Raw genomic sequence first — 72,089 nt, 5'->3', positions numbered from 1 at the left:
GGCCCCCAAGGTGGGGCGGAAGGCTTCGCCTCCCTCTCGCGCCGGGGAGCGCTCAGGAGCTCTCTACTCCTCCGCAGACCAGGTTGAGCAGAGCGCAATTCGCGGGGCAACGCTGGAAAAGAACCCTGCGACTCCTTATTGAGCGACTTAGGCTCCTGACAGCTGGTCTCTTTGGCCTCCTTGCCATTCAACTTTCCCTCGTCCTCGGAGTCAGACGACTCCGAGGCTAGAGCCCCGTCCTCCTCCTTAGCATCCTTGTTCCCCTTGACAGACACCTCTCGGGAGCTCCCTGACTGGGCCTGCTCAGATACCCTGCGTACTTTTGTAAGCTCTTGAGAGCTTTCTCCACAACCACCCTCGCTCTTAGTGTTGCTACCTAACATGTTTCCCATCTTTTAATATGTTACTCACCGCGTGAGGCCCAAGGAATCCGCCACTTACGCGTGAGCCTGAGGGGAGTCTAAAAGCCCTGTAGGTGCGCGCCACCCAGAGCCCAGGCTTATCCCCAACTCACCTGTCTCGCAGCTCTGTACTGGAGCGTTGTCCACTTCCACGTCGCGGGGGTGATCAGTCCCCGGGCGGGCCTCCAAATGTCGATGTCCGCTCCCGGCCGGCAGGAAGGACACACGACAAAGTCTGGTAGTGGACAACCTTTTCTTTTTATTTTCCTTCTCCGTACAGCCTGCCCTGGGTTCTCCCAGCTGAAGCCTCCTCTGGTCCGCTCCCCGCGGCTCCTTTTGTGCTTCAGTCTGCCCCAAAGCCTCTACCGGTCCGCTCTCCGCGGCTCCTTTTGGGCTTTTACTTCTGGGCTTCTACCTGGCTTCTTCTTCCGCCCAGGGGTGGCACCGGTATATATACGGGTACAGTGTCCAATCATGTTAAAGTAAGCAAGGCAAGCTGATTGGCTAACATCATCAGTTGCCAGGCAGACTATATTGTTGAGCGGGTTGCTTACGCGGTAAGCAGGAAACTAACGTGCTCGATGGGAGGGGCAATCTACCTCAGGCTTCACTCTTTACTACAGGCCGCACGTCCGCCGCGCAAGGCGAGCTATCACAGACGCGGCTCCCAACAAAGATCCATTTGATTATCCTGATTCACTACTTGTGAGATGTCAGGAATTTAGCAATTCTGTACATGGAATATTTTAAATACCTTTGGCAGAGTAGGAAATATAATGATGTTGGAGAAAACGAGCTCAAAACTTCTGCAGGAAGTTTAAAGTCTTCTGGCTATTCAATCGGCAGAACTATATAAATTTAACACTCAAGCTTTGGAGGGTATTTGAAGTAAAGCTGAGGGCACTGATTGGAAAATAATGGGATCCCATAAATTAGAATGCAGACTGTGGGAGGACCCTGAGCAGGCTGAGGATGTTGAGTTTCTAGATGCTAATGAGATTTTGCCACAGGAAGAAACTTTCCCACCGGTGGTGGTGGAGGCATAGCAGCCTCCACGCACTGTGGTATTGGTCTCTCCTAATATGCCTGGGTAAACTAACCCTCTGTTGACCAGGCAGACTAATGCTGACACTCCTCAGGACCCACCTTCACCATCCATTTTTGCCTCCAGGCCCATAACCAGGCTCCAATCACAGAAGGCTCCTAAGGATGTGGTACATAGTGTGACCCTTGAGATGGTCCCTTATTCTCCCAAAGAACTTCTTGAGTTTTCTAACTCTTCTAAGCAGAGGCCTAATGAGAAAGCATGGGAATGGATTTTATGAGTGTGAGGTAATTGTGGCAAACACGTATATCTGGATCAGGTTGAGTTTGTTGACCTGGACCCATTAAGTAGGGATTCTGAATTTAATAGTGCAGCTCGTGGAGTAAAGAAAGGTGTTAACAGTTTATTTGGCTGATTGGCAAAAATGTGGATCAAAAGATGGTCTGCTGTGAGTGAATGGGACGTGCCTGGCATTTCATAGTTTACTACTGATGAGGGGATTCAGAGGCTTAGGGAAATGGGGATGCTGTAGTGAATCTGTCATGTTAAACCTAGTCTTCCCCTTTTGCTCTTGTTGCTTTGCTGTTTTCCACCACCACAAACTGTTGTTCCTCTGCCATGTCTCCCTGCCTTGGAGCCAGCTGATTATCAACTGAAACCTCCACAAACTGTGAGCTTAATGAACCTTTTCTTCCTTAATTTTGGGCATCAGGTATTCCATCTCAGCAGTGAGAGAAAAGCAACATAGGCTGGTTAAGAGTTTCTTGAGGTAGTGAGATTAAAGAAAATTATTAAGCATAATAGAACATGTGTGACAGAGTGTACAGACTGATATATTTGAACATAACATAAAATGGCCAACATTGTCTCTTTTGTCTACACAATCAACATCTAGATTGCTTGATCTCATTGTCGGAGCTTTGTGCTTAACCAATAACATGCTCGCTCTTCTATAAATACTAGCAAGTCTTCACCCCACCCTTAACCTAATCATGTCCCTTTATAGACTCTCATACCCTTAGTAAATGGAAAATACCTATGTCATAACTTTCATTTGATGAGCTGGGTTCAGCTGTCAGTTGCTATGTTTTTCTGTCAGTTTACTGTCAAACATGTCTTTACAGGAAAAAAGTGATTCATACCAAACTTTTTTTCCCAGAACTTTTTAAAGTCAGATGGTTAATTCACTATGTGTATTTTCAGGTAATTCTTTCCAACTATTTATGATTTTATTAATTCTAACAACATAATCCTATTATCCTAGTGGGCATTCTTTCACAGGTTGCCTTTTACCCTTTTATCTTAGGTGGCTGTTAAGACTTCTGCTATGTCTTAGAATTCTGCTGCTAATTATCACAAGTCTAGGTGTGAATTTAATTTCTTTAAGTTAGAATTTATTTTACTTTCTGAATCCAGTACGCAAATTTTTCTATAATTTGAGTAAACATTTCAGCCACTACATTTCCAGCAAAGATTGCCTATCAATCTTCTATTCCTTTTGTTCTTTTAGTCTAACACTCTTATTTGACTTTGTATAATGTCTCTTAACATATTTTGCATAATCTTTCCTCTTTCTCATCTCCCTCTTTTCCCCACTTTCTCTTTTTTGTTCCTCTTGTATTCTAGGTAATTTCTTCAAGCATATATCCAGCCAACCGTTCCACTTTTCAGTTGTGTTCATTAACATTTCCAGTCATTTTTGCTTTTTTTTTTTGTCTTTTTCCTTTTTATCGGTACCAGGCATCGAACTAATGACTGCCTGCTTGTAAGGCAGGTGCTTATGCTGCTGAGCTAAATCCCCAGCCCCAGTCATTTTTGCTTTAATGAACATATTTTTATTTTTATAATTTTTATATAAAGCTTTGTTTGTTAAGATACATTTTAAAGTTTTTGTATTTTTCCATTATGTTTTGATTACTTTCTTTAACATCTCATCCTTACTTGACAATTTGAGGTGATAGGTCTTTTGATAACTATTCTTAAAACTTCTGCACTTTCAGTTTCATGTTTTGAAAGGTAATTTCATCATAAACTGGCATTTATCCATAGAAATTTGGAGTAGCCTGAGTTTTAGGTGAAACTTTCCAGAGCAATTAATTTCTGTTTATTTCTGTCAGGCCTTACAAGATTTATTATCAGTTTGTAACCCATTATTAAGTTAATTCTTGGCTTGGAGACAGGTACTCACATGATGTAACTAAGGTAAGTACCAAACTCACTTGAAGGCAGACTTTTTCATAAAGTATTTCTCCCCACTCAAATCCACTTCTGGCAATGTATGTGTTGTCATCTCCATTTGCAATACTTTCTAGGTCTTCCTGGTCATCAGTTTATAACTACTTGAATTCTGATTTTTTTCTTTCTTGGCCTGTAGGTTCTGTCCTCATTATTGAGAAGCCAAAATACCCTAAATTTTATTTATGGTAATCAGGAACTTCCCTTTTCACTTCCTACTTTGCTTTCCAGTTCTATTTTGTTTTGGAGCTCTTAGAAACGTTCCACTTTATTGAAATCCCACCTACACTCTTAACACACTGCTGTATTTTGTCCAATATATGAAAGATATTCATAATTTGTAGTGTTCCATATTCCTGAAAAGGCAGAGATTTTGTGAGTTTAGGTTTTTAAATTGGAAAAGGAACATTATCAACATCAACTTTATTTTCAAGGAATGTTGGCTTTAATTTATTGCCTTATATTTAAAATGCAGTCTATTCGTTAAGGAATAATGATTAAATAAAAATCTCATGATACTATCTTCAAGCAATTTTACATTTTCCACCATAGAATGAGGAAGTGTGAACATATAATATCAAATTTAATAATTTTTCTTTGAGGACTGAAACAATTATATGGTGAAAATCTGGTGTTTAAAATAGTCCTTACTAACAGTAATAAAATCGATACCACATCTCATGAATCATCTCTCTCTGCCTTATGTACTTTTTTATTAGCTTCATTCTGGCTGATACATTTTTCTTCTCAGTGTGTCAGGTAGTTTGCTTATATTGATCAGTATCTACCGAGGATTATCTGCACTGTTGGTGGAAGAAACTGACGACAGTGCCTGGGCTCTTGAACCCAGAGCAGCAGAGGGGATTGTGATGGAGGTGTGGAGAGAAGCAGCAGGAACATGAGCCTCTGGAGAGGACTTTTGTCTCCCAGTAATCCCGCGCAGTGTTTTCTATCCTTTCTCTAGCCAAGAGCATTTCCTCCTAATTCCACATTTTATGATACCATGAAGGATAGTTTAAATACTGATTCCAGGGTAGGACCACATGGTCAGGCTAATTTGTCTGTAAAAGCCAAGGATCATCATTCAGCAGCAAGTCTAAGCATGCCTTGCCTGTTCCCACTTACTGCTGCATTCTAAATATACTGTCTGTGTACCACCTCCTGAAATGCCCTGTAGCTGACATCATTTACCAAAACACGCTCCATTCAATACTACAGGAAGAATCAGGCAATCCTCAGATCCTCCTTCCTCACTTGAAATTACTGTACTCAAGGATAAACAACAGAACATCATTTTGAGATAGTTGTCGATATAGTCCAATTTATCTCCACACACCTTTTTCATAATGTGTACTATGTACCTTTTCAGTCCTTTTCCATATGTACTCCTCTCACTTTTGAAGTGGAATTTTCAGTTCTGTTTATATAGTGGCTAATTCATTGTCATGTAAACAAGTATAATGTACTGATGCTTTTGTTCTTAACCTTCATCATTCACTGTTTTAGCAGATGAATTTGGTTTTGTTATGAGCCCTTAAAAGAAATAAAAAAAGATTTTAAAATTTTGTCCACTCTTCTGGATATTCTGGATTCTATTCTTGGATCAAGTTAGATTGATACAGAAAATCTATATGCACAGTTAGAAACCCTACTGAAAATAACATGTGAATGCAGGATTATAAATACAGTATTAAACTGAGATTAGTTAGGTCAGAAAGTCAGGATAGGTACAAGTAAAAATTTGTAACCTTAGTTTAAACCCCTCCCAGGATTCACTTTTTTAATTATATAGCAAACTTGAAAGTGGATGGTGTGCATTTATTGTGAGGACATCTGTCATTTTTTTTTTTTTTTTGGTCACTTGGTCATATTACTGCTTTTTATATATTGAAAATTCCTAATTTTGTAAAAATCTGATTGGTATGGTAGGAGTGGATGATCAGCTGTAGCAGCTAAAAATGCCAGATCCCTGCCACTTCCGCTTTTGTTGATAGGGCAGGATCATGTAATTTAGGCAGTGTCCAATCAGAGGCCACCAGGAAGAATTTGACTCTCTAACTATAGGGAAAAAAGGTTTCAGAGAACTTTAGCCTTGCAGGTAGGAACTGCAGTATCTCTGGTTCTGGCATGAGCAGTTTGTATCTCCACACCAATTCTAAAACATGTTTTTGTGCATCTTTCCTATTAATTTAACCTTTTTCATTCTTCCTAGTGAGTTCTGTGAACCTCCAACAGATAAGAAACATTTACAATTTTTAAATTGTACTTAATTTTATTTTTAATTTTTAAAATTATTGTTATTTAGGGTAGGTACCAGGAATTGAACTCAGGACTTATGCTTGCCAGGCAGGTGCTGCACCACTAAGCTAAATCCCTGGCCCTAATTTTTTATTTTTAAACTTTACTTTTTAAATTAGAGAGTAAAGCCTCAGATATAGTTATTTTAAAATTAGTTGAGATGTCTATCCTAAAACAGGATCAGTTCTTGTAAATCCACCATGTGTTTTTGAAACTTCTACTGTGACACATTGAAGATATTTAATCAATTTTGGTAATTATATTGCACATATTTAAATCTAAACTTGGCATAATTACCAGTAAGAGGAAAATGAAAATCTCACTCTGGTTGTCACTGTACTGGTTAATTTGTTAGTTTCACTATCTTTTGTTCATCATTGAACTCACTGAGTTGCTTTGCTTCCTCTTTGCTAATTTCTTGTGGTTGTTTGAGTGTCCATACAACTCCCTTTCTGCTGCTCCCTTAGTCTGTATGCAGGTAGCCACGTCAGTTTCTCCTAACTGCAGCTGCTTAACTGCCTGCCTGCGAGTGGTAAGAATCATCAGTCTGAGTTGGCCAGACTCCTACAAGTCATGCTTTTTTGGACATGGTAGTGGCAGACTTTTTCTTTGTCCCAAAATTCAACTCTCTCAATTGGTTTGGGAAGAGAAGGATGCCCAACACCTGACTCTCCATCAACTCCCCACAATGACCCAGGACTCCGGCACTCTTTATTGCCAGGCAAATCTTGCACTTTGTGTCCCCCACCCCCCAAATCTTTCCTACAACATCTGACATTCTGTGACCCAGCTGATGCCCTCTGTTCCTGTGCTGTCAGATCTTCAGCCATCCCTGATTTAAGAGCTTCACTTTCCATTCCACGGAACTTGGTACTGTCCTCAGACCCTGGTCTTGTTCCCAGTTGAGACCACAGACGGTGGGTAGGATTTGCTTCTGTCTCAGGTCTTTCTGGTGTCTGGGAAAACAATGGCAAAGAACCCACTCCTGCCTAAACCTGCTCCCTCCTGCCCTGTGTCTCCAGGGATGTGATCCCTGGGATATAGTAGGCAGGCTCTGTAGCCCTCCCTGCTCTCAGTCTCCAGCCTCTTTATTCCTAGGATGGGGAAGTCCTTGGCCAACTAGGGCACCCAGCAATGGCAAGATCGCTTAGGGCCACTGTGCTTTCTGGTGCATGGGAGACGATGACAGGGATGGTCTACCCATTAGAGATTGCTCTCTTTCCTTTCACCTGCTGCATTTCCTAGCTTCCTTGGAGCCACAAGAGAAGTTTACTCCCCCACTGGGTTTCCTCTATCATGAGGGAGAGAGAATAGTATGTAGGATCTTAACCCAGGAGCCTGGCCTCTGCAGTGCTGGCTCCTTGCCTCAGTATTAGACTGCTCCCAAGATGATATGCACCCCAAATGAAGTGGGGATAGGCATGGACCAGCAGGTGAGCTGCTTCCAGTTTTCAACAATTGGTTTGAGCCAGATAATTCCTCTTTCAGATTAATTTTCTATTTCTGGGTGTGATCACTTCCTGTTTCAGTAACTCTTCTCGAAGTATCTTTATCGCATCTCCTCTAATTGGCCATGTTGGATTTTTATGACATAATTGGATCTTGATTCAAATATATATGAGACATTCAAAGTTTTGAATATTAACTGAAATATCTTCTGAGATTGATGAACTTGTATTCATTGTTTGTATGCTAGTGGTATTGTGATTATCTTAAAATATCTTGGAGAAGCATTGAATTATTCTTGTATGAAATCATGTGTGAAAAAATACTCAAAATAACATGGGTGGAGTATAATAGGAGGGAGATTATCTATAAAATCAAATTTTTGATGCTGGATAATGAATAGGGCTTCATTAGATTATTCATTTTATTTTTGTGTATATTTGAAGTTGACATTCCTATTACTGCTTCAGCTTTGCAATCTTGATTCTTACAGGGAGGTTACAACAAGAGCAGCTAATGAATACATCATCACATTCCAATGTGTAGACTTTTTCAGACTGAATTATTTATAAAATTGACAGCAGTTTGAAAACACTGACAGTTTCCTGTTTCCTAAGTGAAATTAAATATTTTTTTAGTTCTAAAAAAGTGCTCTGCCACAAAACACATAGGAAATCAGGCACATTTTTCCCTTTTTTGTTATATGTTGACTTCTTAAACGTGGGTTTTGATCTCTGTACTTTTTCAAAAACAATTTCCTCAAAATCCTGGTAGTAAGACTGGTGTTCCATTTTCATGATTTTTCAGTTTAAATGGCTGATCACAGTAACACTTTTTATATGCTGCTCTATTCGCCCATTTGGCTTGCTGTAATGAAATATTAGGTGGGATAACTTATAAACAATAGAACTCCCTGGAGCTTGGAATGACCAATATCAAAGCAATAGCCAATTCAGTGTCCAGTGACAGGCCACTTTATTTTACAGTTGGAGACTTCTGCTGTGTCCTCAGATGGTAGAAGAGAGTAAAAACAAACTCCTTTGGGCTTCTTTTTTAAAGCCACTAATCGTTCATGACCCAAGCACCCATTTCTTGATACTACTGAACTGTGAATTTGGTTTTGTAACAGTTAACTGGACTGTAAACTTGATTAGCTTGAGTCACTAAGGGATTAGTAAATCACTTCTTGGTGTGTTTGAGTGGGTCCATGAAGATGTAAGTTTAGGAGTTTTATCTGGTCCCTAGCCCCTTTCTGGCAATGTCCCCTTGGTCTGTTTCTCACCACTGTGAAGTGAGCAGCATTTCTCTACAGCTCTTCTGCCCTGCCGTTCCTGCTAGATGGATCCTTTGAAATCATGAGCCAAATGAGCTTCTTTAAATTATGGATGCCCAGTATTTTTCCCAGCAATGGAAAAGCTAATATAGAAAACTGGCACTGGAGAGGTGACTATATGTTCAGAAGTGTTTAGAACTGGGTTTGCAGGAAGGGTTTGGAAAAGCATGGAGAGGTGGGCTAGAGAAGGCCTACAATGCTGGGGGAAGAGCCTGTTGGGTGACTGTTTCTAGCTCATTGCAGAATGCTGATAGGAAAGGCTGGGCTCATGAGGTTTCAGATAGAAACAAGGATCCTTTTGGTAATGGGATTAACCTGCCATGCATGTTACAAATATCTTGTCTGTCTTTCTCCATACCCTAAAACTGTGTGAGGCCAAGTTTAAGAGAAATGGACTAACTGATTTGGTGATAGAAATTTCAAGGCAGCCAAATGTTTACTGTGGCATGGGTACTGCTGACCAGTTATATTTACAGTGAGAATCAAGAGCAAAAAGCATATCAGAAAGACTTGAAAATTTTAAGTTATGATCATAAAGGAAGGACTGATAAAGGTGAGGCTAAGAAGAATGTGTTTGCTAAAAAGATTTGTGCCATTAAAAAGTCACGATATTTTGCACCTGGATAATAGAAAAGATGGCTATGAAAGTCTCAGGAATTTGTCAATGTCAGGTAAAATCTTTTTAGCAACAGGAAAGCTAATACAAATTTCTACATGTGAGTTTTCAGAGGACCAAAGCAGCTGCTTTTTAAGTGTAAAGCATGTTAGATGCTTAGGACTGGTATCTAACTCTGTCTGCAATTTATAGGAGTCTACAGTTTTCTTGAGAAGACAAATTACATGAGATAAACAACAGACAAATGCAAATAACTGTTGAGACAATTGATACATTTTATATTAACTTTTTTGTCAATTCAAAATTTCAAATTCAGAATTCCCAGTTCTCTCAATCCTAGGTATTTTTCCCAACCATTTACATTTTCATTACTCTTCAGCTCTACTGGAGTAGCAAGAAAGCTTGAAGAGTGCTTTTCTTCTTCTGTTTCCATTGGTTCTATCATGTTGTGTCTTATTGGATTTTAATGTGTGATAGTATATACAAATTTTTTAAGGAAAATGAGATATTAAAGTAGCCATTGTTCATTATTGGTTACTTAGTTTTGAATGTCCTGTAGTACTTTAATCCTCTTGAATGTTTTTATACTATCTTATTATGTTTGATATAATTGTGTGTGAAGGTATGCTCAACTACTTCAAAGAAAAGAGACATTACGGTAGCTACTGTTGATATCCGGTTGTCTTGTTGTGAAGTGCTGTGTTGCTTGCATTATTTTGGTCTGATTTGCTTTGTTCTGTTCTCTTTTGTTTTAGTCTCTTTAAAATAAAAAAAGGGAAAGCATGAAGTGGGAAAGTGGAAGACAGCTCTAGTAACACTAATTTTGGCACAATGTATTTACGGGGTGAATTCAGCATGTTCATTTCCTCCTTGGACGTACAGACCTTTTGTTTATGCCATGCCAGGACAACATGATCTTTGTTATGAATTATAGTGTCACCCAGAGGCAGACAGCAAGCGAACTCCCCGAGTTATGTACAATATTCCTCTGGGGCCTTTATCATTCGGACTATGGTTGTAAACCACGACTCTCTAAAGCTGTGATCTATGTGCAACGATTATTACCAGTCATTTCTCTTCTCTCTTCAAATCTTTCAGAGTAAGGGAAGAAAAGTTAATGCTTGCTCTACACTATGTAAGACAGATCTCTATAGCAGTTTTATAATTCAATTTGATGGGCTGGGGATTTAGCTCAGAGGTTCAAATGCTTGCCTGGTGAGCACAAGGTCCTGAGTTTAATCTCAGGTACCATAAAACAAAACAAAACAAAAAGCAGTAATTCAATTTGATTTCTTTCTCCTTAGCTTGACTATTGAAGGACATTGTAGTCCCAAAGTGAAAAATAAGCTTTGTTCTTAGATAATAAAGTTCTAGCTCATTAGTAATAAATGAAACAGGAAGGATTGTTTTGACTGTATTGCATTGTACTTTGATAACTATATTTGCTTACAGCTTGTTTTCTGTACCAATGGAATAGACAATAAATGAGATGAAACTTGAGATACAAATAACAGCTTGATAGCTGAAGAGTTACATAGACATGCTGGCAAGTACAGCCATTCAGCAGGTAGTTTTCATTTTAAAGATTGGTTTTAAAATCCAATCAAAATATTGAAAGCACATAGTTTTTAGTATCATAGTGAAAAAGGGAAAGAACTTTCACTCATTTATCCCAGAGATCACCAGACAGAAAAAGACTCAAATCAAGCAATATGTTAAATAAAATAATCTGTAAGATTTTTATTGCACACCTAATGTGCTAAGTCATTTTTGTTTCCAGAATTTTTGCTCTTCCAGCTTTCATTATCTGGCTGGGGACTCATAATCTGTACATAGTAAAATCATGTGTGACAAATGGTCCTTTTTTCATGGTACTGAAGATTGAACTGAGGGCATACTGAACCACATCCACAACCTATGTATTTATACCAAGCTAATCTATGTATATTACTTTATGTATTTATAAAATGCTTTTAGATATGGTCTTTCTAAATTGGCCAGGCTAGGTTTGGACTTGCGATTAGATTACAGGCCTGTGCCAGCATGCCTGGCTGACAACTGATCCTTGAGTAAGATGGACTCTGGCTGATTTGGGGATGTAAAGGAGAAAATGTTTACTGCAAGGTGGTCTGAAAAGTTTCATAGAAACGAGTGATTTCAGGAGGAAATGGAAGGCTAAAACTTCAATAGGCTGATAGTTCACAGATTCACATATTAGCCATTACAGTACCTTTTTATGGGTTACCTACTATGCCCAGGCTGGGATACAAAACATAACAATATATATTAAGTATGTATATTCCCTGCACCAGTAATGAATCAGGAAAGTTATAATACAGTGCAACAGATAATGTAATGAACTGGGTGTTTGGCAAGTGCAGAGGAAGAGCTAAATCACAGTGACTGAGTCAGATAAAAGGAGGTGATGATGGGCTGGGGAGGTAGTTCAGTGATAGAGTGCTTCAGTGCTTGCCTAGCATGCACAAGGCCCTGAGTTCAATCTTCAGTACCACACACACACACACACACGCACACACACACAAAAGGCTATGGTGGTGCAAAAGGCAGTCTTCTGGGTAAAAGAGACAATGCTTACAAAGGCTTTGGGCCAGCGTCTGAGTTGTGTTGTTCAACAAACTAGCCTCTAGCCATATATAACTGCTGAATACTTACAATATAGCTGGTGCAACTGTAGAAGATAGATTTATCATTTTATTTAGTTTTAAATAATTAAAATTTAATTGGCACTTAGTAGGGTTCAAATCAAAGTCAGGGATGCACTGCCACTTAGCTCCTGCCCCGTTCCTCTATTGATACCTATTTTGTATTAGACCCTTGCCTGTTGCTGGAACAAAATACCCAACATCTGCAACATCTGCAACTGAAAGGGTGATTTTTGGCTTACCATCTCAGAGGTTCAGTCCATAGTTGTCTGGCTGCAAGGCAGACATGGGAAGGGGCTATGGAAGGAAGGCTGCTCACTTTACAGCAGCGAGGAAGCACAGTGAAGGGGATCAGGAAGGGAGATTCCCTGCAAAGGCGTGGTCCCCAGTGCCTCTTCTAACCAGTCCCCACGAGCTTTACAGCACACTTAGCTATGCATGTATCAATGGGTCGGTCCACCAAGGAGTATAAGTATAGTGCCCTGATGGTCTAATCACTTCCCAAAAGCCCCACCACCAAACAAGAGACTTGGGGAACGTTTTTTATCTAAGCCATAATATACTTCACCATAGTTAAAGTAGCTTAGGTATGTAAATCTACCTTTGCAAAGTAATTTTTTTTTTTTGAGACAGGATCTCACTATGTAGTCCAGAATGGCCTTGAACTCATGGTGATCCTCCTGCCTCAGCCTCTCAGTGCTAGGACTATAGCTTGCGCCATTACACCTGGCATTTGCAAAGTAAATTCTTAATAAAATTTAAGTACAGAAAAACTTCTCAAGAAAATTTAGCAGTTGAATCCAGATGTGTCATCGCTGTTAAACTTGATCCCAAAGATTTAGTATTCAAAAAATAAAAATCTGGGCTGGGGAATTAGCTCAGTGGCATAAGCACCTGTCTTACAAGCGTGCAGTTGTGAGTTCGATCCCTGGCACTGATAAAAAATTTAATAAATAAATAAATAAACATAAAAAATGTTTTTTACTTTGAGTGCATGTTCTGTAGTAATTTGGTTGTATTACATTAAGTATATTATTAATGCTTGTTTCACCTGTTTCTTTTTACATTTTAAATATGGCCCCTAAAAAGTTAAATATTACATGCTAATTAATATTCTACTTCAGACAGCCCTGAATTATACAACAAGGTGTGGTAGGTCTGAAGAGGCTGGAAATAAGTCAGATTATTCCAGGACATTTTGGACTTTACAAGCAATGTGTATTGGAAAACTACATTCAAAGACAGTATTGGCTGGCCAGGCCAAGTGGCGTGCAACTAATTTCAGCTACTTGAAAGACCAAGGCAGTAGGGTCACAAGTTCAATTTAGTGGCAATCTATGTTAAAATAACAATTAGGTGGGCTGCGGTTGTAGTTCAGTGTGAGTGACCCTGGGTTTAATTACCAGTACTACCAACCAACCAACCATGTCTGGCACTAATCTGAACATTTGGGATATCAATAAATGATTGTCACTCTCACAGTTTACATTTAGTGGGAGTGTGTGCTTGGGGTGTAAACTGAGGGACATTCTCCTCTTAAAATGGATGGTTGAGGTTGACCTCAATTTTGAGCAAAGATTTAAAGGAGGTGATGTAGTAGTGAGTCTCATGGTTATCTCGTGGAACAACTTTCTGGGTAGCAGAAACACAAACAAAATACTCTGGTATTCAAAGGCGAGAGCTTGGCGTATTCTTGTAATGGCAAGGCCAGTGGGGCTGGAGCAGAAGAGACAAATGGGACCAAGAGTGGCAATCAGAGGTAAGGGGGGAAATTCAGATCACAGGGAGAACCATGAGCTAGTGTGAGGATTTGGGCTTTGAGTAAAAGTCTGAACAGAGGAATAACATGTCTTAAAATGATCATTCTGGTTTCTGCATTGTTATAAGGTGCAAGAGTAGAATCAGAAGACCCATTGTTAGGTAGCTGCAGTGTGCTCAGGTGACAGTGGAACATTCAGTTTCCTGATAATGAAGATTATAGAAAGAGGGCAAAGAAGATGAAGGTTTTGGTTCGAGGAACCCAAAAGATGGAAACTGCCAATACCTGAGATGGGAAAACAGATACAGGGAAAAGGGGACTGAATCTTAGTATGGGCAACCTTACGATCAGGGAGAAGAACCAGCATGGAAGACTAAGAAGCAACAGCAGCTAGAGTAGAAAAAGCAAGATGTAATACCCTCAGAGGCTTCCTTGAGAAGATTCTCAAAGGAGAATAGGATTCAGGATATCAAATACTGCAGAGGAAAAGAATTACGTTGAGAGCCATTTTGCTGGTGTTGGAGGCAAAGCAGTGGCAAAATCTGATTTGGAGGTAGTGAGAACAGATTAACTCTTCAAAAGGCTTTATCCAATGAAAGGCAAAAAAATTAGATAAACAGCACACAGAACTGGGTCAAGAATTTTAATGGAGGGGGGGTTGGAATGTAGCTCAGTGGAGAATATTGGATTAATGTTTGAAGCCTATAATGGTCAAATGGCAACACCCAGCTGAACTGAATCAGCGTGATTCGGGATGGAAGTTGTTGCCAGTAACATAAAAGGGAAACTGGAGATGTTAGTGCTTCTCCTGGAGCAGCTGGTCACACTGGCTTTCCTGATAAGAACTCAGCACTCTCATCCTCAGAGGAGCTTGGGAGCACACTGTCACTGAGGATGGCTGTTCTTTAGGGAAACTCGGAGCCTTACCTTGAGCATTGCTTCCTAGCTCTAGGGTACATCCTTCATCCCACTGGTGCACTTTTTAGCTTCCACCACTGACCTTTGGGCCATCTCAGTACAGGTCCTTGATATAGGCTTGCATGAGACAATGTTGTGAGCTCTAGGCCTCCAGCTAGACTCCTGCAGGACACTGTCATGGCCTCTGGGTCTTCAGCTGGACTGCTGCAGGACACTGCCCTGGGACCCAGGCCCTCTGCTAGATTCTTTGAGTCTCTAGTATATGGACAAACCTCCTGCATTCTTTTACATTTGACTTTTTGAGTGAATATTATAAAATAATTCTATAAATTATGTGTCCTATACTCAACCTTTTCCTTTATAAATCCTGACTACAAGGCTCCATCACCACACATGCTGACCTTAAAGAGCATATTTGTGTGCTGTAATCAAAAGCAAGATTGTAAAATGTACCATTGTCAGAGTGATATCCTTGACTAGGTCAGAAGTTTGGAATGGTGATGGTCAGGCAGAAATAGCTATGACAGCAGTTCTCAAAGTTGGGTTCTTGGATCAACTATATCATCTAAAATTTGTTAGAAATGCAAATTATCAGGTTATACCTGAGAACTCTTGAATCAGAAACTCTTGGAGACCATTTAATCTAATAGGCTTTTCAGGTGATGCTGATACACTCTCAAGCTTAAGAAGCACTGTCATAGATAGTGACAGGAAGGGAAACTGAATTTGGGGAGTGTGATATTAATTGATTTCATCTACTTAAGTAAGAAATGTCCAACTAGATTATCTTAGTATAGTTCTGGGTGCTGATACTCCACCCTATGGAGGACTGTCATCAGAATTGTATAAAAAGGAAACAAAGGATTCCTTCAGTGTCTTTGACTATCTTGGACACCGTCTCCTGCCTTCCAGAGCACTCTTCAGGTATCTGGCATAGACTCTTCAGCCTCCTGATATGGACTTGCATGGGACACTACAGTGAGCTCCAGGTCTTTGAATGAATCCTTCAGATCCCTCGTGCAGAAAGACCTTTTGCAGACTTTGACACCTGATTCATGGGCAGCCACTGTAAGCTGATCCTGTCAAGTCTCATATATTTGCTTATGTTGTATTAAATCTGTTTCTCCAGTAAGCACTGACTGATACAGGGTGGTAGTCCTTGGACACTGTCTCCTGTTTTATCAGTGAAAGAGGCTGCTGAATGTCAAGATTGGGGAGGAAGGTGGGAAAGCTGATAAAGGGTTTTAAGAGGTATCATTAGATTTTCATTTATACAAAGGATTCTATATTGCTAAAAAAATTTAGAAAGACAGTCCCTGCCCTTATGGAAACTTACAAAATGGCAAGAGAGATGTTTATAAGTGAACAGCAGCTATTTACATACATGAGATTCCACATTTTCTCTTGTATGGTTAGATACACTCATTTCCTTTTGACCATTACTTACAATGCATGGTGTTAGGGTTTGTATTTAGATGTCTCCCAAAGCCTCATGCAGTTATAGGTGGGAGCTTTTTCACAAGAGGCTGGATCTAGAGTGTGTAATGCTGGGATTAAATGTGATTACCTAAACCAGTCCACAGATTGGTTGGGCACCCACCCTAAACCTGGTAAGTCTAGATCAAAAATAAAAGGGGCAGAAAGAAGCTGCTAAGGTTGCTTGGACTTGCTGCTTGTTGCTTTCGACTGCCTGTGACCCAAGGATTCTTCTGAGATGCCCCTCTGCCATGCCACCCTGCCTTGGAGCCTGCCAACTATGGACTGAAACCTCTACAAACTATAAGCCAAAATAAACCTTTCCTCCTTTAGCTTCAGGTGTCAGGTATCACATCTCAGCAACAAGAAAAGTAACTAAGGCACATATTTTCCCAGTCCTCTTATTCTTCTATGGGTGCTTATTAAATGGACAATACTCCCCTGAAATTGCTATGGGCAAACCAAATATAACCTAACACTTAGATTGATTTGCAAAATATTTTCAGGTATTAAATGTAACCCTTCTGGGGCTGGAGATTTCGCTCAGTGGCATAAGCGCCTGCCTAGCAAGTGCAAGGTCATGAGTTTAATCCCCAGCATGAAAAATAAAATAAAATAAATGTAACCCTTCAGATCCAAACTCTTTCATTCTTCTTGGTTGATATATTGAGATTATAATGCCAGTGAAGATTTCTTTCTCAGTAGATGCAAATCTATTGATTGAAAGTGGGCTACGTCAGTGACCTAGAGCTTTTATTCTAGCCATTATTTTCTTCATCCATGGAGGAAACCTAAAAATGCTCTAAAGTGACTATCGTATTTGCTTAGTTTTTTTTTTTTTTTTTTTTTTTTTTTTTTTTTTAGGTAGTGTAGTATTGAGTGAAGAATGTTCTGGAAAGCATTGAGAATTGTCCTAAAACACAAGGTAGGACAATTATACTGATTTTATACACACAGTGAATGATTAATAAACAAGCCAGGAGCCTACTACTCCATTAATTTGGGAAGTCTGCAAATGAGGTTGCTAGAAAAGGCTACTAGATCCAGAAAATAGCTCTCCACGTTGGAGACAACATTATATTCTAAAGGCAGCAAGACAAACGTCCACATGTCTCTGCCCTAGCATTCTCAGAAACTACTAAGAATGAAAGAAAGTAAGGCATCATCTATTACAGACCAGTGAAAATAATGAAAGTTCACAGCTGGAGAACCCTGGTTCAGATTCTCAGGCTCTTCTTGGATCTGTAATAATCAGCCACCTGCATTTGGGCAGAGTCACATGTAACCCCGATAACTCAGCTTATCCTGAAATCAATCTCAAAGACACAAACAGATTTACTTTTAAGACTCTTTAAACAAAAGACTCTGTATCCCAATACCAAAGTATCCTGCAACACATCACAGTGAAAAGATAAGTAAAAGTTCTCAGGGCAAAAAAAATCTACCCTAAGACAGTGAACAAGAAAAGATTCCTATAAGCATTAACAATAAAAAAATTTAGAGTAAAAACAAGCTTTTCCTTTCTTTTTCATTACAAACAAAATTCACCAACTCATGTAAAATAACTTGTTAATGCAATAAAAAAAGGAGTTGAAACAAATGCTAGAAAAAAATACACTGTACAATGTATATATTTAGTTTCCTACGTTAACTTGTTAGGCCACCTTAGTCTAAGACACCTGGCTTTTCCTCAGGAAGCTGTTACAAACCTCACTACTGTTCTGACTGTGTAGCTCCTGATCAGCCTCCTTTTAACAGAATACAGATGTAACTTCCTTAAAATATGTCTTTCTGTAACACCATCCGAAGTTCGCTTTCTTAACAGGAAGTGTTTTAAAAAACTTTTACCTAAGTCAGTTTTTCTTTTTACAACTTTATTGTTTGATTACATTTATTGTAGAAAAACATAGATGCAGAAATATGCAAGGCAAATAAAAAGTTATTCAATATTCCTTCTTCAAATACAATAACAAAAGATTTTGTGTATTTCCTTCTAGTTTTTTTTTATACATTTACATGGCATTTTAAAACAAACTAGTAATGTAAAATGCTTACTTAAAAAAATTTTTTTATTATACAGCAGCTACTTCTTTAGGGCACTGAATTTGTGAAAACGTAGTTAACTCACAATCTAACCCTAAATAAAACAATTTTTATCTCCAATTGTTGGATATTACAGTTATTCTGAATACTTGCTACTATAATTAACCCCATTGAACTCCTGTCTTTATACATAGTTCGCTGTATGTATTCTGGCACATATTTAAAGAGAAACTCCTATGAGTGATCAACAAAGTGCATACATATTTTTAAGCGTTCTGAGGCATTTTACCAAACTTCCCTTGAGAAAGACTGTACAAATTTATAGTCACACAAATAAACTGAGTCCCATTTCTTCCTCACATTCCCTGACAACAAAGGAAATCCTCAGCCTTTATTGTAAAGTTAATAGGAGGAAAAGAGAATGTTATCTGCTTACATTTTCCCCTAAAATATAAGATTCCACTCATATTTGTGGCCCATTTCTTTCCTTCTGTGTTTTCAAATAGTCCAAGTCCTTTAGGGAAAGCCTCTAATGTGCACTGTCTGTCTTGTCCTTCTTACTACAGGTTCTTCTTTTGCAGGGCATGAAAGCTGCGTGTCTTTCCTTTTTTCTCTTCTATATTAAGTAAAATTCTCAAAATGATTCAATTAGAAAGTCTTCTTTTCTTCTAGCCAGCCAGCTGTTTTAGTGTCTTGGTAATAAAACTGAAAACTGAGCCATATTCTGAAAGGAAGAAAATAAACAGATGCTGAGTTCTGTAAGCAGGGGAATATGCCCGTTAAAAACCAGATTTAAGGGGCTGGGGATTTAGTTCAGTGGCATAAGCACCTGCCTTGCAAGCAGGCGGTCGTGAGTTCGATCCCCGGTACCGATAAAAATGAAAAAGACAAAAAAAAAAAAAAAAAAAAAAACCATTTAAAACATGATAGAATACCCCATACTTTGATTGAAATCTGTATATCTTTCCAAACTAGAGGCTGACATGCTGAGTAAATGAATGGCACATAATTCAGTGATTAGAAGGCTCCAAAATAAGCAGCAATTAGGACAGCTTTCCTAATGTTCCAGAACAGAGGCTATAACGCTGCTTAGTCTACAACAGGAATTCATTCTCTCTCTTAAAGTCTCTGACAATTTGATGAAAGATACCAGCCTCCATCAAAAGTGCATATATATAAAAAAACAAAAACAAAAACAAAAACATTGTGACACACAGCTGAGAAGCTTCAGAAAAGAAACATTTCTACTGTCTAAATGCCTTTGTGTAAGAAATTACCTTTAACTCTTGAGACTATGGTGAAACTCTGGAAACTTAAAAAAATAAAAAACCCTTCTCCATGATACCTGGCAAAAATAAGTCACATTTCCAAAAAAATCAAATATGATTGCTATACAAGCTACAGACATGCTGCTGTCCTACCACATTATATTCAGTATACACTCAGTTGAACGGAACAGTTTATAAAAAAAGAACCTAAAAAAAGTCATCTGTTTGCAGTTTAAACCAACATCTGCTAATCTGTATAATTTATTTTTGTTTCCTTTTTTCTTCCTAATCAGAATAATAAGGGCTTCCAGTATCTCCAAAACATGGGAGAATGGGGCTAACACTTACTCACTAAGTATCATTTGCATTAAATAACATTTATCTCCTAGGTGCACAGGGCTGAAACCAACAAATGCGTTTCCCAGTAGGGAAGTAGGTTATGAATTTTAACATTTCTGATTTTGTAAGTCCCAAAGGGTGAGACAACTTAGTTACTTGCAACAGCATGCCAGAGCTACTTCCCAACTCCCAAGTGTCTCCAAGTTGGTAGCTTCACATTGGCTATGCTGGAACATTTATACTATGTAACCAGCAAACCCTGTAAGTCAAATGTGCACAGTGTTTGTACCACACTAAAAGCTGAGTTCTTAGGTGGTAACTCAGGCAAGGAGGGTTTCTGTTAACTTTTCATACTCTCACAAAACCCCAAAGTGTAGGTGTGTTCTGCAGGGGTCTTCAAGATATACCTCTTTTTGGGTATTAGGATAAATGTAACCATTGAACAATTTGAGGCAACATTGTATCAATGCAGAGAAGAGTCACAAAATGCACAGATAACAGTCATGCACTTCTAAGCTTAACAGTCAGTTTAAATTATGTTCTGGAAAAAAAAATAACGTTTTGAGAATTAAGAACAAAGTCGGAAAGCTACCAATATGCAACTTGTCTCATTATCATTAATTATTGTAGTCTGATGCAACACTGACCTTAAGCAGACATTCCTCTGTTCCATTTTGGTATTGTTCTACAAGAGTTTTGGCCTTTAATGGTTTGCCAACACTTTACATGGATCTAACCAAGAGAAAATAGCTTTGATGGTATAAGTCTAATGAAGAGGAAGAAATATTACTCTTCAGAGTTAAGACATTGGGATTGCCTCTGGGACAATGTGAAGACTCTGGGGTACTACATAATAAAATTTTGCTCCCCATGACTTTCAATGGTCTTGCATTACCAGCCAGAAAATTTTACAAACACTTGGTATGGCAGTAAATGGCATGAAAACTAGCCGAAAAAATCCAGGCTTGTCTAAAAATCTATGAGGAGCTGGACCAAGGGTGAATGTAAGTCACAGAAAAAGGTAGCAGAGGTCTATAGAGTATCTACTTATACACTTACCTTCAGGTTATGGAGGGTTTCCGACCATTCCATAGACCCGATCTGAGGTATGGTGGTGAGGAGTAAGCTTTTGGCTTTATTGGCATTTTCCTTCAGGGTCTTTAAAACCCGATCAACTGAAACCTAAAGCAGTAAGAGCATGGAATATTATTAGAATTTAAAAGTCTACTGCTGTTTACAGAACATTTTCCTGAGTTACGAACTTGTGTGGCGTGAATGTGTGTGTTCCTCTCCAATTCGATAGTTGAAGCCTTAATTTTCAGTGTGAGGATATTCAGAGGGTGGCCATCTAGGAAGGGTTTAGATCATAAAGGCTCAGAGTCCTCATGAACAAGAGTAGAAGTCAAGGAGAGCGTTCACACCTTTTGTCTCTGTGAGAAGACGACTATGAGGAAATGGGCCACCTCAGACACTGACTTACATTTGGCATTTCCCAGCCTCTAGAACTGTGAAAAACTTTTGGTGAGAAGCTGCCCAGTGTATAAGATATTTTATTGCAGCAGTCTGAACAGACTAAGATAAACTCAACCTAGAAAATCTCTTTACTCCAAATTTAATTCCAGGAGCCCAAACATGGCATTTATCAGGATGGTTTTAGTCTTTGGGAAGAATTTTTGGAGAAACCCAGTGATATCTCTAAGAAACACGGATGATTTTAGGATTTTGTCTGAGACAATACCTCAGATCTATTAATGGGTTAGTAAGGTCTAGAAATGAAGGTCTTCTCTCCAGGTACACAGTCCAATAAATTAATCTTAAAATTGTTGCTATATTAGATAACAAAATAATTAAGTATTTTCTCTTTAGAAAAGTATCCTACCTAATAAAAAAATTATGGAATCAAAGTATTCCCATTTTTTGGCCTCACAATGAATTAATGGATTAGCTGCTCACAAAATAATTAACCAATCTTCCCCAAAACAAAAGGCCACTAATTATACTATGTGCTCACAGGTAGAAAAACAAAAGTACTTATGGAAACTGAATTTATTCAGATCTGTAGATCCAGCTACTAATTCATAGACCACACAAAGGGCAGAGAAACCTGTTAAAATTACTCTAAAAAGAAGCTTTTAGCAATTCAGACTGTAGTACAAAAGTGTTGGTTTCCTTCTACAAAGCCTGCAAGAAATGCACATTAATTTATGGCATTTAATTAGCAACTTGAATTCTGCCCAGGTATAGTGAAGAACTTTTGTTAAAATATGGTCGTAATAGTGTCATTATGTTAGATACTTCCTGAATGTTTCTGGATTGAAATTATGGATAATATAGATTAAATGTGATTGGCTGTAAACTGATATTATAATGGCTTAGGTTGGATGATAGGACTCATGGGTGACTGAAACTGCTTCACAAGGAAAATCTGAAATAAGTTGTGAATATAAAACTGACCAGAAACAGAATACTCATGCTTTTCTATGCGAAGTAGAAATCTAAGATGCATAGGCACAATCATCATACCTTTCTATCTCAAGCACAAGTCCAAATTGTTCCCAAAAAATTGAGAAGAGTTTAGGAAAACAATGCGAGCATCACAGCAGATAGAGGAGAGTTCTCATGTCTGTGGAACACAAAGCAAGGGGCCAGCTGGGTGTTTGGCAAGAACACGTCAGGGCACGGTCAATGCTGAGTCACTATGTGTAGGGAAATGAAGCATCCAAGAGATTTACTTTATTTTTACGCATTTTTAATCACTTCCAGTGAAAAAGACAGACTCTTTTCTTTGTTCTCACTTTGGGCTCCACCCCAAATTTCCTTCCTACTGACCCCATGACTCAGTAAAATCTCACCCTCTGATCAAAGCTCAGCTTACACCTCAAGTTAATATTTTTTGTAAGCTTTTCCCCAATATGACACCTCTCCTCAACTTGATCATGGCTCTCCTAACAGCTGCCTTCCTGCAAGCTAGCACTGCAACTGTTGTTATTTAGTTTAATTCTCTCAGCAACAATGCAAGGCCACTCACTCCCAACCCTGCCTTCACTTCAGAGGAGTGAACTCTGCTTAGTGTCACAGCTGACGTCATTCTATGTATCTCCCTTGTGGCATGTAATGTGTCTTCGCAGCTTAACATTTACAGAATTTAGTTTCTTTAGTTTTGAATAAAGTAACTTCGACTGCTTTCTAATCTTACTGTGGTCTACTAAAGGACATCACTGCTGCTTCAAGCAAAGGAGGCATATGTTCCTAGATTGAGCTGAAAACCCAGGCTGAGATAGGCAGGATAACATTTGCTGTCAGAGAGTGGTGGGGACTAGAGTTTCTATTGGCTGGAAGCAGCTTTTCGACATCATGAGCTGGGCTATTTCAAGTTGTAAAGCTGCTGAGCCAGGTATTATTGTGTGATTTAAAACCAGGATTTGTAAATCTCCTCCTATGTCACAGTATTGTAATATTTAACAGTTCAATAACCTGAGGAGTCAGAACAAGCCAGGTATTTATGCAAAACGTGTGTCCATCTAATGCGCCCAAACTGTGCACATGGACACACAGATGGTAAGAATATCTCACCTTCTTGTTTTATGCGCAAATGGGTGATGAAACAAGAACTCTGAATGTGTAAGGTTTCTTTTTTGTCATTTGTGGTTTTTGTTTTGTTTTTTTTTTTTTTTTTTTTTGGATTTTTATCTTTTAGTTTTTGGTGCTAAGGACCAAACCCAGGGCTTCCAGCTTGCTAGGCAAGCGTTCTACCACTGAGCTAAATCCCCAGCCCAGTGTAAGGGGTTTCTTATACCCTAATGTGTTCAGTCACCTCTATACTTCTTCCTTCAAAAGTCGCCCACTGTAGTTTGATATTGTAATGGCTTTATTTTTTTAAATGAGACAAATGACAGGACAAGTCATCTGGTTACTTCAAATGAAAGAGGAGGAACGAAAATAAGAGGGAAGGATAAGTCACATGAAAAGCCACATCTGAACACGCCCTGACTGCCTGCGATGCCCTGGACCACTGCTGTGGGCCCGCCCCTCGGGGATCCCTCCCACCTCCTGGACCTAGTACTGCTGTTGATCTTCGGCTCCCACCCCTTCTCCCAGAACCTGGGACTACAGTGGATTACCATTTGGCTGGATGGGAGACTCAGGAACCCCTCATCCAATCGGAAGACCTCAGCAGGCTCCAGTCAGTGTGGTGAGTTTACCCCTAAAATAGAGGTCTGCAGTGGGTAAACAGGAGCGGAAGTGAAGCTCCCTCCAATTGTAAGACCTTGGCAAACCTGGCAACAGAGTGGATGATCCCCTCAGCCACACAGAGAACATCAGACAGGTTGAAGAGTGTGCCAATAAGGCCTCTCCCAACTTGGAGAAAATCAAGAGGGCTCATGAGACCCCCAGTGACACAGCAGGGCTTCAGCTAACACAAACATTACAGACAGGGAGATCTGGTGAACTGCAATCACCTGAAGAAATAGCAACAGCAGGAACTAAGAGTTGACCTATATCAGTACTCTTAGGCTAGTTAGCCCAGGCAGAATATAGGTCTCACCCAACAGGCCCTGCAGCAGAGATTCTTCATACCACCAACAGTTGAGACTATTGGGATGGAAAGACCCAGTATTTGCCCAAAAGGTGAAAATGACAAAACAAAAAGGCAAAATGCAATCTCAAACATCTAGTCCACCAGGAGCAAGTACAGGAATAATTGAAAAAGAGAACTTCAGAAGTAACAGACCAGAAATCTCTGAAAAATAGTGAGTTAAAATTAAAAAAAAAAAAACTCCATGAGGCTATAGAGGAAATCAAATTAGAAGTACTCTCCCATGTAAAGATGGAAATAATAACCTTAGTAAAGGAGTTGCTGAGCACAGCTAAACAAGAAATAGAGAAAAAAGTACAGAAGCATGGGAAACTCATTGAAACCTTGAATGAACAATATAGAAAACAAGCAGAATTCATGAAACAAACTCAAAGAGACATCCAAGAAACAAAAAAAATTCTATTCAAAGCTGGCAAAACCATTTCAATGAAGTTGAGGATAAGAATTTGGACCTTAAGGACAGGATCGCAAATAGTGATCATGAAAGGATAGAACTTTTAAAAATAACAAAGCAGTATGAAATGATAATCCAGCAGCTTTAACATGATGCCAAGTAACAATATAAGATTAATAGGCATCAGTGAAGATGCAGAAGTCTATGCAAATGACATAACTAAACTATTCACAGAAATAATAGCAGAAAATTTCCCAAACATGGGAAAAAATCTGATATGCAGATAAGTGAGGCATATAGAATGCCCAACAGTCACAACCAACATAAATCTACACCCACACATATAATTATTAAGATCTCAGACATACAGCATAAAAACAGCATACTAAAAGCTGTTAGAGAAAAGACACAACTCACTTATCAAGGAAAGCCCATTAGAATCACAGCAGACTTTTCAGCACAAACCCTCACATGAAGATGAGCTTGGAATGAGGTATTTCAAGCCCTGAAAGAAAACAACTTTCAACCCAGACTGATGTATCCAGAAAAACTGTCTTTCAAATTTAATGGAGAAACAAGATATTCCATGACAAAGAACAACTGAAGAAATTCATGTCCACCAAACCAACCACAGAAAGAGTATTGAAAGACATACTAGCGAGACACAAAAATGACCACAATCTCCAGAACAACAACAGAAAGACACCACCAGGCAGGGCAAGCAATTAAACAAGGGGGGAAAGCAGAAAACAAACAACAGGAACATAACACGATAAAGTTGAGCCAGTACATATTAGTTATATCCATAAATATAAATGGCCTCAATTCACCTATCAAAAAAAATGGGGTGACAGAATGGATCAAGAAACAGCATACCAGCTGGGGATTTAGCTCAGTGGCCTAAGTGCTTGCCTGGCAAGCAGGAGGTCATGAATTCAATCCCCGGAACCAAAAGAAAAAAAAAAAAAAAAGAAAGAAACAGTATCCCACAATATGTTGTATAAAAGAATCATTTGACTCAAAAGGAAACTCATAGATTAAGTCAAAGACTGGAAAACAATATTCTATGCAACAGGAACACAGAAAAAAGCAGAGGTAGTTATTCTGTTTGCAGACCATGTGAACTTCAAACCTAAAATGATTGCAAGAGATAAAGAAGGTCACTACATACTGGTTAGTGGAAAAATTCAAGAAGAACTAACAATTATAAATATATATGCACCAAATGAGGAGCACCTAACTATATGAGACAAATAACAATGGACATGAAAAACCAAATACCCAAGAACACAATTGTAATGGGAGACCTTAATACCCCACTGTCACAAAGAGAAAGAGCAATTAGACAAAAAAAAATATAGAACTGAATCATATCTGTGAACAAATGGACTTAGTAGACGTTTCCAGAATGTTCCATCCAACCACATCAGAATACACATTCTTCTTAGCTGCTCTGGTACATTCTCCAAAATAGACCATGTATTAACCCATAAAACATTCTTAAGTAAATGCAAAGGAATTGAAATTATCCCATGCATAATATCTGACCATAGTACACTGAAACTGGAAATTAATGGCAAAAGAAATTGCAAAATCTGCATAAATACATGGAAATTAAATAACAACTTTCTGAACAACCAATCGGCTACAGGTGAAATTAAAGAAGAAATAAAGCAATGCTTGCAACTGAATGAAAATATGGATACAACATACCATAACCTGTGGGACGCAATGAAAGTGGTCCTAAAAGGGAAATATATAGCAATACATAGTTTCATCAAGAAAAAAAAACGAACACAAATAAACAACCTGATGCTGTATCTCAGGCTTCTAGAAAAGGAAGAGCAAGCCAAACTCAAAGCTGATAGAAGAGAGGAAATAATAAAGATCAGAGCAGAAATTAATGCAATTGAAACAAACAAACAAAAACCCTCCAAAGGATTAATGGATAAGAAAGCTGGTTTTTTGAGAGAATAAACAAAACTGATAAACCTCTAGCCAACCTTATCAAGAAGAAAGAAAAAACTCAAATTCACCCAAGGAGTACACAAACATACGCAAATCAATAAATGTAATACACCACATCAACAGAGCCAAAAACAAATAAGGATTGAAAAGAGAAATCACTACAGATTCCACGGAAACTCAAAAGATCATGAATCCCTACTTTGAAAATCTCTACTCTCACAGAGTGGAAAATACAGAGATTTCTAGAAACATATGAACTACCAAAGCTCAATCAACAAGATACAATTTTGAATAACCCAGTATCAGCTACTGAAATTGAAAATGTGATTAAAAACTTACCAACAAAGAAAAGCCCAGTACCTGATGGATTCACAGCAGAATTCTACAAGAAATTCAGAGAAGATCGGATACCATTACTCCTTAAACTCTTCAATGAAATTGAAAACAAAGCAATCCTCCCTAACTCATTCCTGGAGGCAAGTATTACTCTGATACCAAAACCAGAAAAAGACCCAACCAAAAAGGAGAACTATAAGCCAATTTCACTAATGAAAACTGATGCAAGGATTCTCAATAAAATACTGGCAAACAGAATGCAACAAATCATCAAGAAGATTATACACCACAACCAAGTGGGATTTATTCCAGGAATGCAAGGATGGTTTAACATATGTAAATCAATAACTGTAATATACCACATCAAAAGAGCCAAAAACAAAAATCACATCATCATCTCAATAGATGTCAAAAAAGCTTTTGATAAAGTCCAACAGCTGTTCAGGACCAAAACCCTACAGAAACTCAGAATAGATGATACCTAGCTCAATCTCATAAAGGCCATCTATGAAAAAGCAACATCCAACATTACACTAAATGGTCAAAAACTGAAAGCCATTGCTCTAAAATCAGGAACAAGACAAGGATGTCCACTATCACCATTCCTATTCAATATAGTTCTGGAAATATTAGCCAAGGCAATCAGACAAGAGAGAAATAAAAGGAATAAATATAGGAAAGGAAGAAGTTAAATTATCATTATTTGCAGATGCCATGATACTTTTATATAGAAGACCCAAGAAACTCCATAAAAAGACTACTAGAGGTAATAAACAAATTCAGCAGCATAGCCGGATACAAAGTCAATACTCAAAAATCAATAGCATTCCTGTACACAAACAACTCACTGAGAGAGAAATTATGGAAATATCGTCTTTCACAATAGCATCTAAAAAAATGAAATATCTAGGAATCAACCTAATCAAGAATGTAAAAGATCTATATGCTGAAAATTATACTACTCTAAAAGAGGAGACTGAAGGGGATATTAGAAAATGGAAAGATATTCCTTGCTCTTGGCTAGGAAGAACCAACCAGGAACAAGTTGTGAAAAAGGCCATACTCCCAAAACTATTATACAGATTTAATGCAATCCTAATCAAAATACCACTAACATATCTTACAGATCTAGAGAAAACACTCCTAAAATCCATCTGGAAACAGAAGAAACCTTAAATAGCCAAGGCAATTCTGAGCAACAAAGGCAGGGCAGGAGGCATATCAATTCCTGACTTAAAAATTATACTACAAAGCCACAGTGATAAAATCAGCATGATACTGGCAAAGAAATAGACCTGAAGATCAATGAAACAGATGAGAAGATGCAAACACAACTACAAAGACACTCAGCCACCTTACTTTTGACAAAGGGGCTAAACATATTCACTGGAAGGATAGCTTCTTTAATAAATGGTGTTGGAAAAATTGCCTTTCCATATGCCAAAGACTGAAACTAGACCCAGGCCTACCACCATGCACAAAACTAAAGTCAAAATGGATCAAAGATCTAAATATTAAAACACAAACACTAAATTTACTGGAAGACAAGATACGTAGAAGTCTTGAGGCCTTTATAGGTAAATGGAGGCAACCTGAGACTATCCTCATAAGTGAAATAAACAAGTCTCACATTTGTAAATATCACATTATCTCTCTAATATAAAACAGTAATAAAAACTGAAAGAGTACTAAGATCCAAAATACATAATAGATATTGTAAAAATGAAAGGGAAGGAATGTGCTCTAAAGGATATAACTAGGGATATTTAAGTATGTAAGATAGATGACCATATTACTAAGTTTCCATTAGATCACTGAATAGAATGGTTTGTACTGTCAATGTTTGAGTGCCCACCTTGTACACTTTGACTTTGTAACTTGAACAACTATTTCTAAGAGGACAACATGTAACTTATCAACTAGTAATTTCTTAATGTTAATATTTTTTTTGAAATTCTGTATTACTTCTACCTTTTTTGTTTTGTCTTGTTTTACTTTTCTTTAAAAAACAAAAAAAGACACATCTGAGTTGCATCATTAACATATGATATATGGATCACAAGGGATCCTGATTGGATTGAACTGTTAAAAATTATGAGACCAGAAGGAAAATATCAACAGTCTAGATATGGTATTAAGGGGTTACATGAGTTCTGGGGTACAATATGTTACGGCCATGTCCTTTTTTTCTTTATCTAAAAACAAGGGAGGGCTTTTAGAAAAATGTTTACTTTAAAATGGAAGCAGGGGAGGGCAATATGGATAGGACATGAATAAGACACACGATTGGCCATGGTTGATAATTCTGGAAGTTGGCTCCTGGGTTCCACAGATACTTAGTTTTCCAAAATACAAGTATTCATTTTTGCAGTCTGATGTCAGTGTTGAGTCTCCTCAAACTGTCACTGTAGTTTGCTGTCTCCCCTGCCTGAAACCCTTCACTGAACCCCCTACTGCCATCACCACCCCCATCAATGCTCTGCCGTATGTCACTGTGCACCATCTTGCCTCCTCTCAACTGTGCCCTGCTTTTTTATTACACTTAAGCCAGGAAAGCTTCTCAGATTTCCAAGTTGATTCGGGCCATCAGATCGGCATTCCTGTAAATCTCACCATACTGTATCCTCAAACACTTAGCCTTCGCACACTGGTTTGCTCAAGTTCTGCCTTTCTCTAAAGAAAAATGACTTGTCTGTGGTCATAGTTCCTACAGATAAGCAGTGACACTAGTCTTCTTACCAGAAGAGGTCACAGTTTTTATTTCTCTTAGAAAACAATATAGTAAACAGTAGCATAGCACAACACAAGGAAATTATTATCAAACTGTACCTTTATCTGTAAAGAAAGGCCTCATTGTGATTCTCAACATAACTGCCACCATTACTATTCTCTCCTGATTTTTGGATAAAATCTTTTTTTCTGTATTTTCTATTTTCTGATGGGAGCTATAGAAAATATCTGGTAACACCTAATGACAACTTAAAAACCTTGTAGGAAGGATTTTCTGAAACTAACATGGAAGAAAGTTAAGACACTCTTAATGAATCATGGCACTCAGAAAGCCATCCCCGACAGTAGGTAGAGAATTCTACCTACTGTTTCCTCGTGCTCCTTCCAGCAGTCGTAATCAGTTGCCATGGCGATGCTTGCATAGCAAATCCCAGCCTCTTTAGCAAGAACTACCTCTGGAACTGTGGTCATATTGATAACATCTGCTCCCCATGTGCGAAACATGAGGCTTTCTGCCCTGGAGCTAAAACGGGGTCCCTCGATTGTGATCATTGTTCCCTTTGGGTGGCACCGCAGTCCTAGCTTCTTAGAGGTCTCTATCAGGACCTGGAAGGGAAGAACCACAAACTCAAAACATATACGCATATAAACAATTTAAGGTTTTACTTTTCAGGATAGTTAGCGATTTAGTAACTTCAAGCAGACTTCTCAGTGTAACATCCTTAGAGAACCCAAAAGACCACAGAAAAGTGTTTCCTAGCCCCTGACTTATTTTACACAAGATTATGCTTTCTGAGCCTCTTACACATATAGTCACAACTACAAGGGCAAGAATGGACCTTTCTCTATATACTTCACTACGCTTAATTTAATTTAAATTTGCCTGTGAGTGTAAAATTTTGTCTTAACTCTTGATCTCTCAGGCTAAGCCAAAGTACCTCTTGTCACGCATAGTTCAGACTGGTGCTGAGTTTTATATCTCAAGCTGCTGAGAAGTTAAGTTCATTGCTATTATGCCGAATCTGCAGTCATTTATATAAACTTTTCTATGGTGGGAAACTGATTACTCTTTTGCTTCTTACTGTTCCAAAGCCACACAGTAAATGAGAATGGGGCATGGTAATCTTTTTTAGGGGGTGGTGTCCAGGAAAAGCTTACCTTGATATTCCTTTAGTAGTAAGGCCATGCACAGTATCTTTTAGAAACATTAACAAGTATGATCATTTTATCATGTTTTAATTAATAATGCAAGTCAATTTTTGAGGCTATTATTTTTTTCTTAGTCAATGCTTCATATGTTGTTTTAATAAAAAAAATTAAATCTTAGCTGAGTGTAATGGTGCATACCTATAACACTACCACTCTGGGAGGCTGAGGCAGGATTTCAAGTACAAGTCCATTATGGCTGATTTATTGACTTAGAGAAACCTTATCTCAAAATAAAAAATAAAAAAGGGCTGAAGATGCAGCTCAGTGCAAAGGATTTGGGTTCCATCCCTAGTACTGCAAGAGGGAAAAAAAGTTACTTAAACTCCGTATGCCTTAGTTTTTTCATCTATAAAATAGCAATAGTATTGTATATCTCTAAGACTCATAGATATCATGAGGATTAAATGAGCTAAGTGTAGAATAGTACAGAACTGTGCTAGGAACTTGCAAACACAATATAAATGCTAAACTTGTCTTCTAATGATTACTAACACTGGTACTGTCTACACACATAACTGGCAAAGGAGATTTACAAAATGAAACGGCTCAAAGTCAAAACAAAGCTATAATCTAGGCCAAAAATCTGCATGTCTTAACTATATAAGCAAATTAACTGATTTCCTTATACATAACTTATACCATGCCACGACAATGGCAAAACAATTTTAATAAGGGTCTTGTGAACTCCAAATTCAGAACCATGACAAGCAGTACACAATGAGTAATGTGGCATCGTGTTTATCTTATAAATGCTGAAAATAAGATAATGTCCCATCAAAACTTTCTCTAAAGAGCACAGGTCTTAAGTGTAAGAGTCTATATCACTATCTCCTCTCATCCTGCTTTTTCTAAGTTAAGATTTCACTGAGGATCTTTAAAAAATAAAGTGTGGGACCTGTGTCTTGGGTCAACTCTGTCGCCACATGCAAAGAGCATCACTGCTGTTTGCCTGTCATCAGTCTTTGTCATCACCCTGGGAGGTGGGTACCGTGCTTGCATGGAGGAGAAATCGGAGGTTTGTGGATGTGGCACTACACTGACAGACTCTGGGGGCCTCACCGAGAAAGCCAACCCTTTATACTCCCCAAAAAAGATAAAGCAAACTACAGGGTCAAACGCCAGCTCTGAGGGCAGGATGAGTTCATCTTCTTGTTTTATGTAATCATAACAAAACTACTGAAACCATCACAATCTTAACAAGGCACCAAGCAACACAGTATTAGGTCACCAGGCTAAATATAATATGTGAGGAATCAGTGTATCTCTAAATGACTAAAGTGACACCATTCCCAAAACATGTAACTAGTATAAAAGGATGCTATTTTGAAGTATTTCTTCCACCCTACCCTAGGAACCCTCTCCAAGGTAAACCATTATCTCCAAGGTAGACAAGTGTTTTGGTTAGCTTTCTAGAAAACACTCTACTTGTATATTAATACTCATATATTCATCTTTTAATATATACAGATTTTTAACACAAATAGGATATGGTAAAAGTTTGTGTACTTGCTTGCTACTTAACAAAGATATGACACCTTTATGAATGAATAAATATGTGAAAGACCACACTGTTTAAAATGACAGTTGCAAAGTGGCAGAATCATCCACTTTTAAAAAATCTCTATTAGAATATATAAGATAATGTAATGCTCTGAAGGTGTATTGTTCCATTTTTTACAAATGCCTTCACCAGTATCCTCTCAGTCTTCACGGTGGGGGGTGTGTGTGTGTGTGTGTGTGTGTGTCTGGCTTGGGTGATTCATTATTATTTAAGTTACTCTGGTTTGAAGGGAGGCTAAATTATATTACTAGAAACTACCACCACAGTGTAGTCATCACGTGTGCTTTATATAGATTATCAGCACTTCCTACTCACATCTAGCCCTAGTTCTTTAAGTCACTGCCTGCTGCCTGGTACCAGATCTTAGATTTCATACTAACATGCATATTATATTCTTTCCTTAGGCTGTTTCTTCCCAAGCTGCCCTCATACAGAAAGGGAGAAAAAATTTAGTCACAGTTCATTTTGTCCTAGCTAGATCTGTTTCAGAGATAAGACTAGCATCGTTTTGCTATCTTCTACTGATAATTGTCCAGAAACACACTATATACCAAAGACGAACTTCACACATCCCTTTCTTCTTTTTTCCCCCATTGGTTTTTTGGAGACAGGGTCTCACTATGCAGTTTAGGCTGACCTTGAACTCATGGGGGGCCTCCCAAGTGCTAGGATTACAGGCAGGTTCCATTGTGTTTAGATTGATCTGTTATTCTTTTACAAAACAAGTAAAAACATACTTTCACAGACACCATAGAGAAACGATGTGCAGGAACACATATGAAATGCTACCTCCCCCAGTTCTGGAGTCTATTTCTTTGATACCACAGTAAAGGTTAAAGTGTTCTTGCTATTAGCTAAAATGAAACTGGATCCCCAGAATTACATAGCACTGAGAAAGCTAAAAGAAACTGTCTACTTTGTATATGTGGATATTAAATTACCTGAATGACTAACATATTCAGGAAGGTGCATTCTTACAAGTTAACATACAAAGAAGATTTTAATAGGAAGTTTGATTCTGACAATACTTTTGATTTTTTGGGTTGTACTTGACAATCAATTCCAAGATTGTAAAGAAAGCAGCATATGTGTACCAGACAATGGACCTTTGAGTTGTGGGTAGACATTATTTATTCCCTGGGAGTTCACACTGAGATGCTTCAGCTTATATGGTATCATCATTGGCCCTTTGTGCAGCTGCCACTGGACTTCTGATACAGTGCTGGAGCAAAAGCTGGATGGTAATGGACATACTCAGCTCAAGGCACAGGATGCCAATCTGGCCACATTTAGATTATTAATAGTAATTTAATTCACAAGAGCAGTTATTAGACATTAGATGTTCATTATTGACAGGTGTGATGTGAGACACTCTGCATTAGCTTTTTCCGTCCTCAGAGGTGCATGTTACCATTACTTTTGTTGTACCAATGAGGTAGGTGAAGCCCAGAGATACTAAATAATTTTCTCAATTACACTCAGTTAAGCTAAAGAGAACAGATCTGATCCCAAGCAATCTGGCTCTAGAATGTTCATGCTTTATTAATATGCTACCCAACACAAAGTATTTGAAAGGGATCCTGATAACAAAGTTGAAACTTACTAAAAAGGTAGTTTGCAACTTTGAAGCATTATTGGCAGAGGAAAACAACTGTTCATAAAACTTTGAATAAAGAAATAGATTTGAGGGAGGAAGAGGCACCACTTGCTCAGCCAAGTGATCTAACTGCTTGCATTATTCCAAGCCCTTATGATTTGGTGTAACTTTCAGAAATACTACGAACCTCTCTTGTTTTGGGGCAAAATGGTTCGGCCACTGGAATGTGGCACACTCCTCTGGCACAGGAATGACTTCCATCATAGAAGGTCTGAGGCCTGCTGGTGGTCCTATAGAAAAATAAAGTGAAAGTTTTCTGTTTTGTTTTTTTAAAATGGCTACATCTCTATCTTCCAAGGGCTGGGGAACCAACAGTACCTAGATTAACATCTTGGTCTTCACTCTAGAATTAATAACTCTGGTTGAGATGAAGACAACTGTTAATACAGCAGCTTTACATGGTATCCAGTTCTTGGGATGTGGGCTAGTGGCAATGTGCTATGCAACAGGCATTCATTAAAGTGTGGGCTCTCGAGATTGCAGGTACAACCTGACCGTGGTCTTGGGGAGGCCAGATAAACAGCTGAGAAGTCAGTATGAAAAGATTTCATCATCAGATGTAGAAAATCACCGGGCAAACACCACATATCCATCACTCAGATTTACCAGTTTCCAAAATTTTATCTTGTTTGTTAGCTTTCTCATGGTTGCAAATTGCAGGCTTTAACTCAGATCATATCCAAATTTCCTTGATGTCTTAAAAACATTGCGTTTTTTTTGACAGTTGCTTTTGTTAGTTTCAGAATCCAAACAATGCCATTACTTTGCATCATGTCTCTCAGAATATTTTCTACACTAATTCCAATCAGGTTTTCAAGGCTACTACCCACTAAGGAAAGCAGCCATTTGTTCTGTCCCATTTGGAAGTCTGCCTCTGCCACACAGCTTGTTACTCTAGCAGTTGGAATTAATTCTTAAGTCTCTTATCTTACTTCAAGGTTTTGGCTAAAACATTTTGAATCAGCAAAACAGAGGCTAAAGTTAATCCAGTGCCAGAAGTTTCTCTTTAGAAGTTTCCTGAACAAAGTATCTTTCATGTCCATGATTTTTTCTAAATTAGAATCCATGAGTAACTAAGGAAAGTCCCTAACCCATAGAGGTGAGGGTTAGGGAAGGATGGGACAAAAAAAAGCCAACAAGAGAAGGTACGTAATCTGATGTCTATTTCCAGGGCTACGAGTATGAGTGTGAGGGACAGCATCAAAAAATCATTTCATGGGTCCTATTATGCAGCTGAGATACCTGTTAACCAAAGCTAATCTGTCATTTTTAGATCACCATACACTAAATAGTGAAAACAGCTGGCACCAAATGACCTTGTATGGAGATGGGGTATCGATGCTCTGGAAGAATGAGAACCCCATTGCTGCTTTTCCCAACTCTTTGTCACATTAGTCTCAAGGGAAAGGCCAACTTACTCCCCCAGGGAATACAGATGGGGATAAAGAAAAGATTAAATGACAGCTCCAGCTTGTATCAACAGAGGTTTCCTCCAGCAGACTAGCCAACAAAATGGTGCCACGTTCATATCTCCAGCTCCTACTTGCTTTCAACATTCAAGGAGTCAAGTATTCATTCTGTCCCTACCAGCAAGCATGATTATGAAAGTGGCACCTTAATAATCTCCAGCGGCTACTCACAGGAGTCCATGTAGCAACACCCCATCTTGTCCTTCTGTCTGCCTTGCTTTTCTCCCTTCACCATTTTCCTTTACTACTCTTCTCTTTGTTTTGAATTTTCTTTTCCTTAAACATAGCATGTATTAAATTGTGCTTTATATTATATTACATACATGTGATCCTTGTTGACCACAGTCTTATTTCACTCTTTCAGGTGGAACATTTTACACTTTTTAAACAAAGTTCCCTAATCTCCAGGTATACTGCTTATAGAAAACTACACATCTTTTTGATTTTCCACTGAGGATTGTGAACCAAGCAGTCCAGATAATCCAGATCAGCAGATGAGAAGTGAGATCTGCGCTAGAGATAGAATGGGAGTCATCACCCAGCTTAGGGTCAGAGCACACAACCCTGGAAGGGGAAGAAGTGAGGACTTTAAAGTCAAAGTCTCTAATGTTGAATTTTGTCACTGAATGTGTTTGGGCAAATTACTAATCTCCTCAAATTTTTCATCTATAAAGTATGAGTAACACTCTCATTTCAATGCTCTGAAGGTTTACAATGGCCAAAAGTACGTCTTGGCTTCCAGTTCAGTGGAACCATTGAGCTTCCTGGTAGAAGCCTTTCTTCCTCTGGTACTAAGCCTTCTAGGCTAAAAGAGCTTAAGATCACAAGATTAGAAAGCAAAAATTTTGCTACTGGGTCACTAGGGGTAATGTTAAGTGGTATCACTCCCACTTCCTACCCTTGATTCCTGGACCTGTGAATCCTGAGTACAGGTAAAATGGAACCATATACTGACCTCTGTATCAGTTACCTTCTGCTGCCAGGAAAGAATACCCCAAGCGCATAAATTAAAGAGGAAATTTATTTTGGCCCTTAGGTTTAGTAGGTTCAGACTGTGATGGGAAGGCTCAAAGGCACAAACTTGACTGTGGAGAAAAGCTGCCCACCTCATGGTGGCTAGGAAACAGAAAAGAGGAAGAGACAAAACACAGGAATAGGAGACAAGATAAAAGCTAAGCCCCCACCTGTGAGTCAGCAGGAGTGCAGATCAGGGATAACAAGGAAGAAGCAAAGATCCCACCTGTGAGTGCAGACATGGGAGACTCAAGATGGAAGCTAAGTGCCTGCCTACAAGCATTTTGGAGCACTGATTGGGAAGATTCAAGATAGATGCTAAGCCACTGCCTGTGAACCAGCTGGCACCCCTATCACGAGCAACCAGCTGATTCGAAGCAACTGTATTGTTTGATTTATTCTGTAAGCCTAAAGTCAAACAACTATTTAGAGGACAAAAATATGCAATATAGTAACTATTGTAGATTTCCTACTGTTTTACCATTGTTTTGGTTTGTTTTATTCCCTTTGAAATTACAGAGAAAAAAAACAACTGAAGTTAGTGGGACCCAAAATGTACAACAGATATTTCGAAAGTGAGGAACTGTCTAAAAAGGGAAGGTGATTGGCACTGTTAATTTCCTTTACCTTGTTTTGAAGTGCTGTATCATTTTCATTGTTTTGTTTTGTTTTATTCTATCTTGTTTTGTTAGATTCTATTATGTCCAATGGTATAAGCAGCTATTTTGAAGATAAGATATATTATGGTAGCCATTATTAATTTTCTATTGTTTTAAAGTCCTGTGTCGCTCTCATTGTTTCATTTTGATTGGTTTTACTCTTTTTCATTTTGTTTGATTTTATTCTGTTTGAAAACAAAAACCTCATAGAAGCAGGAACACAGCTTTTCAGGTCTCTCTCTTCCAGGGACACACCTCCAGCTACCCCACTCTTAACAGCACATTCAGCTACTAAGTTTGTCAAGAAATGAATCCTCTGATGAGTACAGTGTTGCTACGGTCCAATAACTTTTGAAACACAGGGAGTTTTAGGGTAACATTTGAGAGCTAAACTGTAACATTCTGTCCCTGGTCCCCAAAAGGCTGTTATCCATCTCATTATGTACACTGCTTTAACATGTCTCCAAGAGTTGCCAAAGTCGTAACAGTGCCAGCATTGCTGAAAAGTCTAAGTCCAAAGTCCTCTGCGAGACTCAAAGAGCCCCTGTAAAACTGAAAAAGAAAGTTAAATCTCCAATACACAATGGCACAGGGTACATACTCTCATTTCCAAAGGGGGCAATAAAAAGAAAAAGCAAGCTTGAAATCAAGAATTAAAATCAGTGGGCAAATCTTATAGCTTCATGTCCAGCACTTCAGCCAGATAGTAGCAAGATGTGATGTCCAAAGGACTTGGGTAGTCCTGCCCCCACGATATTGCTGGTTGCAATTCTTATGACCTCTTGGGCTGACTCTGCCCACTGTCTGTGGTTTTTCTCAGCGGATGATAAATGTTCCTGGGATCTCCAATTTCCTGAAGTCTACACTGTATTTTTAGCTTCACTTGCTGTCCTCCCAGAGGCACCCAGCCTGGCATTCCAGTCCATCCTTTGAAATCTGGGTAGAAATCTCTACAAGCCCACAACTCCTACATTCTGCATACCTTAAAAGTGAGCTAGTATCACACAGATGACACTGGGGTCTGCCAACACCTCAGTCAGTGGCTGGGCCTCTTGGAGCACAAGAACCGAGAGATCTGAGTGCCTGCAACATAGTACAATCAACCAGGGAACTAATTTCTTAAGGGACTCTTTTGGGCAGGTGTAACAAAAGGTTTACAGTTTTGCATCCTTGAACTTGTGATGGATAAGGCCTTGCTTTTTGTCCCTCTACAAAGTATTTGGCTTATTTTTAATGCTAATCTTTTGAGAAACCATCCTCTCATTTGCACCAACTTACAAGCAATTCTTTTCCGGCAAAACAGCAAACTCTCTATCTTTTGGTCTGTCTTGCTTGTGACTGTCACTGTAGAGCTGGCTAAAAGCAGCCAGCAGTACCAACGCCACAGACTAAATGCTAGCCTTGAAGCTTCCCCCAGCAGATTAATTAGTACATTAACTTGATTTCCGTCTCCTTCAATGTCGCAGGAGATGGGCAAACAAGACAAATTTTCTGCCAGGGTATAGCACATAGGGAATAAAGTCCAGTTTCTAGAGTCTTCCCTCACATTTGAAAACTCCTGAAACTGGACTTTACTGTGTGTATCTTATTAGAATTCTGGTCCAGCATCTCATTAATCTTTGCTTACAGTGTTCTAAGATGTCTCAATCCAGTATCGCCAAATCTTTCCAAATTCATCCACAGAATAATTCAAAATGCTTCTGAACCATATGATCATGTATAATCATAGCAAGAGCCCCACTCCCGGTACCAATTTTCTGTCTGAGTCACTTTCCTGTTGCTGGAACAAACATTCAATAACTACAATTTAAAGGAAGAGGTTTATTTTGGCTCACAGGTTTAGTGGGTTCAATCTATAGGTTGCAAAGTAGAAACCCCGATGGAAAGACCTGGTGGAAGAACGCTACCCACTTTATGATGCAACAAAGCAGAGACATAGAAAAAAGAGAAAGAACCAGCTAGAAGACATTCTTCCAGGTTGCTACTTCAGTGACATACTCCCAACCAGGTTCCACCTGCTAACTGCAACTCAGATAATAAACTCGCCAACGGATTGCATGTATGTAAAGCAAATGCATAGAATTGAGTGCCTCTTCCCTTATGGAAAAATTGTGGCCCTTTGTAGGCTTATAAACCCAGGGAGTGATGCTGTACTGAGGATGCAACATTGGTCTTCTGCTCCTGGTAGACTGGCCACTCAGCAGTGGTTGTCGCCAGGTCACTTGGTATGGGTGCAAGTCCACACTGCCCATGGACAAGCTCTATCTTTAACACCACAGTCAACTTGCTCATGAGTCTATTGGGCAAGATAGAGGTGGCTGAAGAAAGAGGTTGATTGCTCTTCACAGGATGGGTCAACCTATTCATTTTTCATTAACGTCCTTTTGGTGAGCATTTCCACGGGACAGATATTTTCACATGCTTTGCCCATATAGAGAGGTCTATCTGCAACATACTTCTCTGACTCTGACAACAATTTTCTAGTCATGTTCCTTTCAAGTTTCTGACTATCCAGCTAGTCCATTGACAATAGCCCAAGAATCCATAACATAGACATGCATTTGGCCACATTCTCTTCCAAGTAGGCATACCCAAAGTTCTCCCTATATGAAGATTTCCCTTCAGCACTGTCCTGGAAAGTAGATGCAGTGCTGCAGCCTGGCACTTTTGCATAATCATCTATAAATCAGGTCCTAGTCTTCTCTTTCTCTGACAATGAATCACAGGGTACACTCTGTGAGGCTATCAGTGTGTTCTGGGGTACAGAAGGCAGTATAGCAGGAGTGGAACATGAGTATCTGGTGCCACCTCTTTATAGAATTTACTTGTGTTTTCAAGACATGCTTGTGCTCAATCCTTATAAACCACTTCCATCTGATGGTGGATTGTTGTGCACATCTGCCTTTATGACTGCACAGTTCATCCTGGGGTCTCAGTTCAGAAAGAGCAGCTCAGGCCACATCCTAACCTGGTGACTCATGGCTAAGCACAGTATCAGAGGAAGAGGTAATTCTCAAAGGGAGAGTAATTGAATGCACTTGATGGTAGAGCCTTTCTCCAAAGCCCTAATGACCTCTACTTTGATTCCCCTAGAGGCCTACCAGAGGTTCCAAACAATATTCTTATTTGCCACTGACACCTTACAGACTATTGAATCTGCTGAATCATATGGCCCAAGGGATGCAGCAGTCTCCAAGCAGCCTAGATCTGTTGAAGAGGATCCCCTTGTATGAGGTCAAATACAACAACTGATCCTTTACTTTAGAAGGAATATGCTTGCATTCTACCCTTTTGGATTCCTAGAAATTTCAGAGTAAGAGGGCCCCTGAAATTTAGTTGAATTTATTTCCCATCCTTTGACATGCAAATGCTTTATCAGCAAGTCTAGAGTGGTTTATAATCTCTTGGTCACTTGGTTCAACCAGCAGAGCAACACTGATATGGTTTAGATCTGGAGCATCCTCCAAAAACCTCATGTGTCCAGATATGGGCTTTTGGGAAGGTGGCCGGTTCATAGTCGCACTATAGCTGACTTGCTGATAGGAGGTGGATCACTGGTATAATCTAGAAGAATCTACCTCCCTATCTCCTTCTAGATTCTTCCTTTTCTGCTTCCTGACTGCCATGGCATGAGATCCTGCCATGTTTTTGCCTTGGAGCCAGCCAACTTCAGATTCAAGATAAGAGCCAGAGTAAAATTCTTTTTCTTTTTTAAATTTACAGGTTTTGGGCATTGTGTCTCAGTGATGAGAAGTCTTAGTGATGAGTGTCTTGGTGTCTCACTAAGACAGTTATCAGTGTAATGGACAAGTATAACTTGTAGAAAAGAAAGGCAATAAACATCCTTGCAAACCAAGCTGTAACTGATACACCACCCAGTAGCACCATCAAGACATATTGCTGCCGGTCAAAAGCAAATTGCTTCGGTTGGGCCTCATGGATACATAGGGAGAAAAAAGCACCTGCCAAATTAATAGCTGCATATCAGGAACCAGAAATTGTGTTAATCCGGGAAGTAACTGGATAGAGCTGCCAAAGTGGGAGTCACCATTTGATTACATTTATGCTATCTACCATCCTTCTCCAGATCTATCTGTCCTCTCTCTACAAAGGTCAAATAGCGGTGTTAAATGGGGATATGGTATGAACCACCACTCTTGCGTCTTTTAAGTCCATGATGGGGGCATGGCATTAATTCCTGAAATCCCTCTAGGATGCGATAATGTTTTTGACTTGCTGTTTTCCCAGGTAGAGCCAACTCCAGTGGCTTCCATATGGCTTTTATAGCCATAACAGGTCTAATTCCACACATTAGGGAAACAATATGGGTGATTCTGCCAACTACTAAGTATATCAACCCCAGTTTTGAATCCTGGAACTGGAGAAATAACTACAGGATAGATTCCAGGATCTATTGGCCCTACTCTTAGTTGGACCTTGGCTGTAAGTCCCCTGAGATCATCTTGACTTCCACTGGTCCCTATTCTTACTGAAGAGCTTACAATGATGTTTCAGGTCTCTTGGAATCATCCTTAGTTCAGAACTAGGGTCTAGTAATACACAAAATCTTTGACCATTCCCTTTCTGCCAATGTATGGTTATCCGGTGAAAGGCAATATGACTCTGTGGAGAAGAATGGGAGAGACATCAACAGTGTAACTTCTTGGTAAGGTGACAGGATCCTTCCTCGAGGAGACCTGGCCTCTCTGTCATGCAGGGGGTTCTGAACCTGTAAACTGGCTCAGGTCTGGAAACAAGTTAAGGAGCATGATTCTCTGTTGCTATGATTTGGGGTAGATTTTTGTTAATTTCCCTGAAATTTCTCTGCTTATATAAACCCAGTAAAACTTCAGTAGGCTTTCTATCTACTTCACTTTTGAGTATACCACAACTGATTAGCCAACAACACAGGTCTACATGAGTCATCCATCTCAATCACCGCTTTGCCTCTGGTATTATGTGAAGTATGTCCTCTCTGTCTTTGGCAGATGTGTGCTGCCACTTGACCCTTGCCATACCAGGACCCAATTTTTATCCATCCATTTAAGTTTCCTAATTGTGTGGCTATGGTCCCAACCATAAGGTCTCGCACAACAGAGAAAAGAAATACGCAAGTCTTCAAGGATGTTAATCCCCTCCCCTGCCACAAATGTGTTTATGGTTATTACCAAAGGGCACATTTTCTGGACTCTCTCATGTGGAGTAGGTTTTACCTGGAAAATCTGCCACAGCACTCCCACTTCCCTAAACTCTGAAATTCATCAACAGTAAACCAAGGAGTATCAGTAATCTCTAGCTCATTGACAGTTGGCCACCTTTGGCTCCATATTGTAGTCAACCAACAAATAGATTATCAGCACCTTTTTTAAACTCCATGAACCAGACATGGTGGTGCACACCTGTAATCCCAGCACTCAGGACACTAGGCAGGAGGATTGCCACAAGTTTGAGGACATAGTAAGTTCTGAGGCAGCCTAAACTATACAGTGAGACCTTGTCTCAAAAACAAAATGAAACTAAACAAGACATCCATGAACCACCATTAAAAAACAGTCTCTACTTAATAGCCTCATACCAAGAAATTCAGCTTGATCCAGGTTTATATTCTTTACCCTACACTCTTAAAATTGATTCCTGTATCTGTTCCCCAGGTCTGTTTGTAAAAATCAGAAAACTCAAGAAGTCCTTTTGACATGTAGCATACCTCCTCATGGGTCATGCTGTGTACTGCACCTTTAGAGCTTTCTGAGATTTGAGCTTGGTTACAGCATGGATGCAAAAATCAGTGGTGAGGGTCGTGAGGTGCACAGGCATCATGTTGCTTGGTAGCTACATCAGGGAAGGTAACGATTTTCCCTGGTTCCACAGGATTAGTTTCCATGGGCAAGGGTGTAGAGGCCCACACAAGAAGTAGGTTGGGGATGGCTCTGACACTTGGAAGGGTAAAGAAAGTAGAGTCTGATATCCACAGATGACACTGGCAAAACACACTGACTCGACAGGCTTTTCAAAGGATAGCAATTTCTTTCTTCCTTTCTTTTTATTGCATGTAAGACTAAGTTGGTGTTATCTACAGCTAACGTGGGTTTTCCCCATTTAGTCTGCTGGTGAATATGTCAATCATATGTGGGAACACAGATGTACCCCATAACCTGCATTACTGATTTGTTTGGTGTTTCTTTTGAGATCAAGTTGGCATGATATGATTAAGAGTCACAGTCATCAACCTGCTCATCTTCAGAACCTATGATTATTTTACCTTACATAGCTAAGGGAAATAAGGTAGCAAATAGATTTGAAGTTGCTGTGAAGCCAACCTCAAAGTATATTAACCACATGGTAGTGATGTAATCATAATATTCCTTATGTGTGGAAAGCAGGAGACAGAAAAGTCACTTCAGAAAGATGGGTCAGGAGAAGACCTCCATCCTGCCCCTGCTGGCTCAGAAGACAGATGGGGGCCATATGCCAGGGAGTGTGGGGGAGAAAGGACAAGGAAACAGAATCTTTGCTAAGCGTCCAAGAAAAAAATGTGGCCTTGCCAATCTTTTTTATTTCTCTTTAGCTTAGTGAGACTCATGTTAGATTTCTAAGTCATATGATTATAGGATAATAAATTGTGCGTTCAAGTCACTACGTTTGAGATAATTTGCTATAGCATCAACAGGAAGCTGACATATGTGCTTGTTGGAGATAAAATTAGCCCAATCATGATTTCTCCAGTTGTTAAGCACTGCTGCTGAAGGTTTGTCCCTACCCTTGCTTCAACTAGTAAACCCTTCTAGTAAGGAGAGGAGATTAATTTTTACCTCTACATTAGATGGGGCTCTCACTGGAAAACTCATCATGCATGAAAAATCTTCTGCTACCTGCCTCTTCTGCCACTGTCAGAGTATGACATTTTGATGGGCCTCAAGTCAAGGATAACCCCTAAATTTGCCAAGCAGGGCTATGTTAAGAAAAATTAAATGTGCAAATAAAAAACTGCCCATGCAAGAGTGAGAGGCACAAAATTATGTCATATATTGGCAAGAAAAATAAATTCAAGATAGCCAAGGAGAGAACGCTGAGTACTTTTAAACACTAAATGGGGGAAAAAAAAAAACCTCTTGAGAAACTGATTGGAAGGCTGTCCCCTAAATCAAGATCCTGGAGTTAGTTACAAGACATCCATCTTTTAATATTTTTTTCTTTTGGGAAATACAGATTTGTAAATGAGTGCAGGGAAACACCTGTCTTTCAGGAGAGGTAAATACAACTATATATATATATATATATAATGGTTTGAGAATAAGGTCTGTTATGGCTTGTATCTTGATGTCCACCAAAGCCTGACTGCTCATATGTGAGGCTTTTGAGTGACTGGATCATGGGCAGGCAGTACTAGATTATGGATGTGTTATGACTAGATTAGTCCAGTAATTAGATCAGCAGAATTCTGGGACTTTACGTAAACCCACGCTGGGTATGAGTGGCTATGACCAGATTAGTCCACTAATTAGATCAGCATAATTCTGGGAGTTTACTGAAGACAGTAAACCCACGCTGAGTATGAGTGCACTAGCCATAGTGCTGCAGCCTGGATGGAATAAAAAGGGAAAGAAAGGAGGAAGCCTGCCATATACTGCTTTCCGTCTGCCCCGCCGTGGACTGTTTCTTGTTTGCCGTGGTGCCCTCGCAATGCCCTTTTGCCACACCACTCTACTTTGGAGCTAGCTGACTGAACCGAAACATCTGCAAATTATGAGCTAAAATAAACCTTTTCTCCCTTAACTGTTGGGTGTCAGGTGTTTTATTCTAGCAGTGAGAAAGTAACAGACCTGGCCTGTGTCTACAGCAAGGCCAGCACGTTGGAACGTTTGTCAATTTACTGGCAGAGCAAAATAAAGAGACTGAGTTTTGGGGAAGTGACTCTGCCAGGGGCATTGTCACTGATAGTGGCACTGACAGGAAGTTTGGACAGGAACAGTCACAGATGAAAAAATGGAGTGAGTGAGCTCTATTAGCCAGAAGGAAACGAAAAGTTATGAATCTGAAGCATCATTACAATCTTCCCACTGCTCCCATCTCAAGAGTGCTCTCAACCGGTTAAAGTGCCATAAGCAAAAGATGTTTATGCCCGATGATGACACAATACGTAAGTTATAGTTTTACCTGTTTGTTTTCTATTCTAGAACAGGAAGAACTGCTAAAAAGCAAGCTCAGTAGAAATACATGAAAAAGCATCCTAATTCTGACATGGACAGTGATAATACCTTAGGGCCTCAGTTTTCTCAGCTGTAAAATGGGATCCCAAGATATGCAGGGGACACTGTGATAATGAGCAGCAACACTGTAAGGGCCATAAAAGCATTTACCAAGCACCTTCATAAACAGCTTGGACCCTGGTCCAGGGTAGTATGTAGCTTTATCAAATCCTATGGTTGCTGAACCACTGTCCTAGGCTACTCAGTTGGGGGAAAACATGCACATATCTGATATATAAATCTAGAAAAAAGTATCATTTGGTGCTTTTATTTTTAAAATTATAAACTGTAAAGGGGGAAGACTATTGGAAAAGGCTTGGACATTTATCTTTTAAAATGGATTCTAGCGATTTCCAACCACAATAGTTATATGAGTTCCTACTTGTAAGGTCTAACAGCATCTGGCTACTAAAAACTTACTGTTTTCTTTCGCTTTGGAATGATCCGGAGACAGATCTGATCTTATTCTCAGAAGACCAGGTGTGATCAGATAATAAGCATTAATAATCCACTGCTTGGGGGGAAATAAACAGGAATCCTGGGCTTTAAGCCATGGAAGAAACCATTTCTACAAAGGTGACAAGAAATGTTAAAGCATTGGTCAAAGATCTTCAACAATAAAGACAAAAGAAACTAGGAAAATATTACATCAAACTAGGAAGGGTGAGATCTGTGAAAACAGCATGTGAGGGGATCACTTCTCCCTGGGCATTGCTATTAATTCATCCGTCATAGGTGGGTCGGAGTGACCCCTGCTCTATCAGAGGTGCAGGGATCAGATCCCAGGGGGAAGCAGATGGGCAGTGAAGCTAAGAGGAGACACATCAGGAAGAAAGAGCAGAGCAAGTCTCCTCTTGCAATTCTTTAGCCTAAACCTCCAAGACTAATTCTCGGCCCTGACCTGTGTCTGGGAGGAAGGAGACTTCAGAGACTCCCACCTGGGGCCACTGTTTTAGATGATGACATCATGGGGGAAACCCAAGCCAGGACTGGGTCTAGGGGAGGAAAAATAAACAGACATAATTGACCCTTCAGCACTGCGCTTACCACTGGGGCGCTTACCACTGGGACTTTCCTGATGAGTCAGAAGGCATCACAGAACTGCACCCAAGGCTTTTCTAATTCTTCTAGTGAGAGGGTAAGAGGCCGAAAATAATCTTCAGAGGGAGGACTCCAGAATTCTAAGGAGTCAATCCAACACCCTCATTTAGAACGTGAGGATACTAAAGGACAAAGGAATTTGGGGACAGAGTCAGGAAAAAACTCAAACGTCCTCACTTCCCCAGTGGCAATGCTTCCTGTGCATTCTTTAAGCACAACCTCAGCAGGCACAATAGGTCAGCATGTTAACCACACGTGGCCCTGAAAATTGCACACTGCTTTCTTTTATCTTCATTTTTTGCTTGTATTTTTCTCATTGTGAGGGAGACAGGGAAAAAAAAAAAAAAAACCCCTGTAAAACATTACTGATAAAGGTAACTTTTCAAAAGTAAGACCTCTCATCTTCCTCCTTTACTAGTAGGCTTGTGAGTTTCACCTTGAGAGATTTTGGAAAGTAACAGAAGCAGGTCCTACTAGATTGCTATTTCTTTTTACCTCCTACACTTAATATAACTTTCCAAGCAATTTATAGATCTAGTTGCTTGTTTTTAGACTTGTATAATACACATAAAGAACTGAATTTCTATAATAATGAAGACTGATGGCATAAAGGACAAAGGTCATATAGAGAACCTGCTTGAAGTTCTCGGCCGTATCCTTTCATGGCAGTGACAGGCCTCTGGTGAAAACAGGCCATGTCATCAAGTCTACACAGACAAAAATTCTGTAGCAGTATACTGCTGAAGCCGAGCTTTAAAGTGGGATGCTCAGGAGCCACCGTTAGCTGCAAGACTCATAAGCAGAAAAAAACAAAGGCCACAGAAATTCACAGTTACACTTCTAAATTTTAAAGTCTCATCCTAGCATTTGATCGATCCCTTGCCAAGCCACAGGCAGAGAGGAGGTAAGGTAAGTCTTGGGCATCAGAAAATGCCCATCATTGAGTCTGCCTGGCTGAAAGGAGAAAGTTACAACTTTTGCACGTAAAGGAGACACTGTCTATTTAAAGCCCTTTGTAGAAGCTACTGTTAACACCTCATAAGGCAGTCAGTCTGGACAGTGAACAGCAAAGAGAAGAAGACAAGATGCTGGAATGAAAGCACATGTAAAACCCTGGGGGGGAACTAAGACTCCCACCGGAAGAGCTGAGAGAGTGAAACCTTCAGAAAGCTGCTCTACTCTCACGGCACAGCCAGCAGCGGTGCAGTGGGAGCTGCCCTCACTCCTCCAGGACTCTGCACTTACAGATCGCGCTGCTTTGTCTCCCCTCAGGTGACACAGTGACCCTGCACATACAAGGGTCTGTCCCACAGGAGAGAAGCCAGCAAACTACAAATCTTGATGCTAAAGTCATAAGAGATTCTTTTCAATCACTCTGTTCTCTAGACCTTTAAGCAAAGCATATGAATAATCAAAAAACATGAATCACCATGTGTTATCTCTAGAGAGATAGAACTTTTTTATTTTTAGTTATTCATTTTTTGGTACTGGGAATTGAACTCAGGACCTCGTGCTTGCCAGGCAAGTGCTGTGCCACTGAACTATATTCTTTTCAAACAAATGATTTTATGAGACTCTTGTAGGACAGATAAAAGGTCCAATTCCCCTCCTGCTCAAATGAAATGTACTATTTGATGACCATCAAGAGGTAGAACAAGTCCCAGTCATGTCCATGTTCTGTTCTCTTGTGGCTCGGACAAAATGGACCTTCTACCAGTACAAGTAATGGGTTTGTCAAATCCAGGACAGCACAGGGCGCATACCAAAGCCACAGTCTAAGTCACTGACAAAACCTACAGCAGACAAACATCTAGAGGGTTTTTAATTTCTTATCTGTGAAGAAAGTCTTGCAGGGAGTCTGGGGTCTAGGGCAAGGAAAGAGTCAGGAAATCTGTCACTGCACAACGAAAATGGAAGTAAACATTCTTTTGGTATTTACCCTCTAAGACCAAGATATTCTGCTATTGACAGCTGCCCTAATCACAAATGAAAGATGACTATTTTTCCCTCTAAATACCTAAGGCATTTCCCCTATGCCAGAGAAAGACCCAAGGACCGACTGCATGCGCCCACGCTCACTTGGATCTGCTGCCACACACCAACCTTTGCTTCCTGTGCTCGCGCCCACACCTCACTTCCAACTGGCTGGGATGCAGCACGAGAGGAGATGTTCACAAAAGAACAACTCTACTTTCTTACAAGAACTTCCAGCCTTGTCAGACTACTCTGAGTACAAATCATCATTACAGTACAAATCTAATTTTTTTTTTTAAACTGAAAATCAGAGCCACTTGTCACTTTTAAATCCCAACCATTTTCAGGGTATGAAACGCGTGGTTCCTCTAGTGCCAGGCACCGGGGAGAGAAAGTGGTATGCTTGTAAGATCAGGTCTTACTATTCTGTTTTAACTCCTTCTGTTAAAAACTTATAATCGAATGATTACAATGATTTTTTAGACTAACACAATCTCCCATTAAGACACTCTGGGGTGGAATGAATTTTCTGAGATAATGTAGCAGGTGAGTTTGGGCAATAAGCCACGGTATGAGTTTCCAGATCGGCTGCAGAGCAGCACAGGGAACAGGATCTGAGAGTCACAGTGCAACCCTTCGTTGTGAGGGAGGGACCCATACATGGGTAGGTGAATGAGATGAAAACTCCTGATGAGTGCTCCAGTGCCCCACCTTGCAGCTCTGCAGGCTCTGAGTGGCTGTGCAGGACACTGCCATTCTGTCACACATGCTGGGGCTGTGGGGATCATTCTGGGAACTTCCAGCCAAAGGCAGCCCCACCTCCACCCTGTAATTCCCACTTGCTAACAGCACCAAGTCAGACTCAGTGTGAAGACTCTCAACCAGGGCACTATCATTTAGAAGCTGATGGCCAACAGCAGTAAAATGTGAACCAAATATCATGGACTTTCCATTGGCAACCTTAAAACAATAAAAGAAAATCAGGTAAAATTACCTTTAAAATCTTAACTAAGCTAATGTATCCAGACTTTTAATATATGCTATATATTAAAGTTAACAAATCATTGTAATATGCAATCAGTATAAAACCTGAGATTTCATGGTAAATTATATACCTTGATATCAACTACTGGATCCCGACAGCCAACCTGCCCACTCTCAACAGCACCCAGTTACTGAGCAGCTAACGTGCTAGATTCCACCAAAGGCTCTTGGTTAGAGATTTTGAACTTCCAAGGAGACATTAATGAGGCAGGTTTCCACAAGGACCATGAAACAAAAATATATACCAGAGGCAGGTGTGGTAGTGCGTGTCTGTAATTCTAGCAATTGGAGGCTGAGGTAGGAGGATTCCAAGCTGAAGGACAACTTGAGCTACATAATAAGTTTCAAGCTAGCCTGGGCAACGTAGTAAGATGCTGTCTCAAAACAACAAAAACGAAACCCAAAATAAACATACAAACAAACAAAAAAACCCTCCACTTCCCCCCCAAAATCCCAAACAAATAGACACACACACACACACACACACACACACACACTATCTCAGGAGATCTTAAGGTTATAGCACTAAGTGCCAAGGTAAAATGAAACTGATCTGATGGCAACACTTCTCTTTCTACTTTCTGTATTTCTGGCTCAACGGCTTTCTTAAAAGTATCACTATCTGAAATATCTATATTTACTACATATGTCAGAGACCTGAGAAACCTAATGGTGCACAGTTATATCACTTAGGTAACAATTTATCCCAGGCTCAGGGCCAAACTCAGCCTTTTCTGTTCATTGTCACCTATAATACTATACATCTGTAGCATTCTGAGTACAGTTTTGTATTCTGCTTTTCAAAACAATCATATCACAAACGTTCTCTTGAGTCATTATTTCCAAACACCTACACTTGGATGGGCTTAGAGATTTTGATCAAGATGTTGCCTAAACACAAATTCTGGTTTAGCCCTCTGTGACCTTTAATTTGATTGTCAACCTGACTGCACATTTAGCAGACTAGCGGGGCACGCTCCTGGGTGTGTCTGCAGGTGTTTCCAGAATGAGTGGCATGCAGGCTACAAACTAAAGGGTGAAGACCTACCATGACCGTAAGTGGCTCCATCCACTAGGCTGATGGCCTAGATACAATGAAAGGGGAAGACTGGGGGGTTGGGGTGGGAATTGACCTGAATTTGAAAATTTCCACTCTTCAGCTTGAGCAGATAAGTCTTTTGCTACTGCCACGACCTGTGGACACTGGCCTCCAGTTTCTTTCAGCCTCTCAATATAGATTCACAGCAGTGACTCTCCAGAGAACTTCTAGATCTTCAGTGTCAGGCTGGTGCTACAACCTTGATGACTCTTCCAGATTTTTGAACTGAGTAGCTAGTGGATGCTGTAGTTCTCCAGCACACAGCCATTGTGGACTTCACCACCTTGGATCCTCTAAGCCTATCCAGTTATCTCTTTTCATATATATATATACATATATATATATCACACACACACACACACACACACACACACACACACACACACACACATTTTTCTTTTTCTTCTTGACTGTTCCTCCAGAGAACTCTAATCAATACATCTTTCTTTCAAACATTCTAAAAATTCTTGCGGGTGTTGAAGAGAAATTGTAAATATAGCAAATAGGGGTCTTTACCCTCATATAACATATCTCAGGAGGAAAGATAGATCATAAATATACAGTGTAGCAACAATTAAATGGAAAAAAGGCAGTGAGGAGCAATACTGACTTTAGACTACCTCCATTATTTATTAGGTTGAACCCCTTTAAATAGCTGATATTCAATCATGTCTGACCCACACAATGGGTATTTTCATGTAACTCAACTGAGTGGTTTCATCCCATCAAGAAATAGTCAAGAATGCTTCCTGTCTACAGCGAACACAAAGAGCAGGGGAAGACACTGAGTAACATGTAATGATGCAACCAGTAAAATCCAGAATATGGGAAGACGTTGTGGGACAAAAAGGAAACAAGAAGTCAAGGTGACCACTAGACTACAAGCTTTATGCATTTGTAGATGTTCTTCATGTCTTTGAAAAACACACGTTTTTACAGGAGGTGAAGGGTGCTGAAATATCTAATACAATACTGAAGAAATATCAACTTATGTTTTTTAAAAACTGTGTATACATTTAAAAATTCCACACTATGAAAAGATAACATACAGACAGGAAGAAAAGTATTTATAAATCATACATCTCGTAATGGCTAGTTCCTAAAATATATGAATGTTATATAATACCCAACTCAAGAGCAAGGGAAATAACTTGATTAAAAAATGGACAAAGACTCTGAACAGGTATTCCTCAAAAGAAGATACAGAACTGGTCAAAAGGCATGTGAGAAAATGCTCAACATCACTAATTATAAGGGAAATGCAAATTAAAATTGAGGTATTATCTCACATCTTTTAGGATGGCAATTACCAAAAAGACCAAATGTACATATTGGTAAGGATATGATGAAAAGGTTATCTCTGCACTTTGCTGATGGGAATGGAAAACGGTATAGTACAGTAATTAGAGAAAACTGTACAGATGTTCCTCAAAACATTAAAAAATGTAAACTACCATATTATCCAGGATCCTACTTCTGGGTGTGTATCCAAAGGAAATGAAATCAGTGTGCTGGAGAGACAAAAATAACTGTTCATAGTCACATTATTCACAATAGCCAAGATATGCAATCAATCTAGGTGTCCTCGAATAAATGACTGGATGAAGAAAATGTGGCACACATACACAAAGGAATACTATTAACACATCCCCACCAGCTTGAACCACTAGCAGTACATGTGTGGCTGCCCAGCAGGTGGTGGCTTATACCTCTGGCGGTGGAAGTGGTGCAGTGTCGCACAGGACAGTCATGCAGGTACCACAGGTGGCTCAAGCTGCCTACCAGTGAGACGTATAAACCACAACCCCATCATCAACATATGTTACACACAAAAACCGTAGTAATTGATGAAACAAATTAAGTTGGTGGGCATTAAGGTAAGTGAAATAAGCCAGACACAGGAAGACAAATATGCAAGATCTCCATATGTTTGGAATCTAAAAAAGTCAAATTCATACAAATGTTTACCAGAGGTTGAAGAGATGCTGGTTAAAGGGTACTAACTGTAAGTTAAGCAGAATAAATAAGTTTGTGAAACTTACTGTACAACATAGTGACTGTAAGTAATAAAAATATATTACATGTTTTAAAATTCTAAGAAAATAAAAATGTTCTTACCATGAAAACTGTTAGGTATGTGAAATAATATTAAATAGTTGATTAATCACCTTAATCAGTGTATGCATAAAATAATACAGTGCACAGCATATACATAACAATACCAAAGTGTACCCCACCGACATATAACATAACAATTATTGTTAATTAAAATGAGAAGAAATAAAACCTTAACGCAGGTCTGTGCCCTTCTTGCCCCTTTCTCCTGCAGTTTCCATACACCACCCATCTGTGCTCAGATTATCAGCTAGAAAAGCCCAAAGCATTTTAGATGACTGCTCACCTGTCAATGAACTGATCGATAATGACGATATCGCCGGGCTGAATCTCCTCCCTCAAGGAGCCACAGGCTGTGGTCACTATGATGTGTGTACAACCCTCTTCCTTCAAGGCCCAGATGTTTGCCTGGTAGTTGACTTTTGAGGGCATGATGGTGTGCTGCCTCCCATGTCTAAGGGAAGGGGAATTAAAAGGTAGATGAGAGATCAGGGTATTTTAACACTGTTAAAAAACTAATTTACAGTGGTGTTTTCCAGCTTTTTCCACTAAGGCACTTCTATTGGCATGGGAAGAATGAGAAGGCAGGCAAAACCACTCTACAATGAGCACAAACCACTTCATCTTAAAGCTGGCCAGCTTCACATTTCATATACTTATCTTCCTATCAAGGGCACAGTAACTTCCATGGATGTATTCACACACTGGGAAGATGTACTGTCTGTCTTCCAGGGCATAAACAGCTCCCTGATGCAATATCTGGTGTGACAGACCTGAAGTTCCATTGAATCTCTCTATCCCTTTCTGCTGGTCACTCAAAGAAGCTAATAAAAACTTGTAAAATGTGAGAGTTCCCAGTCCTTTAGGAATGACATAAATAGCTTTTATCCATGAACTGATCACTTTACGCATGACCACAGGTGAGATCTCAACTGTATCCTACCAAAATTCCTTTGGTGAAGACTCAACTAACAAGTGTACTTCAAAATGAATCTCCATTTGCATAAGATCTTTGCAGGGTAATTAAGTTAACATGAGAGCAACAGATGTGGGCCCTAATTCCACATCACTAGTGTCTTTGTAAGAACTGTGAGAAAATAAATTTCTGTTCTGAAAGCTAGGCAGCCTGAGATTCTGTTACAGTAGCCACAGCAACCACTGTAAGTATCAGTGATTTCCCCTACACTTAATTAAAACCAAATACCTCACCCAAGACCCAGCCTCACTGGGCGTTGGCTGACCAGGGCAATCGTCCTGGCTGTGCCCTGCCTCACTCAGGCCTCGTGGGACTTTCTGTGACTCATCTTTGCTTGCTCCTGCTCAGGCCTCTGATCTTCAGGTCCCCTCTCCAAGAGGTACCTCCCATGGCCACGGCTTCTGCATCATACCACTATCCCCTGACCTCTTCCCTGGACTTAGTTTCTCCTTTTAAAGCCTCTCGGGATCTCTAACTAAGCATTTCCTTTTAGCATCCAACCTTCCAGCCAGAATCAGCTCTGAGGACAATGTCCTTGTCTGTTTTCCTTGTTGGTACCTAGAAGGGGACACTTGCTGGGTAAGTAGTTCAATTTGTTGGACAAACAAATATGTGTGGCTAACATTCTTGGAGCACTTGAAATACAGACACACAACACACACACCTACAAAAACCACCAGAGGAGCTCCAGGAAATAGCTAGTTAAAAGAAGTCAATTTCTAAAATTATTTTTAAAAACTCACAGGTATTACACAACATACTTGTGAGCAGTATTTTATCAAGAGGCCTAAAATTATTCTAGGTTGCTTAAAAACTAAACACATGTATTGTTTTGCCACAGAAAAGTAGCTCAAGAGCCAAGCTTCCTATGAACTATGATAAATTAGAAAGATGCTCTTAAGCAAGTTACTAATATACAAAATCTTGTTTTGTTCAAAGATTATTAAGTCTGAGCTTTGTTTTTGTTTTGCCTTACATACCTTATGGTGGTGAGAACACTTAAAATGTGTTTTATGTATGCATATATATTTGAATATCCATACCCATGGTCCACAGTCTTGCTTGCATAGACATATTTAGGAAGTAGGAATACATCCAAACATTAAAAAATAAAAGGCAGTTTGAGTTTTTGAGAGAAACTGGGAGTCAAATCTCTGCCATTTACTAGTCCTGTACCTACCAAAATCACTCAGCATTTAGCCTAGTTTTTTAAAGAAAAAGAAATACACAGAGTTTGTTACTAAGTCGTGTCTGTTCTAATGCCCCGTTATAGGAATCTTCAGAGCATCAAAATAATTGTAGACACACATAGTATGTCAGGGTTTCTCTCTCGAGTTTTGGGTAACTATTAAGAATCACAAAGTATGTCTGCATTTTTCTGAGGCTAGTCTCCAAAAAGCTGACTAGATTTTTCAAAATAAATTAAAAGAATGAAAAGTAGTTCAGAATCCAGTGCACTGAGGGTCAAACACTTCACAGTAGTACTACACAGTTCAGAAATATAAAACCCTCAATAGCAAACTGAATTGCCATGTTTTTAATTTCTAAAAATTAAGCAGTTCTCTAGCAGAGACCATGGACCAATGAAAAAGGCTACCCAGAATCCACCTGGGGTGATCATCTGAAACTAAAACTTAGTTTTTCTGGATTCCAAAAACACACCTCCATTTCAAAATGTCAGACAGACCTTCATGTGGCCCCACTTTCATGCCCTGTGTAGAGTATGGTGGGCCCAGGACTCATTTCCATCCATTAGAACACGGCAAAGCTGCTGGAGATCGGCCCGTGGCCAGGTGCCACCTCGGTGGCATGCCCTAGAGGCCCTCCTGGCTTTGTAGCAACTACAATAGCATGACTTACTGCTGCCTGGCCGCAGGGCAAGAACTGTAAGCCACCTCTCATGGCTGGAGGCCTCAGTCCCACAACTCTGAGAGACTGAACTCTGCCAACAACTCCATGAGTCTGGACAAACACCTGGAGCTTGGAATATACCGAGACCCAGGTGGATGGCTTGGCAAACCGCACCAGATTCCTAACCCAAGAGATAATGTCTGCTATTTTAAGTGGCTCAATTTGTGGTAATATGCAATAAAGTACTAGAAAACAAATATATATGGTTTGACTAATTTCTAGCTATATAATAAACGTGGTGTTCCTTCCTCTACAATAGGGGCCAGCACCAGTACCATAGAGGAGACACGGGTGTAAGTACTGGAAGTAACCTAGCTCAGGGTTCCTGAGCCTGCTCCCTACAAATATGTAACTATTACTACACGAGGGGTCAGGAATGAAATACTGTTTTTCTTCATGAGAAAAAGTGAGCAAAGGAAATAGTTTCTTCTTTCAGAGCCTCAACTGTAGTTAATCGAGCTGAGCGTGGAAAGAAGTCAAGAGATCACTGATCTCCTAAGTACACCTTAGCCCAAAGCCACACATAGTAAATAAAAGCCACCAAGTTCTGAGTCCACGCGCATAAAGACTTACATCGGCATCATTTCTCTTTCTAGAATTTAAGTTAAATTAACATTATCCTTTAGCAGTCATTTCCAAAAAGTTTAAAACACTTTACCTTGCAAGGAGGACGCAATCAACATTTTTTATCTTCCCCAAAATTAAGGCATCAGAGGGCTGCAGGCAATGAAAACTGGTTACAACTCAGTGATTTTAAAACATGTACATGAATACTTAAAAAGTTGCCACCTGAACTGCTGAACTACAATAGACTTATGGAAACTTGGAATCTGAAGATACCCTTAGAAAAGATTTTATGTTTGATCAATCAGTATAACCATCAATTATTCACTGAACTCTCTGCTGGCCCACACTTACCAGCTCTGAGGTTTGCCAGATGTGGGGGCAGGGGCTGTGTAGATACATGATCACAAGAGGTCTCCAAGTATCCCAGGGGACTCTGATGGCCACTAATTACGTTAACACATAGCAGAGGTATTTAGTAGGTTCAAGAACAGGTGAGATAGTGAAAGCCACAAAAGTTAGGAGAACACCAGCGGCACAAAGGACTCTGTAATAAAGCACTCTGCTTGTTTAACCAGACCTCAGATGGCCAAGGGACAATTTGAGGGAATGCAGGGAAAGGCCCAGAGAACCTGAGGCTAAGAAGTGGGCCTAGCTGGACTTGAAAGACAGGATATGTTAATCTAGGAACTGAGCTGGAAAGGAGGGTTTGGCACGATGGTTAGACATGGAGACCTTCCTTGGCTAAAATACAATTCCAGAAGTGGCAATGTGGGGCTGGCCTTGGCCTGGAGGACAGGGGCCTGTTCTATATGAAGTGAGTTTTACTTCCACTTCTATAAACATCAGCTGTGCTCTGGATCCTCAAGACAGGGCTCTTTTGGGTCCCTGTACATTGAGATATTGGGTCCCTGTCACTTTGAAATATTTCACCCTATTAGTCATCCGCCTGCCCCCTCAGCCACAGTAGTGTGACCCACAGGCCCCAAAGTAGAAGCTGATTTGAATGCAAATTTGAAAAGTACAGTTGCTAGGTTTGAAATGAGTGTCTGGTTTCTAGCAACATAAATTGATAAGTTGCTTGAACACATTCAAAAGCCATGCTGTGAAAACAGCAAGGTGCAAGGCGATGCCCATAGACACCCCTCCACTGAGGGGCCCAATGGCAGGCCCTGGTCCCCTTGGCCTGGAGCAAACAGCCCAGAGCTTCCAACACCAAAGCAGTTTCCCCTTTTACCCTGAAAACCAAGCCAGTAAAAAACATGGACAAGCTAACACGCCTTCACCAATTGGATATTAACCTTGCCAAAGGGAGTATCCACGTATTTTTCAGTTCTTCCTTCTAAAATCTCTGGATCATCCAGGCCTGTTCCACCAATTATTCCAATCTAAGGGAGAAAAAAAGATAATCACATTGGGTTATTTTTCACTAGAAACAAAATACTGTAATTATTTCAACCAAATTCACATTCCTCAATTCTTGCTAAGCCCTAAATTTAAAAAAAAAAAAAAAACTGAAAAAATTACTTTTTAAAAAAGGCAAAGATTTGATGACTTTCTGACTTTCTTTCTTTGTTTTTTGTTCCTTTGTTTTGTCTTGCTTCAGGTTGGCTTTGAGCTCACTTTGCAGCCCAGGTTGGTCTCAAACTTGTAATGATCCCCTTGCCTCAGGCTCCTAAGTGCTGGGATTACTTACAGGTGTGCACTAGAAGGCTTTCTATTAAAAGAAAAAAAAAATCAACAAAAACTTGAAATAACTAAAATGTAATCAATTTTTGGATATTTAATTCTCAATGAATTACAAATAAGCACAAAATGATACTTTTAGGTTAGAAAATCAAACCTAAAAATAGGCAAATGTGGTTGTTGAAAGTTCTTTCTTACCAATTTTATTTTCTATGTTATCTGCAATATGGAGAAAAGAATATTAAAAAAAAAACTGCTAGATGGGGCTGGGGATTTAGCTCAGTGGCATAAGCACCTGCCTTGCAAGCAAGTGGTCGTGAGTTCGATCCCTGGTACCAATAAAAAGTTAAAAAAAAAAGCTTGCTAGGATATAAAATTTCAGGTATGTCATTTTATAATGGTATCATTCCATTACCATTTTATTAAAAAATGAAATTTTCTCTGCTATATCACAAGGGCTACAAAAGAATGCAGACAGAAGAGACTGAAATGGCATGAAAGTTAGCATTAGACAAAATCAAGCTGCCATTCATATGTCTAGAATTCATATTTATACTTGGTAAACACAGACAAGATAAAGAAACTTCATTCCACTATGAGTTAACCTGAGCTGATGACTAAGAAGCACAATTAAGAACAATTACAGAGATAAATATAAACTAAACTGTTAAAACTAAAATTTAAGTATCTAAAGTCTTTACAAGAATTTCCCTAGATTTATGTCCTAAAGGATAAAATTTTTAAATGATTGGCAGGTTAAAGATACTTTACTAGAAAACTCATGGAAAGTGACCTAAGCATGTTTTTCAATGAAAAGGTCCCAAACTATTGTCACTTAAGTAAAATTTCAACTACATAAAATAGCTTCCTGAGCAAAAATTACACTTGAGAACCAGACATCTAAATTACATAATTTTCAGGTCAATTTATGCAAGTTGATTTAGATTAACATTTAGGAAATGGTTTTCTCCCTGGTCCTTATCTTCTGGGAAAAAATCATCAAAGCACAAAAATCGGAGAGTTGAGCTTTTACTGGAGAATCTGTTGGTTTACCACACTGCCTTATGTGGCTAAGCTAGTTTTGGCGTTGGTGCCACCTTGTGATACATTACTGAAATCACAGGTTACTTTTCTTTTCCCTTTGGTGACATGGGGCACGGAACCCATGGCCTTCACATTGAGTTACAACTCCAGCCATTTATTTTTTTACTTTAAGACAAGGTCTTGTTAAGTCACTAAATTCCATGCTGGGCTTGAAATTATGATCTTCCTGTCTCAGCCTCCTGGTGTGCTGGGATTCCTGACATGCATCACCACACCCAGCCCACAAGTTACATTATTTTCTGTCAACCACACTGTAAGTGAAGACTAATCAATATTATAATTCTCAAATCAACAAGAGCACTCTGTTTAGTTAATACATTTAAATCACCCAGTTCAATAGGAAAAACATGTTTTTAAGAACCATCTGCTGCATGCAATCCTAGCCCCTCGCTTCTCCACCTCATCCCACATTTCATATACCTATCTTATCTAAGAGGAAGCTATAACCAGTCTCAAAGAAATAAACTGCTGACTCTGAAATGACTCTCAGCACACTCTTCAAGGATTTGGTCACTCAGGAAAACACTGGCATTTTTAGTTATGGTCACTTTCACCTGACTGTTTCTTGGTCACAGATTCTCAGACTCTGGATTCAACTCTGGACTCTCAGGCTTGTATACAAAACAAGGCCACTTTGATTGTGGAACCACCCACCTCAACTTAGGCAAGCTAGCCTAGATGGAAGCAGTAATCAAATGGCAAGAGCTATCCTGCTGAAACCCAGCATTCTGTGCTCACCACAGCAAGCAAGAGCTTCAGTCCAGCTTCACCCAGGCTGCACCATCGTTCTGCATCAGGTAGCGGATGTTTCAAACCTCAGCTAGAACACATAGTAGGTAGCTGAACCAAAGGCAGGTCCAGGATGGAGTCTCTGTACTTGGAATCATCTGCAGGCAGGCTGACTCGGCCACCTGGCTGGCTGACCTTCATGGAAACTCACATCTTGCAAGGAACACAGCAACAGCTATAGTGACTCAGAAATGTCCTGCCACAGCAGGGAACTAGACTTCAAGGAAGGAAGACAGTAGAGCCATGATGTGGTCAATGTCACCACCTGCTGGCCAGACAGCAAAGTACAGCTACAAGGAAGCACCCAAGCACTGGCACAGGCTGATTCTGTCCACACTTTTTGAGTCTTTAAATTTAACAGTCAACTCCATACTTGCCTTGGCAATAAGGGGACTGTGTATGAACATTCACACACTACAGTTAGTGCACTAAGTGCTGCACAGTCCTTATTTCATTGATCACCATGGGTGCAACCTATAAGACAGGCACTATGGTATTATAGCCATTTTACAAATGAAGAAAGAAAAGCACAAAAATGAAGAAAGTGGTCTAAGAATAAATCATAAAGAGCAAAGCTAGGGCAGGAATTTGGCTATTTCTTGTTTAGCCATGATGAGATACTATCTCCAATATCACCAGGAGTCTGTCATGAATTCACAATGTTAGTTTTATTGGCTCTGTGTTATAAAGAAACTGATGTTCAGCAACAAGCTGTGGACCAAGTTGGGCAGCTGAAATAGTGACTGGATATCTGAGTGAACCCTCTCCGAGAAGAGGATTGTTCTTGTGATAATCTTACTCAGACTCAGGAATCAAAGACAAGACCCTGCCAGCTGCAGCCCTCGGCTCTGTAATTCTAGACTGCTAACAAAATGGCCTCAAAACCTGAAATCAAATTTTTGGGCTGGTTCTGCACACCCAGTAGTTCATTACACAACATTAAGTTCTTTTTTCGTTTTGTTTTATTTTTATTATTTTGAAGGTAGTAAAATATAATAGAACAAAGCCAATTGAGACTGTGTAGTAAAACTGGTACAGAACTTCACAGCAGGTTACTGGGATAACAGTAATAGGTATCATAGTATATCTCACTATCTTCATAATAGTTGTTCTTTCAATCACGTATAACAAAATAAAATGGAATACAGAACATTATAGAACTTATCAAAGCAGAATATTGAATAGAGCAGTACCATTGATCAGAATAAAGCAAAACACAAGTAAAAATATTTGCCTTCAAGGAGATGGTAGAAGGAAATCTTCCTTATTTGCTATGGTCAACCTCCCAAGAGATGCTCAGATCTCTGGTTCCCATTTGCTAAAGGGGTCAGGGGAAGTTGGATGTTTCACTCTCAGCCCGTGCGCCAGTAGGTTCACTATTGCTTACCAGGGAGGCAAGCTAGTTGCTTGGTTTCCCAGTGTCCTAAGTTCCAACATGGCGCAGATCTCAGGAGACTCTGGTGGTTCTCCCCCTGGAGGGGCTACAGCCTGCTACACCATAGCCGCTTACCAGGGAGGCGAGCTGGTTGCTTGGTTTCCCAGCATCCTCCAACATTAGGTTCTTAAATGGAGTCCCTCTCATCATGAGGTCACCACTAGATTTTAACAGGTAGTGGTTCTTCCCACACTTCATGGACAGACCACCAGGCTAACCTCAAAAAGGAGTCAGTGTTTGACTTTATCTGAGACTATGCAATTCTCTTACTCAAATGGTGGCTTACCAGCCAAAAGGATTACTTCTAGTAAGGTTGAAAGGGTACATTCCCAACCCTACCCTGTGCCTACTTTCCCTCATGCCTGGTTCTCAGACACTTCAGCTACCCTCCTGGGTCTCAGGAATCACTGCTTTGAGACCCTGCTCAAGCTATCTAGTGCTCTCTGATGGCATTCTCAAAACACCATAACTCAGGGCACCTGAGATTCAGTCATGCTAGGGAAATGGGCTCTTTCTGAGTTCTCCATGCTCATTATGACTTAGGAGAGCCAGAGCTGCAGCTGGGCTCTCATCTTTGGTTGCCACTATCACGTTTGGCAACTGCAGCAAACAAAGCCTCATTATCGGGCCAGCCTGGCTCTGAAGTTTCCCAGGACTCTAAAATCCTGGAAGCCCAGCTCTATGAGCAAACAGTGGCTAAATGTCTCAGATTGGGAGACCTGTTCTAAATGGCTCAAAAGGACAGCTATTGGCTCCATCTCTGAAGACCGCCGCCCACCAAAGTGCCTTTTTAGGCAATGATTATAGAGTCAGCAGTGACCCCTTTCAGCAAAGTTCCACGTTGAAGTTCTAACCTCCTGTACTAAATGTCATTGCGTTTGGCAACAATCTTTAAAAAGTTAATTAAGGTTAAATGAAGTCATTAGGATGCGTTCTAATCCAGTGAAACTGGTGAACTTATAAGAGACTGGGATACATACAGAAGCAAGACCTTGTAAAGACACATGGAAAACACGGCCATCTTCAAGTCAAGGAAAAAGATCAGATGAAAGCAACCCTGACAACATCTTCATCTTGGACTTCTAGCTACCACAAGTGTGAAGTATTACGTTCCTATTGCTCCTGTCACCAAGGCTACTTGTTACAGCAGCTCTAGTAAACTAAGATTATATTTTAGAGAAGTCTGGATAGCTGCTAGGGATCAGAACACCCATAGCTTTGACTAACTTTCCAAAGGGTAGAGACCTTTTGGATACCACTTCTCTTGTGAAACACTTAATTTTCCTCAAAGGTCACTATTCCCAGATGCTGGACTGCAAAAACTGATTAATGGAAATAATTTAATGTTTCTCAGGTAGTTCTTAAATATAAATTTCTAAAATCTAGGTTAAGTGTGGTAGATTGCCTAATGGCCCCTCTGTTCACCTGCATTCTGTTGCTGACATAATACCCAAGAAAATTAACATAAAAGAGGAAAAGTTTATTTTGGCTCACAGTTTCAGTAACAGTCATTACTTTGAGGCTGTGGCCAGGTGGGGAACATGTGAAAGAACAAAGCTATTCCCCCCAGGAAATAGAAAGGCAGACATGCAGGGACCAGTTTTCAATATCCCTTCAAGGACAGGTCTTCAGTGACCTAACTTCCTTCCACTGGGCCACAACTCATGAAGCAATCAAAGGATACACGGAACTTTGGGAGACATTTAAGATCCAACTATTATAGTCCCCAAAAGAGATCTTATTTACATCCGGATTCTCAGAACCTCTAAATGTTACTTTTCATGGTTAAATTAAGGACCATAAGACAGGAGAAATTATCTGGGCAGATCCTAAATATAATCATGAGGGTCCTTATAGAAAGGAGGCCTGAAGGTCAAATGAAGTTGATGATGATGGGCATGAGGAAGAGCAAAGGGGCTCTGAGCTAAGGCATGCCAGAGTCTGGCTGGAAAAGGAAGCCGATGGATTCCCCTGGCTGTTAAGGAGGAACCAGCCCCACTGACACCTCAATGTTAACCTTGTAAGACTCATGCTAGACTTACATCATGAAAATAAGTTTGCGTTGTATGAAAGCACTCAGTTTGAGGTAACTTGTTACAGCAGTCACAGGAAACTGACAAACACACTGAGTAAAAAGCATCTGAAGAGCTAGTTAGAATGCAGGTTTTCATCCGTCTGGAAGCAACTGAGGTCAGGGCTGTCAAAAAGTTGGTGGGAGTCTAATGTCCCGCGGCTTCTGAGAGCCTAGATTGCTGAATCCCTACCCTTAGAATTACTGTTCAGCAAGACTGGCTGGAGCCTCAAAATCTGCATTTCTAACAAATTGCCAGGTGAGGCAGACATACCATGTACTTTGGGAACCACATTTCCATGCTTCTGAGGCATATCTTGAACCCATGACTATAATCACAGTAAGGGTCCACAGTGCACTGCAGAAACAGATTTTCTCTTTCTGTATTTCCTTATGTATAAGGGTCAGAGTTTTTGCTTAAACCAGTAAAACCTAATGAAATATTTCACTTACATCATTTATTGTTTCTCTATGCTCTATCACCTCTGACAAAATAAAATAAAAATAAACTTCCTCAAACCAACAAAAAATTTTCTATTTCTTCCTTTCTCTGTGCTACTCAGTATTCAAACCCAGCTGCTCCTATGTCTGCTCACCAGGTGGTCTTTCTCTTGGGGATGTAACCAAATGATCCTCAATCAAGTGTGAAGAAACTCTGGTGGGGCATGTGGAAATATGGCACACTTCTGGTTGTCACACTGACTGTGGGGAGCGCTGCTGGCGATTTATGCAAAGGGGTTGCTCAGTACAGTGTTGCAAAAGAATTGTCCTATCCAAAACGCCATTGTGTCCCTAGGCAAAAATACTGGTTATTTGGTTGTCAGGTAGAGCCCAGTTTCAGAACACAATCAAGGACTTTCTCCTGAGAGGCCTCTGTTGGTCACTCTCAAGACAGCCAAAAGGAGAGTAGGAGAGGCCTATTATCCTCCACAACCAGACTGCATGACTTTAATGCCACTACCTGTGTAACCTACCACCCATCTACAGTGGGACCATACCCCCACCTTGTCCCAGCAGAGATTAGCAAGTTATTTCCTCATCTCCCAGTGAAAACTGGCTGGTTCCCAGGGAAACCACAGATCACTGATGCCCTCTCTGGATGTCAAAGACTCATCTGGTGTTTTGCATGGAAAAGCAGGCCACTGGCCTAAAACAGAAACTGGGGACAACGTCATCCTGTGGTCCTCCTGGATAATGCCAAGTGTTAATTCCATGGGCACGGATCATGGCTGCTCCACATAAGGTGTCCTTACCCTCTATCTAGACCATGTCTCACCGCAGTGAACCCACAGGACATACAGTTACCCATTACATGGCTTCTTTGCTCCCTCTTTCAACATACCCCCCTAACCCCTGCCTCCTACTGTGTACTCACTCTATGCCTCTAGCAAAGAGACCCTCAGCACCAACCCCCTTACCAGGGACATATCAAAGGAAGGGATTCTATTTTTATTCTTCTCGTTCCAAAGTCATTCATTGGCCCTTACTCCCATATAAAATGATTCACTTTGCAGTATCATCTGTTTAGTTCCCCAGTAAGAAAGAGAAATCATCCATTCTTCAGTTACCCATCTTTGTTCCACTGCCACCATGCTAGACTACAGCTGATGCTATGGTTTCTGGTCCGATCAAGCTCATTCCCCATACAGGCAATTCTGCACAACATGGAAATCACGTGATCTTCTCTGTTCAGAGCCCTTAGGTGACTTTCAAATATTTATAATCAAATCCAAATTCTTTACCATGATCTACAATGAAGGCCCTACTGAGATGGGAGTTAGGATTATGTTAAGCAGTAAGGACAGTGGGCCCAAAACGAAGTAGGGAACCCCCAAATGGAATCACCTTCTGAGAATCATACAAAAACACCAGCCAGAAGTCTTCTGGCTATCAGGGACCTCCTCAGAGTATAACCAGAGCACTTGAGGCAGGACGGTGACTCAAGGGTACTGGGGCCCTGTGTGAACACTTCACTGTCTGGACACTATAAAAAGCATGAGTTTCCGAAATGGTAGAGATCATATAGCTTACACAAGGACCCAAGCTCCTTTCTACAGCCCTTAAAAGCCCTAGATGAAGAGTCTTTGTGGGTAACCCGTGCAGGACGCCCTCACAGTTAGCGATTCTTTCAAATAAACATGCTTACACTTTGCCACCTCCATCTGCAGTTTTATTCTTCATCACCATAGGATAGGGCCCCAGCGTTCCAGTATCACCTCGAGCTGACCCAGCCCAGTTCTCCCCAGCGCAGTAGCCCTGTCTGGTTTACTGTGGAGCTTACTCTTCCTCAGACCTGTTTCCACTCCAGTCTTTCTTCAGGTCTTCACTTTTTTAAAAAAAAAATCTCTTTTCAGCTAACAACTTGTCTTTAATCTCCTCAAGTTGCTATAATAAGATACTATAGAGCGGATGTCATACAAAGAGAAACGTTTCTTAGTCTGCAGGCTAGGAATGCAAGATCAAAGTAGAATCAGTGTCTGAGGAGGGCCTCTTCTGTAGAAGGCCACAAAGCAGGTCTTTGGAGATTTTTGTTTTTTAAATTAAGGACACTACTTGCATTCATGAAGGTTTTTTCCTTATGACCTAACTTGTCCTCAAAGGCTACACCCCTTAATCCATAACACTGGTGGCTAAATTTCAACACACACATTCTGTTTTATTGGGAGGGAACTATGTTAATGTTTAAAATCTACCTCCCATGAAGGCTTTTCTGATTCTCCTCATCAACTCCTTTATTATGCATCTCGCTTTTTTTCTGGGACAAAATACATGGTATTTGTAACTTGAAAGAGAAGAGGTTTATTTAGTTCACAACTCATGGTTGGCTGGTTCCAAGACAGAAACATCATGGTGGAAGGGTGTTGGAACAGGAAAACTGCTTAAACTCACAAGAGTCAGGAAGCAGAACCCAAGGGAAGAGCTGAAAAGATGCACCCTTCAAAGGCACCTCCAGCGACCCACCTCCAGCTGGGCCCCACCTAACAGCATATTCCACTGAAAACATCAGTGGATTAAAGCATGGATGAGTACTGTGCCCTCGCCATCAGTTTTCCAGCAGTCTCTAGATCTAGTCAAGTGAAAATTAAACTTACCATTACACCCCTCCTCATGACTGTTTCACTCTCATACTGGTGATCCTTACACCATCCTCCCAGCAAACTCTACAATAAAACTTCAGCTTTATAGATGAGTAATGTTACACGCCACCTACCAATGAGCCCAAAAAAAGAAAAGGGACCTAACTAACTCAAAGATGCACCCCCACTGCCTGGTAGGTATTCAGTAAATACATCTGAATAAGATTCTACCAGAAGACAACTGGATTTGAATGACACACCATGTACTATACTGCCAAACCACAGCCCCGTGGTGTTTTTCATCTGGACCATCTAAAATGATGAGACTGAATTTAAGCTCCAACACTGTTACCATTTGTTTTTCATAAAGGGTGGACCTAGGGCTGGTGTGGATGGATGGCACGACTGGGCTGGGTGTACCACATGTTACTGTGTTTAAAACCCCACAATCGCTCCAGGTAGCTGTGGTTAGCACTGTCTCAAAGCAGAAGACCTGCAGACCTGCTAGGGAGGGTGGGAAGTGAACTGCTGCGGAGAAAGTGGTGGTGCTGTAGGTGAGGCTGGATCTCTGGGTTCTGCAACTCTTTCCTCCCCTCAGCGCCTACAGCTGAGCTGCAGCAGGCCCGCTTCTGCACCGCCAACCAAACTGTTGCTTCTGAATGACCAATGGAATGGTGGCAGTGAGTGAGATATACGCCACTTGCCCGTGAACATGAATGGGGGTCAGAAGCACAAGTGTGCTTCTTACTTACACACCTGTAATGTGTCCAATAGGCTCAGGAGGAGGACCACTTCATGCCTGCACTCACATTCCCTCTGCCCTGAGGCAGGAAGATATATTTACTCATGCAGTAAAACAGCAAACAGGAATCCCAGGCTCTAGGCCCATTCCTATCATTTTCTGGGCTCCGCTGTGTAATTCTGGACACTTTAGGTAATCTTCCAGGATCTCAGCACTACATTTGCAAAACGGGTTGTGTTGCTATATGGTCTACCTTTACCAGTTTAAGATCTAGTAATAAGTTATGGTTTTTATTGGCCTATTTTGCTCTGGACACTGGACCTACAAATTTTCTATATAGGATGCTGCCTTGCAGTCTATGGGCTATCAAAGTTATTGCCTGTTCTGACCTCAATAACAGAAATCAGGAGGCAGCCCTGGCACCCTTCCCACCTCTTAATTTCATATTCGGCAGCTGCTAAGACCAAAAATATACATCATTCAATATTTACATCAGGACTTAAATCACATTACCCATTCTGCACTTAAATACACTGCATTAATATTATAAGGGAGCTGCGTGTTTGAGAGCATATTAAGCAAATTTGAAACTGAGATTGTTTTAGGCATCATTCCTCTCTGTTTCTGATGTCCTTTAAGTGCAAGGGAAAGGTGAAAAGTTGGGGTTTAATAACACCGAACATTATAATTTGACTGTCTGAAGAAAGATAATTCAAAATTAACTTTTGCTTCCATACTTACAAGGAATATCATTCAACAAACTTCAACTACATGCAAGAAAGACAACGCAATTCTAATCCTCCCAGCCAACTCTGCAATAAAATTTCCAATTCACACATAGGCACAGAAGGGGAACAACTGATCCTTTAAAGCCAGGAATGGCATTATGCCTGATATCCCGGATGCTGAGGCAGGAGAATCACAAGTCTGAGACCAGACTGGGCATTTTAGTGAGACCTTGCCTCACATTTCTGATGGTATGGACAACTATTTTGAAGACAAGAGGCATTATGGCAGCCATAATGTTTATTTCCTATTATCTTGTTTTGAAGTCCTGTACTGCTTTCACTGTTTTTTTTTTTTTTGGGGGGGTTGCTTTTATTTGGTTTTATTCTCTTAAAAATAAAAAAAAAATTAAAGAGATGGAGCGCTAAGGATGTAGCTCAATGCAAAGGCCCTTGATTCAACCTTCAGCAATACAAAAAACGTAAAGCAACAACAAAAACTGTTTCTGCCTTCTTCCCCTCGCTGATATGGGAGTTGCCTTTCATAAATAATTGCTTTGAAATGGCAAAATAATTTCACTTTTAAGCCTGAACGCATTACACTCACCCTGTTCTCTCATAAGGGGCTCATGAGGCCTGCAAGGGCCAATACTGTACTTTAGTAGCGTTAGTTGCTTTGGCACTGATTTGCCAAGGACAACTGAGAAGACAGCCGTCCTTCTTTTGCATTGGCCAGAAATTTCTAAAAGTGAACAAAGACAACTGTATTGTTGGCCAATAATAAACAGCCTTAAGTTTTATTATCATTTTCCCTTGTGTACTGTCCGGTAATTCTTCTCTCCTCCATGCCAGAAGTAAGTGCTTGGAAGCCCGGGGAAGCTGCCTGCAGTGTTGAGAACTCTTGCTCCCTCTGTCCACACCATAATGAGGCCTTGCGCTGAGACTTCTGAGCACCCATGGTGCAGGAAAACTCAGTTCTAACTTTCAAGTTTGCTTACAATGCGCTTTCAAACCAGACGCCTCCGACACCAGAGAAGCTCCAAGGAAAGCACGCCGGTACTTTTTTTATAAATCCTTTAAAACAAAATCTCAGGATTGCGCTGCAGGAGAAAACTTCAAGGCAAAAATCTAAGTTTGGAGGAAAAAGAAGCCGGAAGCTTGAGCAAGAGCATAACGCAGCTCTCCCACGTGGGCCGCTAACAGAGCATAGCCCGGAGAGCGGAAGCGCGAGTCCCACAGGCTTAGAAGAGGCAGTTGGGGCAGCTGCAGGCGCCAGGCCGACCGGGACGCCCGCAGGCTCCAGCCAGGCGCAGCTCCCGGACTAGCGGCACTCGGGAAGGTGGTAGCGCGGGCGCACCCCTGCTCACCTACAGCTCCTCTGCCAGGGACTCGCGGGCGCCCTGCGCGGGGCAGCGCAGCTGAGCCTACAGAGTGGTGTCTCGTGGGGTCCGAGTCCCCGATCCCCAGAGCCGCGCCCCAAGTCCCTCCCCGCCGCGCCCCTGACGCCCAGGAGGGGCGCACAGCCCGAGGCGCGGTCCTGGGCGGCGGGCTTCGCAGACTGTGGCCGCGGGACCGCGATCTCACCTTCACGGGCGTGGCGGCGGCAACCGAGGCCATATCTAAGTGGGAAGGAGGCCGGCGGGCGACTCGCTGGCCGGGAAGCGGAGACTGGATGGCGCGCAGCGCAGGACACAGCAGCGCGAACCCTCGCGGCCCTGGCTCCTCCTCTTCCTCCCCGGGACAGCTGGATTGGCTGCTCCTGTGGGCTTTCCTCGCCACCCCCCTCCTTAAATCAAGGTTCTCGTGTCCCGCCCCTTTCGTAGACCTTTCCGGTTCTCCCGGTTTCTTTTTGTTTCCCGTTGTAACTGGCTCTTGATGGTGGTAATCATGGGCCCTGTTTATGGCGCGCTTTTATTGTTCCAAACTCTGCTCTGCATCTTCATTAGCTTATAAACTTCCACAAAAAACCCTCCAAAGCACAACTGTACTCCCCAGGTTGGCTCAGTATTAGGTGTCTGCGCGGCCTAGGTCCCAAAGCTGCGCACTGCACTTCAGAGGGTCTGATGGGAGGCAGAACCCAGGCAGCAGGGAACTAGGGGCTCCCAGAGATTCCCTCTCTGTGCCAGCTGGGGAGGCTCTGGTCCGGTGGGGGTGAGGCTTGCTCTTCTCAGGATAAACCCACCCAGGCTTTGCTTATTTCCCTTAGTTCATTAGGGACGAAGCAGGAGTGTGTTAACCGGAGTCAGGGAAATGGGAAACAGAGTAAGGTGAGACTGGTTGACTATCTTACTCATCTTCAGTTTGAGGGAGGCTTAAAAGAATGTGACTCTGTCCAATTCCCACCCTGGCTCTACCAGACAAGGCCCATCCTTAACCCTTCCTACCTCAAGGCATCTGGTACACGCAGATTGAGAATGCAGTCCCATGTCGTCGTCCTCAACACTGGAACACACACACACAGCCTATTAGTTCCCCACTGGGATAGTTTCTCACAGTCGAAGCTCACTATCTCTCCCATACTGAGATAATTCTACTGTCCTTCCTTCATAGTGCAATAACTTGAGACAAACTAATTGTGTGGCAGCGATTTTAAGGATGACCTCCGAGGTCCATAAAGGCTGCAGCTAACTCTGGGGTAGAAGGATGACAAGGAAGATGATACTGGCCTTCTCTCCTATAACAGTGTTATAGTTTAGAACTAGATGTCCCTGAATCCTCGTGCAGTTATAGATGGAATTTTGGGGGAGTGAAGGAGTATGGGGCATTATAGCTCACTTGCTGTTAGAAGGTAACCATGCATTGGAAGAGGCAGGTCACTTTGGGCGGGACTAGGAAAGATATATTTCCCTTTCTGCTTCCCAGCCACCATGAAGCAAGCAGCTTTTCAATTCCAGGCCTCTCTGCTGTGCTGTCCTGCCTGGGAGCCACCTGCCTATGGACTGTAACCATGAGCCAAAATAAACCTCTTCTCCTTTAAGTTGTGGGTGTTGGGCATTGTGTCCCAGTTATAAGGAAGTGACTAAAACAGATTTTGGTCTTAGAGAAAAGGGTTTGTCACTGCAACTATACTTGAGCATGTGGTCTAGATGCCTTTGGAAATGATTTGTTGGGGGAGCTCCAAAAGGTTTGGCAATGTCAGCTGCAGAAACAGTCCTAGTATGTTGTATTTAGAGTTCAGAAGACCAAACTGGTGATAAAAAGGGAGATGGTTAGGCCAGATTCAGGAGGTTTAAGTTAAAAAGTATTTCGTTCACTGCTGAGCTCCAGGATATGTGTGTGCTCTGGCAGAAAATTTATCTACATTTTGCTCATATACTGAGGCTTTGCAGGAGTCTAATATTAGAGGAGGTGAGTTAGTTGATCTGATGAAGGAAAATTTCAAGGCAACCTAACAGCAAACCTATTGCTTGCTGCCTTTAGCAAGATCTACTGTGAGAAACAGAAGCAAAAAATTTTCAGTTTTGTCAGAAATAATGTGCCCAAATATCAAGTAGAGGAGGAGAGCCCAGTTGCTGAAAAGATTAGCATTAAAAAGAAACCAAGTACTTTATAGCAAAGCAATAGGAAAAATGACTTGAGGGTTGTCAGGATGAATCAGAAAGATCCCACCATGGCTCCATAATCCAAAAATAAAGTTTACTTTGAGAAGCCATCCACAGGACACCTTACTGAGAGGAGATGTAATGGTACTCCTAGGGAATTGGAACCCTGAGAGTTGTTTCACAGTGGTCAGCCATGACTAAAGAAGACCTGGCTACTGCTTTAGCTTGTGGCAAACCTTAATGTCATCCAATTAGTACTGATTTTACAGGCATGCAAAATGCAAGACGTGGGATCAAGGAGGCTTCCACCCAGACTGGCAGGCCCAGCAGTATTCCCACAGAAGGCAGTACACAATGCTGTGAGAGTGAAATTGAAAGCACGGTTGAGACCCCAGAAAGTTGGAGAAACACGGAACTTGGAATATCAGGAAAGGAGTGAGCAAAGCCAGTCCAA

The 72,089-nt window shown here is 40.5% G+C and overlaps 1 protein-coding gene across 1 annotated transcript; it reads right to left on the bottom strand.

Moving 5' to 3' along the window:
* Positions 1–18,047: 18,047 nt before the first annotated feature.
* Mtap (methylthioadenosine phosphorylase) lies at positions 18,048–69,931 on the bottom strand. Its single transcript, XM_003479201.5, has 8 exons — positions 69,678–69,931; positions 57,766–57,852; positions 56,559–56,617; positions 53,300–53,467; positions 34,420–34,522; positions 30,232–30,471; positions 20,900–21,022; positions 18,048–18,957 (listed from the first exon to the last, which is right to left on the bottom strand). The coding sequence occupies exons 1-8, from the start codon at positions 69,708–69,710 to the stop codon at positions 18,919–18,921; spliced, it is 852 nt and encodes a 283-aa protein (XP_003479249.1). The 5' UTR covers positions 69,711–69,931; the 3' UTR covers positions 18,048–18,918.
* Positions 69,932–72,089: the final 2,158 nt, after the last annotated feature.

Source organism: Cavia porcellus, unplaced genomic scaffold (assembly GCF_034190915.1).
Source record: "Cavia porcellus strain 051 isolate PalLab524CR breed Dunkin Hartley unplaced genomic scaffold, mCavPor4.1 scaffold_1, whole genome shotgun sequence".
Classification (NCBI taxonomy): Eukaryota; Metazoa; Chordata; class Mammalia; order Rodentia; family Caviidae; genus Cavia; species Cavia porcellus.
This window is presented reverse-complemented; position numbering and strand designations above follow the sequence as displayed.

Bases quoted from the DNA above. Each gene is read 5' to 3' on its own strand.
- Mtap (XM_003479201.5), bottom strand. From the start codon at position 69,710: ATGGCCTCGGTTGCCGCCGCCACGCCCGTGAAG. The intron at 53,468-56,558 runs GTAAAGTGTTTT...CCCTTCCCTTAG, and splicing joins GATTGCGTCCTCCTTGCAAG to ACATGGGAGGCAGCACACCA. The intron at 18,958-20,899 runs GTAAGTGTATAA...TCTTCCTTTCAG, and splicing joins AAACCCTCCATAACCTGAAG to AATATGGCTCAGTTTTCAGT.